Source organism: Triturus cristatus, chromosome 6, assembly GCF_964204655.1.
Source record: "Triturus cristatus chromosome 6, aTriCri1.1, whole genome shotgun sequence".
NCBI lineage: Eukaryota > Metazoa > Chordata > Amphibia > Caudata > Salamandridae > Triturus > Triturus cristatus.
The window spans coordinates 1326551105-1326623193 of record NC_140589.1 but is presented as its reverse complement, the minus strand read 5'-3'; positions in this window follow the sequence as shown (position 1 = coordinate 1326623193).

Genomic DNA, 72089 nt, shown 5'->3' with positions numbered 1-72089 from the left:
AGGTAAGGAGGGCTTCACTTAGATATCTCAGGTGGGATGGAAAACTCATGGGGGAGACTCCACTGTGGTGCAGCACCCAGTTGCCTCTTGTCACTACCCTTGAGGTGTTCGAAAGGTGGAATTAACTGGGTATCTTCTCTTTGAGGCACATCATTGGCACCTCTGGCCAGTGCTTAGTTTGTAAATAATAACTGCTGGCTCGCAAAGCTCTGCTCAGAAGCTGCGACCGGCGCTATTAAATGTAAGGGCACCAATTACCAAGGTAACACAGTCTTCAATCCATCTTGTGGTTCTCTAATTCATTTTCTGACACGCCCTGCCCCTTTATCTCATTCTTGCAGGTTCCTGCTTTCTCCTTTTGAACCATTGTTTCTGTGTTTTTCGCCCTCCATCTTTCCTCTTTGTGTGTTTTCCCTCTCTTGGTCTTTGAAATGTTGGATGAGGAAAAACAAGAGCCTGAGGCCATAAATGAGTGACGGTGGCCCCCACTGGCAACCACCGGCTCAAATTAAGCAGCTCAATTGACACAAAACTATATGAAGAACTGTAGAGTGATTTTGGCCTTGACGGGTGGCAGTTCTTTAGATATATGCAGCGCCGGCACACACTCAGACTGTATCTGCTGGTGTTAGCAGATCTTGCAGAATACAGTCCCCTAGAGACCAAGTGGACCATATCCCGTCTAGTTACTATATCCCAACAACCAAGCAACGATTATGCAAAATTAAGACCAAGGATACAAAAATGACTGGCAAATATAATTTGTGCATCGACACATCAGACATACATTAAATGTTTAACCAATAAATAATATTGCATCATGTGATCAGTGACAAGGTGAACACACATGCCTCTGGCGGGTAAAAGAACAGATAAAAGCATTATCAATATGGAAATATCGGCGACAGGCTATATACAAAGTAGCTGCAGAGGCAGCAGTGTGAATAAAGCCCACAGAAATCTATTCTTTGCTCTCTGACAAATAATTACACAAAAGGTTTTTGTGTCCATGTATGTCAATGGTGTTACAACCCTCATGTGACTACAGGGTCATCATCAGGACGTAGTGGATAACCTGAGGATAGACCGGAGCCTATATCACTACAAGTGTACAAGAAACAAAATTGAAAAGGGATTTGAAGCAGAGCAGGAGCATAGAGAACATGACACATGGTCCAAAAGGCAAACATACCTATGTCTTATGTATCAGTACGCAAATTCTTTTTGCAGTCAATTTTGTATGCACAGTCTTCATTTTGTTTCTCTAATCATTGATTGATTCCTGTCATATACTGATTAATACACTCAGTATTGTTTATTACTGTTCACAAACGATCCATTGATCGACAGAGTTGTTTTGGTAGATGGTGCGACTGGTTCGATGGTGCCGGCTGGTAAGGGAAGCCAGTGGAGTTCCATTAGGGTAATAGTGATGCGGTCATATTTCTTCAATCAATCAATCAGGGGTTTGTAAAGCATGGCTACTCACCGGCGAGGGTCTCAAGGCACTGGGGAATATGGGGGGCTGCTGATCCATCTGGGTGCGGAGGTTCAGTCGAAGAGCCAGGTCTTGAGGTCCTTCCTGAACTAGGTCAATGACGCCGATTGCCTGAGGCGGAGGGGCTGGGTGTTCAAGGTCTTGGTGGTGAGGTAGGCGAAGGATCTTCTTCCGGTTCTGGTCTTGTGGATCTGTGGGACGGAGAAGAGGGCAAGTTGGGTGGAGCGGAGTTGTCTGACGGGTGTTTGGAAAGCGAGGCGGTGGTTCATATATTCTGGTCCTGTGTCATGGAGGGCCTTGTACGCATGTGTGAGGAGCTTAAAGGTGATTCTTTTCTTGATAGGGAGCCACTGGAGTTATCGGGGGTGTTGTGTCATGTGGCTGCAGCAGGGGATTGCGTTAGGCCCTTGATGAGGCGTGCTGCCTCATGTAGGATTCCCCTAAGTGCAGGCCAGTGTGAAGACTGGAAGGCCCTGGAGCAGCGTATTGCCACCATCCAGATGTGAGACACTAAGGGCTTGAACAGCAGACCTGAAGTCCTCTGAGGAGATATTTTCCCTACCTGGGATCCCAATCAGTGTTTTTTGTGGATGTGTCACACTGCTTAATCGCATACTGTTGGTATTAAATAATAATTTATTCAATCATGTGTGTTAAGGCCCTGTATCATTTGGGTATTTTAATATGCAATGCTCAAGGGAGAGAACCTACATGTTAGATGTTAAAAACAGGAGGAATCCTAGTAAACTCTTTATTTGCCCATTGCCTGGCGCATGATAAAGGCCATAGCTCGCCACCACATGCTTTAAATCCTTATCTGCCAACTCCATCTGCAGCAGTTTTATTTGGAGAGACTGGGGAAGGCCACATAACCTCCTAAGCTTCCTAAGAATGGCATCCTGGGTTGTTCACAGTGGTTTAGTATTCAGGCGGTCCCCAAAGCTCAGCCCCGTAGTGCCCCCCATTTGCCTTGGCCCAAAACAACTCTAGGGGAGGTGATAACGGCCCTGAGCCTAATCTGAAGCTGGTTTCTGATAGGGACCTCTGTAACTCGGGGTGGCTACGCAATTTCCTGTACCTGCTGTTTGTTTAGTATATGTATCTCTCAATTCCCATTCTGCCACTTCATTTTACTGCTCTGAGCTTCACTCATTTCTAACTTTATTCAACCTAACTTTTTTCATATTTGTTTGCAGTTTTATTTTTAAATATCCATCTCTTCTGGAGCAGACTTTTTTTGAATTGGGTAACATTCTCCTTGCACTCACCAGCACAGTGCCTTACTAGCGAGAAGGTAAAGGCCAGTAATTAGCATTATGAGCTTGACAAGTCCAAAGATAGTTTAATATATCTTTTCAAATGGTGTCTTCAGTTGTTGGTGATGTCTAAAAGGTGTTGTAATTTCTTCCCACCAATTGGGCTTGAGGAAATGTGAGTTTCGTGGAATCACTCTTGCAATGGTATATAGTAACCCAGTTGTTGTTCTGGCGGAAGATACAATACTACAGTCATAGGTCACCTTAATGTTTTCAAACTTGCTTATTTATGTTTTATTATATTCGTGAGAACTGATGTTGTATGCTGCTCTAAGAATAGTGGGCTTCGAAGGCGATTTGTTATTCACAAGACTATGAGTTTAGGGGACATTCTTGGCTAATTGTGCCTGCGAGCTATTTAAAGGCTGCTCGGATGAGCAAAACAGAAATCTCTAATTCCAAAGATATCCACATTTAACCCATACTACCAGTCCTTACTCTAAAAACATAAGTGGATCGACCCTAGACCTTCCTTGTAAGCTTGCCGCTGGGGCCTCCCACTCTTGCCGCTACCCCTTGCAACCATCCGTACTAACCCTATTGTTCTGCCACATTTTTTTCACCAAGTACATTTAGTAGGTCTTCAATACAATCATTGACTTATTAATATGCAAGCAATAGTGCAAATGTTAAACCCAGTAGACAGTTCAGAGTGTTAATATAGTGAGTGCATTGTGGGTGCAAACATTTCTAACTGCTTCATTTGGAAAATAATAAATGCTGGGGCCCAAAGTTTTGCTCAGAAGCCCACTGCCGGCACTACAAATATTGGTGGTGTTGAATACCAAGGCAGCGTAGTCTTGATTCCATCTGATGCCTTTTCCATCTCCCACCAAATGCTCCCTGCCGCTTTATCTCACTCTTGCAGATTCTTTTTCATCCCTTCTTTCTCCTGTTAACACATTTTTTTAGCCTTTCTCTTCCCCTTTCTTTCCGCCATTTGTATTTTTCTCCTGCTTGCTCTGTATTGAAGTCTGATAAGTGCCGGTGCCCAAAAATGAGTGCCGTTGGACAACGCCTGCAACCACCAGCTCAAATGAAGCACTGCTAAAACCCTGCTCTCCCCCTCCCTTTCGTCATTATATGTCATGAGTAACCTATCATGAAGTGTGGCTAAGTCAATGTACACAGAAGGCTCTGGGTATGTAGAGTGGGTTACGTCTCTCTACCAGGAGTCATGTGCATTTGTGAAATCACAAGTAGGTGATGTGATTCAAGGCTGTAGTCTAGGCGGACAGGAAAGGGTCGGTAGACCCACCGTTAAGTAGGATAAGAGAGAGCACCATTGAAGTCTCCATACCAGTCCACCATTACATTCAACAGCCTCTCCATTGTCATGAAGGTCCATAGCCGCTGTTACCAATGTGAAATAGGCGGTGGATCTTTCTTCTCCAAATGTGCCACCAGTATGTCTTTCACAGCCTCATGAACTTACGGGCAGCCCTAACATCTTTCTAGGCTAGAGAAGCAGAGGCCAAGCACGACTAAATCAGCATTTGCGTTGTTTTCATAGCTGCCAGGATTTCTGTCCAATCTAATTGTTGGGAGAAGTCCCATCAGATGTGTTTGAAGCCCCCCAGAAAGCCATATCCCCTCCTACAGAGAGCGCTCGACGATGGGTACATTTTGTGCAACTTGGTTGGGCAAAGGTAACAGTCAAATACTAATATTTGCCTCTCTTCCAAAATAGAGCCAGAATTTTGTGTTAAATCTCGCCAACTATGCGACATTTGGCGTGTGCCATCGCCCATTTCTGCCTGTTAGGGTGGTGTAACGGAGGAACAATATCTAGTGTCATGTCTTTTGCTGAAATCACAACTCAGGACCCATTGGTCAATTACATGAATTTTTTAAAAATGGATAAATTCCTGATGAATGCCGCCTTAACAGCAGGATTCAAGACCCAAGACCACCACGGGGATTATGAAAGTACTCGGTCTCATTTGTCTTGAAGATACAATTGCAGGTGTCAAAGGAGAGGTTATCCCTACCTTGGAACATGTCAGATATCAAAAGACAATTTCCCTTCAGCCATTTATCAAAGGGACCTGGAGTTAACACATATGTTGAGATTGTAGGGGAGTTGGACTGTGAGGCAAGGGAAATTAAGTTAGACTAGGAAGTTTCATCAGTGAATCCCAGACAATCACAGTTTTGTTCTTGGGGCACTACGATAGATCAGGGGGGTCTATCATGCTTCAGTTCCCACACCAGATCCCAAATGGTTCTGCCTGCAACCAATGGTCCATGTAGGGCCGCAATTTATCAGTTGCTTCTGTGCAGTCGTAAATTAAGTGAAGTCTCACCCAGACCACCTTTCTGTGTAGGCTGGGAAAGAAGTTTGTAAGATAAGCAAGACCACATTTTTTGCTAACAGAATTTGCTCTTTAACCTCACAAAATAAGTTTTTGCAAGCCAGAAAAGGTAATACTTGAAACAAGTAGAGGACCCTGAGTAGTATGTTTATTGTAATGGCATGTATCCTTCCTAGACAGGAGAGAAAAAGGGACATCATTTCTATAAATCAGCTCGAAAAGCATGCTGGAGTGGTGGCTAGTTATATTTATAGCGGTATGTCAGAATCAGTGTGATATGGTATCGAGTGCAATAGGTTGCCCAATATGGGGAGAGGATGTAGCCTTAAGGCTAGAGCGGTCGACGTTGAAGCTGGGGAACCAGGTTCGAGCCTCGGCAACGATGCTCAACATCCGGTGATTCTGGGCAAATCACTTAATCTCCCTCTGCCTAACAAAAATGAATGTGTCCATCTGTAACGAGACTGGTGCTCATGTCAGGTGCTCTGATACCCAATGTCTCAGGTCTAGTTCGTACTATATAAAACTCTAAAAAATAAATAAATAAAGGTGTTTAGGGTTTCAAAGTTTCAATCACTCTGAGGGTCAGAGTTAAGTTTAGTATTTTGGACTTAGCAAGATTAACTTTGAAACTGGCACCCTTTTCAAAAGCTGTCCCAGGACACCAAAGTAAAGACTACATTGTCTGCAAATAATGATATTTTATGTGTGACTTCGGCAAATCAATTCTCCTCCACAGGTGTACCAGATGTGGTATTAGCAATGGAGGGTTCTATGCTGAGGTCAAAATGCAAAGGGGAGAGAGGGCATCCATGATGAGTACCCCGATCAAGAGGGAAGGGACATAACAGCCTGTAATTCAGGGCTATTCCAGAGGTGGGAGGGTGATACTGTGCTATGGCCATCAAGTAACACATAACTTAGAATATAGTTTAGTATCGACAATCATCAGTGGGATCAAGTGGGTCACCCTCCTTTCTGCTGGAAGAGCTCAGACAGGTGTGGAGCTAGAGAATTAGGGGAGGTCTTATAAAGTCTACTTTATGCCACTTTAGTTACTAATAACCGCCTGGAAATCTGAGGCTGAGTTGGGGGTTTAGAGTATCTCTTGATGGGCTGAGTTTAAGCCGGGAAGGAACGCCGATAAGAACGCTTCTAATTCCATTTCAGGTAAAGATTTAAAGAGAGGAACAGAAATCCACAGAAGCCACCAGTTTGTCTTCTGCTACATGAGTGTGTGCTGAGATGCTAAATGTATGTATCCAACATATCCACTCTCCAGCTTCTGTTTTAAAATTCCTGCAAGGTGGGATCTCCTGATTTTAGGACACTTTTTTGAGACGAAGTACCACATTCTCCGTATTTTTGGTTGTCACTGTGCTTAGCTTGAATCTTAGGACGGTGATGGTACAGAGGAGGCGGTGGCTAAATGTTGACTACGGTCCGATTCTGTCTGGATAAGCCCATTCCTGAGAAGGTCCTTTTACTTCCTTCTCGGGTTTTTACATTGGAAATAATCCCAATACAACTGCCATCCAGCACCGCTTTAAAGGTAAGCCACATGCACGCGTGGCTGACCTTTTTTGAGCAATTCAGTTGGAATTATTCCTCAATATGTGTTTGCAGTTCTTCTCTAAGACTGTGTTCCAGAAAAGGTAAAGGTACAGGGTCCATCTCCCAGGGGTTGGGTCTAAGAGATCAAATATAGCAGGAGAGCTGTTGTCTCTATGTCCGAGATATATATGGGGAGTAGTTTAGGCCCTAGGATCAGGAGTGTTAGAGCACGATTCACCAGAAGATGCTAAACATGGAAAAGAATGTTTAGGCACTCTATTGTAGGTAATGTTCATTCCAGGGTCAAGGAACACAAGATAGTCAGGAATGCGCATAAGAGCTTTAAAGAAAACCCCCAAGTCCGCCTCCAGTGGCCCTGATCAATCCTTGTCTTTTTGAGTGTCCTACACTAGAGTGAAATCCCCTATCATTACTATGTCACCCTGCACAAAGCCAGCTAGAATTTCAGGAAAAGATATCAGAGAGTTGTCTTGGACAGACATGGGAATGTACACTGTATCGAACATGCAACTGAAAGTAAAAGCCTTGGTTTGTGCTCGGAGCACGTGGATTCACATGGGATTCCAGGAGGCCCCTCCGTGGTTATCACGAATTCTAGTGTCAAGAGAACCAGGCGAAAAAGGACTCTCTCCAACTTGTTCTCAGAATCGTTGTTTCCAAGCAGTTAAGAGAAGAGTCCTACCATGAAGGATTCTATATTAGTGCCCTTTTCTCCATCTTCCAGACCTCTCATCTGAACATTGTGTCTCTGAGAGTGGTTCTCCCGGTCTTCACACTTCAGGGTGAGGGCCTCAGCTTTCACTTTCAGGATTGCTATCTTTGCTTCAAGAGTGGGCTCAGGGGACTTGATTTATTCCACATTCACCTCTCTGATCCAGATAGCCAAAATTGGAGCAGAGTATAGCAATACTAACAGATATGCATTCAGGGACCTTGGTTAGGTCTGACTTGATATTCTTTTCACTTCAGCTTTAAAGAGCTGCAGGCTGACCAGGAGGTCGGCCTTGGTGGGTGCCATAGTTTTGGGCACATCTGCCCATGAGGAAGTTAGGATGCCAGACACCTCAGTTGCTTTTTATGCAGAATGAGGGGATGCACCCATAAACAAGTTAGCAACTCTCTTCTGGGTCAGTTTCTTTGGAGATTTTAAAAGTTTAGACCCCTGGCTGCAGGTCCTAAGAAGCACTGGTCAGGAGTCCGAGACACCCCTTTACTGGTGGTGGATCAGGGAGGGTGTGGGGGAGGGCACTGCAGTAAAACCGATGCCCAAGGGTGTCATACTGATCCCACAGAAAGGAAGAGCCTCTCTTCCAGTCAAGCCAGTATTGGCCACTGTCTAGGTATTAAGAGGGCTGGACTTCGAAGGGCCTGTCCTTTCCTGATGGAGGGGGCTTGTGGTAGCTCTGGGAGGTCCTGGCAATGGAAGCAGAACTGATGTACCATCTGCAGATATAGCCATGGTCATCCTGAGTCCCAATCACGCCTCGCGAGCCACTGGGACATGGCCCCAAGAGTCAATCTCGGGGGAAGTGGGCAGGGTGATTCCTTCCCTCCCTATTAACACTCCCCCATCCTTGGGGTCTTGTGGCACTCCCACACTGCCAGGACTCAGCAGTGCCCATTCTCACTTCAAGCTTCTTCTCAGTCTCCAGTCTGCACAATAGCTTTTAGCAAATCCACTACTTCCACAGTGACATTCAAGGGTGCTGCGTCGCATGACTCAGCCCACATTGTCTAAAACACCCACAAACTGGATAAGCAAAGACACCTTCTTCGCGGGGAGCAGGATCGCAGCAGGAACAAGAACAGGGAGACTCTTACTTGTTTGACCTGACTTCATGGGTCACCTCTTCATCATCAGGAGTTTTTTTTTATTTTTTTTTTTTATAAAAACCTTTATTCGTGCATCTTAAAAGAACAAATACGGGCCTACAACCGTCAGGCCGGCCACGATACAGTGAAGCACTTATACCCACATTACAGCCCCCGTGCGTCAACGGTCAGGATTGACAACGAGTTGGGAGTCACATACTGGAAATATCTTTGACACCCGGGGAAGGAGAGGTGAAGGTTAATTTGCAGTTTTTTAGATAATTTTATCAAAGAAAAAAGTCAGTGAAGGATAAGAACAAAGGAGATTCGAGTCCGCAAAATAGCTTCACCACACGGGAGAGCAGCAACATCAGTAAAACATCAATGGAAGTAAAATCTCAAGCAGTGAGGCAGTGCAGAGATATAACAGAATAGTCCCATGAACAAGTACGCACCCCTCCAAGGCCGCCCCCACTCGATCCACCCCACACCCGGACCCCGAATCGAAGAAAGTAGAACGCAGAGACATAGAAGAAGAAAGGCCCATAGAACTAATTAAGAACAGAGAGTATTACCCCCCCCACCCTACACCAATGCGGAGGCTACGGCCTACCCCCCCCGGCATAGTGCCTGTCGCCCAATGAACCCGAAATATAGAGAAGAGAGAAAGTAGGAATAGAGTAAAGAAGTTAAGAAAACAGAAAAGAAGGCGGGGAGGAGCCCACGGGACACCAGAGCGCCCCAAACCATCAGCCAGTTATGGCCTCCACACACTGAGAGCCCACTACGCCAAAAAACGGCATGCGAAGATACCATGGCACCACTGTTTAAGCAAAGGGATACAAGTCGCGACGAGTGCGCACAAAACATACATACAGTTCCAGTCCCAGGCCAGCCCGTCCATGAACCATGGCGATGGAAGTCAGTCTAGCCCTGGCCCGATCGCGGGCTTGGGATTAAGCCAGCCCCTACATGAAGGCCCCGTGTCCCGAGCAGACAAAGACAAGATGGCCGCTTGTGAGAGGATGGTGAAGTAGGATCACGAAATGGCCGCCGACCGTCGAGTGAGGTCCCTCTTTGCACCACATAAAATCCAAACCTGGCAAGTAAAGTACAGGAGTTCCACAAAAAGGAGGCAGTAGGCCACCGCGGACGGTTCCTCGAAGCCGTTAGGTATCGCTCAGCAGGATATTCTTGCGGATGCGGTGAGGCAGGCAACAATGAAGCAGGCAGCCATGACCAGGGGAACAAAGTATCCGCAGTTGAGGTGGAGAGCGGTGGATCCTGGGCGCCGGGAACGCCAGATGAAGGCACCAGTGTAGCACAATCATACACCGCCGTTGCGTCCCCGCAAGAGGACAAAAGCACCGGGAGACCCACGCCCTGTGGATGACAAACAGAGCGCCCACGACCCGCAGCCGACAGTATGGGGTCAAACCGCTCACTCAGCGCCTGCAGGCCAGCGCACATCTGTAGTTGAAAGTCCCGCAGGACAGCCAGAACGGAGCCGCATGTCAGCGGAAGCTGGGCCCCCACATCGGCAGCGATCCGGGACGGCACTGCGGAGCTGGTGTCCGGAAGAGGGAGGGCGAAGTGGGCGGCGGGCGAGACCGGAGTATCACCCCCCAACCGCGAGCAGGCACTCAACGCCATGTTTCGCCGCTGTACGTTGCAATGGCCCGGGGGGGGGGGGGGGGGTCGTGGCAAGGAGTCAATTCCCCTCAGGTCTACGCCACAACAGGAATGGCCGACAGTCGCTTCTCTTCCCACAGGTTCCCTTCGCCGCCGGCTAGGCAATAGGTGAAGAGGGCAGCAGCCTCTCACGGCGCGGCCCTCAGAGCGGGGCAGGAGACCCGCCGCACCGGGGCCCACCCCACAGCTCCAGCCCGTCAGGCACAGGGCGCAGAAGGTGTCCAGCCGGCCCTCCCGGGCTCATCCGGCAACGATCTGTGGTGCGAGGTGAGATCGGGACCGCGGGGCCCCGGTTAGCGCTAGCTAGTCCGGTAACTGCGGAGCTTCCAGGGGGCCGGCAAAGGCCAGAATGGCGCAGGGTTTCAGTGCAGAGGACAAAAGCACCCAGAACTCGGGCATCCGGGCGGGCTGAGACTCCGGGAAAGCGGCAGCGCGGTCAGCGTGTCTTCGCACACGTCGCAACTCGAGAATCGGCAAGGATGGGCATCAGGATAGTAGTCCGAGGCCACGGGCCGACGGAGCCGGGCGCTCAAGCGTCTGCTCCGGTCGCCATCTTGGCTCCTCCATCATCAGGAGTTTTGACGAGGAAGGGCTGTCCGGTGTCAGTGGTTGATAAAGGTATGCCCCACCAGAGGCACGGCGCAGTGGATTTGCTCAGGCACCTGCCAAAGCTGCGCCCCTTCCACTTTCTTTGACATAGTTCTTATGTCAACCTTGTTTTTAGAACACAACACTATAGAAGTAGAAACACACAGATTGCATTTTTCCATTGTATAAAATCAGTTGTTCCAGGTATCTTGTGCGTATATGAAACTGGGAAACATTGGAATTGGACTGATTGAAGCAACCACTTAGAGTCAACAGGGAGTATCACAACCCACACAAAATGAACGTTATACAAATATAGTGAGGTGAGATGGGGTTCCTCGTTCGTTTGCCAGGAAAAAATACAAAAAAAAATTCAACAGGTGAAAGCCAACAATGCATCTATAGAATCAAAGCTCCCTGGACTTTATTTCATAAGAACGCAGAAAGAAATTGTGAAACTTTGTTGCCATGAACATCAATCTAATAAAGAGTAAAGTATCTCAAATTGCCTTTGTAAGACACTTTGTGGAATAATGACATCAAATTTTGCAAATTAAGTTGCAGGCATTAGAATGACTAGAGACCAATGTAAACGGAGGCAATATAATGGTGAATAATTCCTCACATTTCATCATATCTATGGTTTCAATTGCAGCCGCGTTGTTGATTACAGGGGTTATTGCAGAGTTTATTGCAAGTGTTCCACTTGCATTGTGCCTCGATTCTGTATACAATGAGGTTATGTATTGTATCCATGCTGATGAGGTAATATTACATAACCCATTTTACTAGCCTTTCTTCATTAGGTTCCAAGTATCAATATAATTTATAATTAAAGTTTTTCTTAGGTTTGAGACATGGTGAGCTAAATTTGAAGCCATTGCAAGTGTCCATTGATCTATCTTGCTTTTACTACTGGTTGTTTTTAAGAAAAAATAACTTTATTTATTGGTTTCAAGCAGGCAAACTGACATTTGAACAGACCCGTCACTGCCCATTCGTAGCCCAACAGACCCCATTACTTGTTTTGGGTGGCGTATCCCAAGCTTCCATAGCCGAAGCTGATGACTAATGTCCATGCAAAAAAGGGAGAATGTCCAACATGAGGTCCGAAACTTATCTACTGGTTGTTTTTAACGCACTTGCCAGCCAGACTAGTGTTGCTCTTAAGGGTGAATTTTCATCTGAATTGTGCAGTTACGTAGACTAGGTTTATCCACTGTCATCCTAATTTAATTTGGTAATGGTGATTTTTTTCTGGTAGTGTTCTTTTATAGTTAAATTCATTAGAGCCATATTCTATTTCAGTGCTTTCATTTGAAAGTAAAAGTAAAGGATGGTGATCCGTATGGGCTCAAGCAATTGATATCCCCCGATTTGCAAACCACTCTTTTTTTCTATTTATTATATTTGCATTTTCTTTTGTTACTAACACCAGTTTTATGCTTTCAAAGTTTTGATCTTCAGAAGAGGGAACTAAAGTGATGCTTAATAAAGATGCATTAATGAACAGAAATAGCTCACTCAGGGATAGCTTTAAATAGTTTGAAAATGTTATCTGTACTTAGGTCGGATTTCAAAATGCTCCTTCAACTGATATAATGGTTGTGAGGATTTGGGTGTATTATATGGTATGGCTGTGGGGCCTTACATTGGAATACACTTGCAAAAATGCAACAACTGTCCTGGGTCCAGTCAGGCTTCTTTGAGCAATCTTGGGTAGCTATGGCTTCGAGCAGCAACACTTGAACAAAGGGACTTAGTGTAAAGCATTTAAGAGTAAAAAACAATGAAACAAGAAAGCCACACAACAATAGATTATATTTTAATGGATTTTAGAGTGCTTGATGAGCAAAATCCACCGGAGGGTTTAGGAGATACAGATTTTTAAAGGTGTTATCACTTTTTCCTTCTACCACAAACAAGCATTGGTCAATCAAAAAAGTTTACAAACCTTTGAACAGTTTGTGAAAGTTAGTTTGGCTACTCCTACCCGGCTTGGGTGACCAAATCTGACAGGACAGTCTGAGGGACCACTGGAGGGGATTTGGACAGTTACCTGACCAATAGAGCGGTTTCCAGTCCAGTTCCAAACTTTATGGCATGACCTCCATAGACTTTAATGGAGTGGTGCTGGTGCTGAAGATACAAGATAAAAAGATGCTCAAGGATGCTCCGGTTACGGTATGGTTGACGGGCCTTTGTAGTGATTCCTTGGCACACAGGTAATGTGGGGTAACTTTGGCCACAGAAGTCAGGGTCGCTTCAAATCCTCCTTGAGACCCTGGAAGGCCAGCTGTGGCTGGGCTACTGGTCTCTGTATACTGCAATTCTGACTAAATCCTTTAGTGGGGGCTAGTATCTCTCTTGGGCGACCAAACTGGATTTTGACAGCAGTCCCAGGTCTAGTGTACTTAGGTGCAATTTTTGGCTGTCGAGGATCAGTCTCTTGAGGCGCCCAGCGGCAGTCAGCAGCAATTTCGGCTTCTTCAACTTTAATGTCCCTGGTGCTGTTTCAGGGGGCCAGCCAACTAATCCTTGGAGTCACTGCTTGGGTCTGTGGGGTGACTTTTCTCAGAGCCTGGAGCCACAGTCACAATCCTAACTTTGCTAGTCCAAACTTGCAGCAAGTGCAGTCCAGCAGATGATGCAGCCTCTCTTCCTGCATTCCAGGGGCAGAAGGCCAATACTTTGGTCCTTGTTCTTATGTGATCTGAGGTTTAGGTTGCCAGGGGTACCATAGTTAAACCAGGAAAGAGCCCAAGGGGACAGCACTGTCACTAGCCAATAAGCTACCAGGTCTCCTCCCTCTTGGTGAAGACTTTCCAGCAATGTGTGGCATCTGGCAATTCCAGAGTGTACTATTTAGGCCGCTCTCAAGGTGTCTGAACATTTCTTCAACTGTGAGGAGCTTGGTAGCCCACCCTAGAGGTATAGCAACCTGTGGGCTACATGCCAATGGGGAAACGGATTTAGGCTCTGGTCTTCCCTCTCTGGTCCTGTTTCTAGTCTATCTATCAAAACAAAGGGCAACCCCTCACCCTTTGCCCACAAAAGGCGGCTTCACCTTTGAAACTTGCCCTTTGAGCTAACACCTTGAGTGGCTTCCTGCAAGGGGGAGGTGACGCCACTCCCTGCAGCGGGCTGCTATTGTTGTCAAAGCCTGGGAGTCACTCACACGACTCTACAGGCCAGCAGAAAGCTGTCTGTGGGCCAGTGCACGTGTGAGGCTACTGGACCAGCTGAGCCACAGAGTGGCAACTTTCTTAAAGTTGCTTTACTTTGATAGTGTCATTAAATTTGACCTGGGCATCAGGTCCGGTTTAATGCCATGATTAGTTTGATACCGTACAACAGTGGTTCCCAATCTGTGCGCCGCGGCACCCTGGTGCGCCATCAAAACTAGCTAGGGGCGCCGCACACCAATCACATAGTTTGGGAACCTCTGCGGGGTGGAACACCATCCGTCACTACCTGCATCACTTTAGAACCGATTATCTAGTAGTAGTAGTAGTATATAATAAGAGACAGGCAGTGCTCCAACTTGTTTCGCCATTTCTTTAAAGAAGTTCTGAGACTCTTTAAATATTTTTGAAATCACATTAACTCTTCTGCGGAACGAACAGGCAAGGTTGCCTTGCAAAGCAAAGATCATATAAGCATCGACCGAGGGTGGGCGATAGGGCGAACACGATCCAGCCTGCAGTTGGGGGTCTGAAATACTATGGGGTGTTCCTCTCGGACGTGCCAGCCATCTCCTGGGAGCGGAACCTGGCCCCGGTATGGGAGCGAGTCCGTGCAGATCTTAAGTCCTGGGCGCGCATGCCTTTGACTCTGTACGGCAGATCAGCAATTTTCAAGATGATGGCGCTTCCTCGGCTGTTACCTGCTACAGAATCACCCGTACCCGATCCCGCCTAGATGGTTCCGGCTGGTGAATTCAGTGCTTGGGCAGTTTCTGTGGGAGGGGGTAATGTGCGTGTGGCTCTGCAAACATGCTTTCTATCCACTTATTGTGGAGGACTTGCGTCCTCAGACATCTTCTCGTATTACCAGGCCTCACACCTACTTGTCCTTAATGAATGGTGGTACGGCGACAGGAGAGACCCAGCATATGCCCTAGAACGACGATTTATGGGGCCCAATACACTACATACTATTTTGTATTCGGCGCCGCTGCGGAGTGGGATGCCATCGGCCATGCGGGTGGTATTCCTGGTATGGAGGCAGGTGCTGCACCGCATGGGTTGGTGGAATACTCTGACTAGGGAGACCCCCCCTTTGGAACAATGGGCGCCTACCAGAGCTGGCGGCCTTACAGGCCTTCCGGGGATGGGATGATATTAGTATTTCGACCATGGGAGATGTTATGAGGGGCACGACACTGAAGTCTTTCCGGGACCTGCAGAGAGAATTTCTACAGGTACCTCCAGTTTCGCCATGCTCTGTCCCCTAATCTGGAAGGTTTGGAATCTCTCCCTGAATCAGTCCACTGGAGGCCAGAGTCTTTATGGGGGATCTGGAGACCAAAAAGATTTCCCGGATCTATCAATCCCTAGTTACACATTGCTCCACCACACTTCAGAAGCTGCGAGGGGACTGGGAAAATGATGTGGGCACACTGGAGGAGGAGGACTGGAGGGAGGCCCTGGCGGCCCCACGGGGAGCAGCTATAGCGATGTGCCTTCGCCTCATCCAATTTAAATATTTGCACAGGGTCTATTTTACCCGGCCTCGACTGTACCGAGCGGGATTGGTTGTCTCCCCGGAGTGTCTTAGATGTGATCGGGAGGAGGGCACATTCATGCATACTATCTGGCAGTGCCTTTCCCTGGATCGCTTTTGGAGAGGGGTGTTCTCCTGCCTATCGGAGGTCCTGGGGTGGGAGCTCCCACGGACGCCACGGCTAGCTCTGCTCCGTGTTATGGAAGGAATAGGGGGTAACATCTACAAAAGACACCTCATGCAACTAGGCTTCACATGGGCAAAGCGAGATATTGCCAAGGCGTGTAAGGCGCCGCGGGCCCCATCGGTGGCCGCATGGAAGAACGGCTTAGACTTTTGCATGGGGCTGGAAAAACCTGTCTTTGTGGCCAGGGGATGTCCGCGTAAACATTATAAAATATGGAAAAGATGGGCGGATTACCAGGTTCTGTGGCTGGAGCCGCCAACTGCTGTAGAAGCTCATCAATTGGGATGATTTCTGATGTACACGGAGCTGTGGTGGTGCAGGACAGGGGGGAGATTCGGGGGGGCGGGTGTTATCGTGCTAAGACTCTGTTGTTTTATATAAAGGCTGTGGCCAGGACTATGCGGACTCGGTGCGACTTTACGGGAGAGGGAGGGGGGATTTGAGGGGGGGCTTGGTTGCATTACTTTGTTTATTTCCATTATCTATTTTGTTGTCACCCACAAAAGTCAGTTGTTTCTGCGACACTGTATGGTTTGATTCGGCAGATGTCTCTGGTGTGCAGAGCCCTGCGATGTGTATGCAATTGACAAATAAAAATATATTTAAAAAAAAAAAAATCATATAAGCAATTTGCGATTGGTATTTTTTTGAGGGGGCTTCAATCTGCAGAAAAAATATGATTTGTGGCTGTGTTTTTTTAAAGCATTTAATACAGTGATCTATCTTTGACATAAGATCAAAGCCGAGAGGGTGTACTCAGCCTTTCATCATCAAGATATAAGTATTGAGTAATGTCTAGGCAAAGACTGGAATGCTGGGGGCTGACACTGCTCCTACCACAAAATCAGATTACACGGAACAACCCTAGTGCTAGTAGGGTGTGCCACAGCAGAGATTTTTCCAATTACTGTTCAGTGCTCGTTTAGCTTTGTTTTGCGGACAGCTGATCAGACCCCGTGTAGCAAACTATCACTGCTGTTCAGTGTGGAAAAGGTCGCTGGAACCCTGCGGAGCAGCCCATACGGGGTACACATAAATTCATAATATATCTAATTCCCCCAAATCAAAAGAGCAACATAACATTGAGAAGCATGACTACAAACGTATTTATACATCATGTACACAACAATGTGATGCAGGAACCCACTGTACATGAAGCCAACAACATGCCACAGCAGACATGTTACAACCATTGAGATGATGCACATGCCACAACAATCATGGTACAAGCACTGAGAGATGCTACAGCAATCATGCAACAAAAATAGAAAGATGCCACAGCAGTCATATAACAAGCACAGAGATATGTAGAAAGTCATGTACCAATCCTAAAGTCCTCACACAAAAAGACAACGGGCCCGATTCACAGAACTAACTTAAGACAAAATCCTATATTTACTACCATTTACTCATTTTGGTATTCACAGAAGGTACTTACTCATTTTGGTATTCACAGAAGGCACTTACTTATTGATGAGTAAGTGCCTTCTGTGAATATCAAAATGAGTAAGTGCACTTACTCATTTTGGTATTCACAGAAGGCACTTACTCATCAATGAGTAAGTGCCTTCTGTGAATACCAAAATAAGTAAGTGCCTTCTGTGAATACCAAAATGGTAGTGAGTTTAGGATTTAGTCTTAAGTTAGTTCTGTGAATCGGCCCAAAGAAACTGGCAAGTCCCGCAGAGCAACTAAATACCTAGAGTGTATTAGACCCTGTAACTTGTTTACTTGAGATGCTTTTCTGCTTCTTCATTTGTTGGTTGGTGTAGGAAGGTGGATATCTGACTATGGTTACCCCCAAATTTTTGCCTAGTGTCTAGCTGGTTTTTCGACTTAGTTGGCCTGAGATCCTGCTATTCAGGATCTCAGCCTGGCTGTTCCCTCTTTAAAATGGACTCCATGTACCCTAGGCACATACCCAATTGGTTGGATCACCCTGTCAGCCCCTGTACCAGTGTACACTAGGTACCCAGGGCATTGGTGTACCCAAGGCCTGCCAGGGGCTGAAGCATGTATTATGCCACCCCAGGCTTGGCCTAACAATTTGACACAACTGGCTGATCACTCAGCTGGGGTAAGTTGGTGTAATCACCTCTTACTTAGGTGTAGTATACCTATACCTAACCTTAAATGGGACACCTGGTAACCTATAAGTCACTCCTATGGCAGGCCTTAACAATCCTGAAGGCAGAGTGCTTGGTTCCATGTGAGATGGTGCTCTGGCATGAGCTGAGCCTGTCTGCAGTGGTCGGAACAACTTCCTTCTACTGTTTCCAGATATCGTCATACCATATACTCTTATGAATTATGAACCTCGCGGTTAAATGCTAACTTTGGTTTGGCTTTATCAATACATGTCGAGTAAGGTGTCATACGAATTGGAATACTAACCCCTCGCCAATTCTGGCGACGGGGTTAGCATTCCACCCTTCTAGAGGGACACGACATGTACAGTACCTGAAACCCGGGTAAAATCAGACATAGCCTCAGCTCCACAAAATGGATGCTGCCACCACAGACACAAGTCTGCCCTCCTGCTGCTGGGAGTCCTTCCAGCTTGGGAGGTGTGGACAAAGGGTTTCCTGCCAGGGGAGGTGCATGCACCACCCCAGACAGGATTTTGTGTATTGGTCAGGTAGGGCTTGAAAGAAACCAGACATGCCTGTGGCTTACAAGGAGCCTCGGTGCATATGCCAGTTCAAACCGGTCCTGGGGCACACCAGTCCCGGGCCTGGGGCGAACTAGACAAAGGATTGGGGGTGTAACCACCCCCCTTCCTGGTCCCACCCATAGGGAAGGACCTAGCAGGTAGTCCGGCCCCTAGAATCCGCTTAAAGGTAGGAGCTGTGTCCTAAGACTTCAGACATCCTGGAATCAACTTGAAACTAAGAAGAAGACGGGAACTTCGACATTCTGCTGCACAGAAGACTGAAGGAAATCTCCCCTGTGGTCAGGGAGTGACCACCTTGCTAACGCAAGCACCATCCAGCGAATCAACGTCTGCTTTGCCGCCGCCTCCCGCCGGAGCCCGAGCCCAGAGACTGACAAGACCTGGACCTCCAGACCTCTCACCGCCCGATCCACAGTCCCTGAAAAGAGGAGACCCGTGGAGGCACCGAGACACGTGGAGCCAGCCATCTTGAAACGACCACGACGAGCTGACAAGTGCAACAACCGAGGCTCCCTCCAAGTTGTGCTTTGGGATCTGAGAAGCCCAACCCTCGAGCAGCATCTGCACCAAAGGTGAGCCCTCCAGCATCTCCACGATCTGCGTGGGGCCCTTCTGCATTTTGCCACTCGACGCGCCTAACCGGTTGCTGGCCCGCTGGCTAGTAGCCATCTTGGCGATGAACTTCACAAAATACACCGCTGGTCTGGTTGCTCCAGACTGGCCCTTGCTCCCCTCCAAAGGAGCAGTCCTTCTGACCTTGCTGGTCAGAACCATCAGCTTATTTCATCTCCTACAACAATTGCTTTTGCCAAGGCTTGTTTGCTTCGATCAAGTCGCCGACACCGCCGACAGCGAGAGCCTGCGTGGGACAGCTCGTGAACCGACTCCTGGACGTCGTCGATCTCCAGGGACCACATGGCTGCAGAGACAAGCTACACCTTTCTTCCTGTTTGCACCCGACATTGCCTGGTACCCACCTGGTGCCACGCTGGTCACTGGCTAGTGACTGTGAACACTGTCCCCTCTGCTTACAGGTCTTCAACATCTCCGATCCACTCTTGGATCCACCGCATCTCTCCCGGACCGACCGCCTGCAGCATCTTTGTCTTCAGGCTCCACGGAACAGATAGAAGAAACCCAACGCACTTCGAGGCCTATGCACCCGCTTCCTGTGGGTGAGGTAAAGCTGGCACTCCTGTGCCCAAGTGTAGTATTACATCTCTAGTGCCTGTGTTCCAAATCTTGAGTTCCTAGTCCATCCGGAAGATCCTCTTTGCAGTAACTTTGTACTTTTTACGCACCCATTGAAACCTATGGGAGCACGCGTGTGACTATTTGCTCTGCACACGCCACCCGTGGACCTCCTGGTCACTAACTGAAGTTAGCTCCTTGTAGGCCCAGCGATTCTAGAGGCCCTAGGCCTTTTCCCTTTTCTGTTCGTGGTACTTATACCACTATTTTAGTATATGGTTTGAGCGGCCACCAGGGCCTATCCATATAAAGTGCAACTTCTGTGTATTCTACTGTAATCTTGTTTGACGATTTGTGCTCCTGTGCTCATAAAGAGACTAGGGGTTACTTTGAGAAATAAATACATATATATTTTGAATATATATCTGTGTGGTGTCCTTTCATTGGTATAAAAGGGGGTTACATTTGGTAAAACAGCTGGCTTAACACGCTTCACGAGTTTAGCCTCAAAGACTGCTTAGCCTACGCTACCACTAGGGCAGCTAGTCCGAAAAGGTTGACTTACAACCACACCATAAGGGTTGCTTGGCATGGTACAAGGTGGTCACTTTAACTAGTGAGCATCATATACCAGGCCAACTTCTCACAGTTGGTTTTAGAGATCTGTATCAGCTGCTAATCTTTCTTTGAAAGATAAACTTAAGGCACACAGATTCATCATGTAGCAGGGTGAATTGGCATATGTATACATGTGATAATATACACAATTCTCATGGAAGGAGACATGGGCAAAAGCTACACAAAGCCAGAAGTATCACACAAGAGCTGGAAGCGAACACAGAGTGATATTCATTTGCACGCCAACAAAAATCAGGTGTGAGTAGGATTTATATTTCAGAGGATCCCTTTCAAAAATGTCTGTGGGACCCTGAACAACTACTTTCGGTCGGTTGTATATGCTTTGCCACTGATACTAGTAGTTGATAGTGTCATCATTGGGTCTTCCTTCATCTAAACAGGAGGTGATCTCTTATAATCGATGAGATTTTTCATATGGATCCGCAACAAACTAAGTGCTCTCAAATTACCTCTTGTCTATTGTTCAAAATTTAATAAAGGTTAGGCAAGAGTAAGGATAAAAGAAAGAGTGGATGCATGTGATGGATGTGTAATTTATCGATTGCATCCTGTAGTGAGGTCTAGGTCTACATGTTTCAACCTCTTTGCACCCATGGAAGGTCAGTGGCTTTCGTCAGGACCGTTCAAAAAATAATTTTCGGAGGATCATTAATGTCAATTAGGGCAGGTGGTACACTGCCTTCTGAGTAGTTGAGAATAGGTGGAATGCTGTCTCCTAGATTCTGTTGCAGTATAGTATAGCTATTTGCTTCTTGTATGGGGCAAAAAATGTTCCCATCTAAAATTAGAAGAGAAAGAAAGGAGGAAAAAGGGACAAAGGTCCTGTTAGAGAATGCAGATTCAATCGTACGTGTGCATGTTTAACTGTGCATTCATCTACTAGTTTCTATTATCCTCACTATTTGTTTTTTTGATTTCAAAAGAATTTTATTATTTTAAAAGCGCAAATATGAAACATAAGATACAAGCCAAAGTGATACAATTGATATCGGACAATAAGGTAATAGATACATTAATGTAGAATTAATTAATAGGAGAACAAATCATTGTCATTCATTAATCTGCAGACATCAGATAAATAAATTACTTAAGAAGGGAAGACCCAAAATGATATCTGGCAAAGATATATATCAAAAGTATCACCCACAGATGGCAAATTAGGGAGAAGAGGAAAGAGAAGAAAGGAAAAAAGAAAAGGCGGAAAAAGTAGGAAAGAGAGGAGGAAAGAAAAAGAGAGACAGAGAGAAGAAAAGGAAGAGGAGAGGATTTCCAGAGGAATCACCCAACACACAAGACAACACTAACCAGACAAATCAAAGGCATATTGCTCCACCAACCCTTCAGAGGCCAACTCCATGTACGAATCTAAGGCTTTCCAAACACCAGAGGAAATAGAAGGAGAAAGATGAGCATGGTCCACTGACGTATGAGCACTTCGTAGAAAGGAAACCCAAGCCCACCAAGTATGGTAAGAGACGGACGAAAAAGATTTCCACTCCATGAGAATTACTTTGACTGCAATAGTTAATAAGAGGTCCAACAACTGTAACTCCATGGGATCTAAGGGCAAAGGGACTGGGGCCGCCAACGGACCCAAAAGAATTAATGGAAAAGACAGATGGAATTTGATGTTAAAGATGAGCATGAGGTGTTTGTGAACTAAATCCCAGAAGGGTTGGAGAAGGGAACAATCAAGGAACATATGTTGAAAATCGCCTGGTAGAAGCCCACAACTCCAGCACAAATTGTCTTCTTTGAGATTAAGTGAATATAGACGAATGGGAGTCCAGTGAAGAAGATTAATAGAGAAAAATTTAGACTGTGTTAGAGAGGGGGCAATTTTGTTACGAAGAGAAAATTTACCAATATCTTGCCAGGTATCAGAAGAGATATGAGCAGTAACACTATGATCAAAATGATGTACCCATTTTTGCTGTGTGACAGTTTGGGAAGGGAGTGTAGAGGACGATAAAAATTTGTAAATCCGAGACGCAACATGACCAGTCCTGATCCAAAGCTGAAAAAGCGTAATCGTAGGGGAAGAAGGATGAAGGTGGACTTTAGCAAGTGCAACCTTAATCTTAAGAAAAGTATAAAAATCCAAATTAGATAGAGAGAATTGTTGAGCAAGGGATGAGAAAGGGGAAGGATCATTGTTGGAATCATAGAGATGTTTAACAAGTGAGACACCTTTCCCAGCCCAGTAAGACATCAACTCAGGGTCAATATTAATTTTGATTTTAGAATTGCGCCAAATAGACGACCATCTAGTTTTATGTAATGGAATTGCTACTCTCTTATCAACCTTACGAACCGCAGCAATAGTGTCTAAAATAATAGAGCGAGAGAATGGAATAGAAAGGGTGTTTGTGGTTAAAAAAGATGCAGTCGGCAGTGGGGAGGCCAATTCCTGTTCTATTGTCAACCATGCTGGAACATGAATAGATGGAGAAGAAAACCAAAGGGCACCCTGGGACGCCAGAAAAGCAGTTTGATACTTCCCCCAATCAGGAAAATTACAGCCTCCCATATCATAAGATTTCCGTAAAAATTTATAAGCAATCCTAGCCCTTCTATCATTCCATAAAAATTTAGAAGTAAGCAAATCAAGTTCATGAAAGAAGGAATCAGAAAGCCTTACTGGAAGCATAGAGGAAACAAAATTAATAATAGGAGTAATCATCATTTTAAGAGTCTGCATACGGCCCCACCAAGAAATATGCTTCGGAGACCAATTTTCTAAAAGACGTCTCACCTTAAGAATAGTTTGGGATTCATTATAAGTAGCCGTAGCATATAGGGTGGAACAAAAATAGATACCCAGATATTTTAGCTGTTTAGATTGCCATTTAAAGCCAGCCGAACCCATATGAGAGGAGAAGCAGTAAGCATTTAAAGGAAACATCTCTGTCTTATGTTTGTTCAGAGTGTAACCTGAAACTTTTGAAAAAAGAGCAATCGTATCCGAAATAGCAGGGATGGCCAGTTCAATATCATCAGAAAAAAAATGAGAACATCATCTGCATATGCAGCTGTTTTTATCTGGTGAGACCCAAAAGAGAACCCCTTAATATCTGGATGCGAGTCAATCATTCTGAGGAGAGGATCAATGGACAACAAAAATAAGAGAGGGGACAAAGGACACCCTTGTCTAGTGCCCTGACAAAGGTTAAAAAAGGAAGACGTAGCACCATTCACCCGTATATTAGCCCTAGGTCGGGAGTAAAGAGACATAACCATACGAATAAAGGAATCACCAAGATTATGTGCACATAGAACAGCTCTTAAAAAAGGCCAAGATACCTTATCAAAGGCCTTTTCAGCGTCAAGGGCCAAGGCTGCCGCCGGAAGATTAGATCGTTTAGCGGCACCAAGAATATGACAAAAAGTACGAATATTATCCCGTGCAAGACGCCCTTTTACGAAACCTGTTTGGGAGGGATGAACCAATTGAGGAATAAAGGACTCTAAGCGTTTAGCTAAAATTTTAGCAAAGATCTTGGCTTCCATGTTAAGAAGGGAAATGGGACGAAAATTTTTGGGATCTGCGTGATCCTTCCCTTCTTTGGGGATAACTACAATAGTAGCATCAGCCGCGGAACCAGACACAGAACCATCCTTAATAAAAGCATCAAAAACGGATTGGAGTTTCGGGACAAGCACGGGAATAAAGGTTTTATAAAACGCAATAGGATATCCATCAGGACCAGGAGCTTTACCAGACCGAGTAGCTTTAATCGCGGAAATGATTTCATCAGAAGTAATCGGGCAATTTAATGATTGATTATCTTCCTCCGAAACGACTTTCAAAGGAACCGACTTCAAGAACTCCTGACATTGTTCAAAAGAAGCTTGAGCCGACGGGGTATATAAATTATTATAAAAATCACGGAAAACCTCAAGGATTTCTGCAGTTTGAAATTTTTTCATACCAAACTGGTCAGTAATAGAAGGAATTTGGAAAGTCTTACAAGAAGATTCCTGGAACTTTAAAATGGCTGCAAGAATCTTGCCCGCACGATTTTTTAACAGCAGTCTCTTAGATTTCTGAGCCTGCAGGCCAATATGAGCTCTCTTAGTGACTATAGTATTGTATGAATACTTTAAGTTCTTAATAGACTGGAGGCAGGTCTTGTCCTGAGAATGTCGAAAAAGGGATTCCTGACGTTTGATCTCATCTTCTAAGTCCGTGAGTTCCTTTTTAATGGCTGCGTTTCTCCTTGACATACATTTAATGACCTGACCACGGAAAGTACATTTAAAAGAGTCCCAGAGAACAACAGGGGAACTGACTGACCCAACATTCTCAGTAAAAAAAGTCTCAATGTCATTGGAAAACTCTCGCACCAAGGACTCATCATGTAAAATTTCTGTGTTGAGTCTCCACGAACGAGCTCGTGCCCTAGGGACAAAGGACGTAAGAGTAAATGTCACTGCGGCGTGATCAGAAACTAAAATAGGGTGAATAAGCGGAGAGGAAGAAAATTGAACCAGAGAAGAGTGAACCAAAAGATAATCAATGCGTGAAAAGGAGGAATGAGGGGAAGAAAAAAAGGAGAAGTCACTACCAGTGGGATTATGAAGACGCCAAACATCCTGAAGATGGGTAAGAGAGCACATATTAGTCATTTGTTTGTGTGCTTTAGGGGGACGAAAGTTAAAGGCAGAATTCCTATCCAAGATAAGGTCCATTGGCAAGTTAAAATCACCACCTACAATAAGATTGCCAGAGTGAGGGGTATCCTCGAGCTTTTTGGTGATCGCATTCCAAAAGGACGGGTCATCCTTGTTGGGGGCATAAATATTCATGACAAATAAGTCAGCATTACCATTGGACACCTTAGATAGTAACCAACGACCCTATGCATCCTGTTCAGAGGAAACGATAGATAACCCAGAGTGTTTAGAAACTAAGGTAATTACCCCATTCCTTTTACCACAAGCATCTGAACAAGCGACATCAAAGACCCACTCTTTCTTCAGAAACAACGCCTCCTTGGCAGAGAGCTTTGTCTCCTGAAAAAGGACGAGATCCGAAGAAAGAGATTTACAGTAGTCCAAAATCTTTGACCTTTTGACTGGATGATTTAACCCTTTAACATTAAGGGAAAGTATATTTAGTCCAGACATAGAACCATTATCAGGAAAAAAAGATATTCCATATGTGACAAATGAAGCGCAACAACCAGGAGAGCTAACCAGCAGACATCAACAGCCAACACAAAACAGGGTGAGACCAAAGAGGAAATCCGAAGAGAAAAAAGGAAAGAAGAGGAAAAAGAAAGCAAGAGAATACAGAAAAAGAGAGAGAGAAGGGCCCATCCGGCAGGTCTGAAAAAGACCAAATTCATACAAGGGGGGACATGGGAAAAAGAGCGAGGGGCCAACAGGAGAAATAACAACAACAGCATAAAAAGCCCCAGAACAGTGCATAGCTGATTATACATTTTAAAAGAAAAACTATCTAAAAGCTAAGAACTGGAATTAATTATAACTTTTTAGAAAATAAAGCGAAATGAGAGACTATAAAGGCAACACGTTTGACCAAATTAATATATATATAACAATTAAAATGAATCATAGAGAACGGTAAGAGCAGGACAGAGAGAAAAAGAGAGCACGATCAGGCAATAAGAGCTGATGGAAAGTGAACTAAAAGATAACATTACTATTAGGTAGAACCAGACCAAAACGGACTCCATCAAGAGAAAAAGGACCATAATGAAGAGAAAAGAAGAAACACAATCTAAAGCATACTATATGATACAATATGGAACAATAAGTGAAACATAATAAAAAACGGTATATAGCATCCTATCAATATAACAGTCAGTGAATCCCTATGGCAGCTAAATAAGAGACCTAATACTACATATAAATATGTAAAATCTATATACAAACTTATAGATAACTGGCCATGAGTAAATAAAGCCATATACACCCAAACTGGCAGAATAAGTATACTTGCCTAAGTAAGTGGGCATGTAGGTAAGAGAGGCATAAATCTATCAAGTACAAAGCATCTATAAAAAACTAACCTACTCGAAAAAGACAATTAATAACACAATGTAATCAAATCACTCAATGAAAAAATCAATAAAGAAGGTATAACTAGCAACTATATGAATGACCCATATTGACTCTAAATATAGTCATAAATAAATACCTAGTAAACAGATATGATTAAAACACCTAGACAAACCATACAACAACACGTTGATAAAGCAAAGAAAAAGACAATGACCAACTCCATAAAATACGAAATAACAAAAAACAACCATGAAGCAAAAAGACCGACCACAAAAGGATAAGATAAACCAAGTTTCACCACAAAAGTCGACGCACATACCGAAGACAAACAACGGGAAAGGAAAAGGACCATGACCTAATACGTCGAGAGACAAACTGGGGAGGCAAGGAGTAACAGGACGACACGCGAACAGGAGTGAAGTCAAGCCAACATGAGATGCTACCACAAAAAATTAAAAGGTTTATACAATAAAACTAACAACACTAAAGACCAAAACACCATAACGATAATAGGGGAGCACCAAGAAACGACAGAAATACGTCAAAACCAATGGACAAAAAGACCACCGCGCAGATCTAAAAGCAGCTAGACTTAATAGATCTGACAAAGACAAAAAACAATGGATTATGTATAGCCGCATCAGGTGCCAGAAGAACCAGGAACATGTGAAGCCCCCGTTTGAAGATCCATCTGCAACTCCATTTGATTATCCAAAAACGAGGCCAAATCCGCAGGTTCGTCAAAAATTCTGACACGACCTTTGAAAGTAATGCGGAATTTTGAGGGACCAGCAAAGGAGAAGGGGATATTCATCTCAGACAAACGCTTCCGAAGATTAAGAAAGCCCTTCCTCCTTATCACCGTGTCCCTGGCAAAGTCCTGAGAAATTGAGATACGATGGCCATTCCAAGAGACAGCTCTAACCTTCCGCATATGAGCCAAGATCTGCTCTGTATGTTGATGACAAAGCGGTTTAAAAATTATCGCTCTTGGTTGCGTAGCAGACTTGGGGCGAAAGGAGGGGACACGGTGTGCCCGTTCCAGTTCAAAATCTTTATGGAAAGAAATTTGTAGTGTAGATGGAATCCATTGATAAAGAAACTCAATCATGGAAGATGCCTCTTTCTCAACATCCTCTGGAAGACCAAAAATTCGCAGATTGGATCTACGATTACGATCCTCTTGTTCAGTGAGGTCTTTCCTCAATGCTGCCATGGAACGCTCTATCTGCGTGAGAGATCTAGAGTGCTTTTGCATGGTATCCTCTGCGCCACTAATCCGTGCTTCTGTACCTGAAACACGAAGGGAAAGGGCCTTGAAATCATTCCTGATGGCTAACACCTCCACCTGCAGTAAATCTGTATTAGTCTTAGTAGACTGCGCAATTTCATAGACCTCATTAAGGCGCGTCAGGATGGACTCAAGAGTCGAATTAGTGTCTTTAGGAGCAGGCTCAGGTGTTGGGGAAACCTGTTTGGACCTCTTAAGAGATGCTTTAGAGTCCTTAACGTCTTTAGCATTCGGTGAAGGGGCCATATTCTCAGCCATAGGGCAAACCACCTCAATAGGAACAAAATACACCTCCTCAGATAGAGTGAGAGCAAGAAATGCCAGGGGCTGTAAAACACTCAATGTGCGAGATGAAAAATGGGCAGGAAGAAATAATGCACTTGCATCAAAAAACGCCGAACAGAGAATATGGCAGGCGATCCCAGTCAAAAAAAACCACCTCACAAAAAATATCATGTGCTGCAGGCGCAAGTAGGCACACACCGACTACGAAAATAACCAAAATCAAGCCCAGAGCAAAGAAGCCTCACATAAGGAAGTGGCAGTGCGTCTGACGAATAATATAGTAGCAGAAACCTCAAAAAGTTCACACAGGGGGCAGCACTGCAATAGGCGGCAGGAAAAAACAAAATAAACTCAAGAAAAGTGAAAAAAAACGTCACCAGCTCCTGTATGCCTCCATTCCTGACAGGATAATCCAGTAGCGTCGTCGTGTAGAAGCGAGAGTAAAACTCCCTCACAGAAGAAACAAAATGGCGGCCGCTCGTGAAAACATGAAGCGCCACCTTAAAATGCCGATAAATGGACTCTGGCCACTCTCCACCACCAGAAAACTCCCTCGTAGCATACACGGCAGTTTCCCAGGCAATATTTCAACTTCTGCGCTGAGCGGGGCATTCCTCAGCGTCAGCAATGTCTCCGTCGGCCCTCGCTCTTTACGGAGCTCAAGCGCGAACCGCCATCTCGCAGCGGCGCGCAAGCCACGCCCCCATTATCCTCACTATTTGTGACGGCCACATCTTATGTGGGATTGCGAGAAAGTTTCTTGTTTGCTTCCCAGCATTGTCATCCGCTTCTGTTAAAAGCTGTCTCTTAAATGCGTCTTGTGTACCTATCTATACTTGCTGATCTTGCCCGGTTAGTTATCTCTTTTCAATACCCCTTGAGAATGAATAGTGTGTGCATTCAAACATTCTTTCTCTGAACAGTTCTTCTAAAGAGAAGAGCTGTCTTCTATATCCTTTACATTGGTTTGATCAGAGTGATAAATCAATACTTTGTTGTGGTGTTTCGTATGCACACACCCATATGTTTACAGTTATCTATTCGGTGGTGTAGAATGTATGTCATTAACCAAATGTGAATATCACTAGGCAGGTGTGATTGGTCTATGAGTGTGGTGTTTCCCAGTTGAGGTATTTACCGGGTCGTGAATATTAGCCCAGCAGGTGACCGTTAGTGTGATCTTTTTCAGAGGTTGCTGTTTCTATCCTCAAGGGAAACTAATTTGGGAGGTGGTGCGGTGCAAAACTAACCATTTGTAGCATTGCCTTTCCCAATTACCTTTGTTATTTCCATTAGGGCCACATAGGAACAGGAGGAAGACGTGGCTTCCGCCCTCCTTGAAAGAGAAAAGGGTAAAATTATTAAGTGCCTCGTTGAGACGGTCACTGAACACCTGGCCGTCCCGACTGACCCAATACGCGCTAGCGGTGAGGGTACCCAGCATACTGTCTTCGTGTGGCCCTACTTACTTGTTGCGCAGCACCTCTGTTTCACAATTGTTCCTCCCGTCCTGGACATTACCTGGCCCAGCTGTCGGCATCTCCTCTTAACGGAAGTGTTGCAGCGGTTGGTCTCAAACGGCAGATTAGGGATAGAACGGGTACTCTCAAGGATAGATGCAAGTTTTCCTTCTAAGTCCAGGTAACCATCCGCAGTAATAAGGTACATTCTGTCCACAACTGCGATAGTTAGACAACTGGAGGGATATTTACATCAGTCTCATTAAGAAGTCAAATTGGGAAATTTACATTAAAGAGTTATTTATATATAAGCGTGCCTTTTTGGGACTAGGAGGTGAAAGGACGCTTCGTCTTAGTCGATGGGTTAATAAAGACGACCTTCAATTGTGTCATGTATTTTTTACTTATTCACAAAGTTGTTTTTTCTGCTGAAATTAATTTGAGTGGCTTCGGTGCATTATTTATATTTTCAGGAGGAGTTTCTTTGTCCGGATTACGATTATTGCATTCCTGAGGTGTTGATACATGACGTTGTCCGGTGAGCTATTTCCCATCATTGTGTTTATTTATCTGTAAAACGAGTTGGTGTTCTCAGAATTCGAGAGATCCTTACACTTTCAGCTTGTTTTTGTAAAAAGCTGATTTTTTTGTTTCATGTGGGTGTTTAGTTTTCTTCCAGCTGGTACTCCCAATTTCCCTTGAAGGTCTTCACATGTCTTTGTTCATCTAGATCCAAGGCAATCATAACAATTGGTGGCTCACGGGGCGTTTATAGGAACTGTCCATTGGTTTGTTTGCTACTAGTCACTGTCTTGTTTCTCTGATTATTGTCTCTGAGGTAAAACCACAGTCTGGGCTACAGATAGTATGTTCAATCAGTGTTGGAGGCTTGTGGCCCTTTTCTTAAAGCTATTCTCTATCTAGTTACTTAGTTCCAGGGGATCTGGTCGCTAAGCCCATTGTTGAATGTCCCCAGACGGTAAATCAATCTTTGTTCCTTTTGAAATAGATTCCGCTCTGCATTGGTTACCCGGCATAGTCTAAGCTCTCAAGAATGACCCACTCCATGCCATTTGCGTAATGGCCCATGGTGGAAAAATGGTTACTCATTTTGGTCGTCAGCTTCTTGCATCTGATGTTGCTTCTATGTTCACAGATGCGAGTTTATACCTTCATGCAGGTCATTCCGTCATAGCGTAGTTTACATTGGCATGCTATCATATATATAAAATGTGAGCTGTTGCAGTCGGTATGTTTCCTTAAGGTCAACTTGAAATATTTCTTAAGGTCCATTGTTTTTGTGGTCTTCATTTGATGGCATATAGAGAAGGTACCACATGGATGGTGGCCTACTAAAGCAGGAAGGCCCCATATTGAAGTTATAGTCTCTCTTGTCGTACCTCTCTTTTTAGGTCGAGGATGTACCAGTACGTCTTTCAGACTCTGCTCTCTCTAATAAGCAAAGCTTGGTTTCTGCCAGTTGAAGATGCCTGTGTTGAAAATGTTCCAATTCTTCTGGATTAATTTCCTCACTTGTTTGGATGCTGAACTGTATGTAGTTACACAGGTATATATTTCCTCCTTCTCTGTTATTGGATTTTCTTGGAGCAGTAAATCTCTACGTTGGTTTTTTGCTCATTTATAGCATTTGTTGACAATATGAGATGGGTAATTCCTGGATTCAAGTTTGTTGGTCAGTTCTTTAGCCTGTTCTTTGAAGTCACTTCTATAACTACAATTGTGTCTGAGGCATAAGTATTGGCCATAGGGTAGATTCTCTTTTAAGTTTAAGCGAGCCCATGAAAACTGTTGAAGAGTAGAAGGCTGTTCTTATCTGTTGGTTTATGATAAGTCTTTGTGCACAAATAGTCATTTTCTGTGTACGTGATAATATCAAAGAAAGCTAGACTTGTACTGCTTATTGTCCTGGTGAATCTTAGATATCTGTCTAGGGTGTTGATCTATAACAAGAATTGTTGGTCTTTGTCCTCTGTGCCATTCGAAATGATTAGGATGTCATCAATAAATCGCTTCCACAGTACCACGTTGTCCGAAAAAGTATTATCATTGATCAAGATGTATTTTCCTCGAAATCGCTAACATACAGAACAGCCAGTCTCAGGGCGAAAGTACTGCCCATAGATGTCCCATGGACTTGGAGATACACTGTATCGTTATATCTGAAATGGTTCTCTGTCAAAGCTAATCTGCAACATTCCCATACAAAATGTTGGGGTGTTTGGTATTTCCATTCTGTCCTAAAGAGTATCCTTTTGATGGTATCCAGGGTAGTATCCTAAGGTAGGCTCGTGTATAGGCTTTCGATATTTAGGTCTATGAGTAAGTTGTTCTTTAACCCCTTCGGTGCTCATGACGGAATGGTTCCGTCATGACCCACGGTTGAGCTGTGCTCATGACGGAACCATTCCGTCATGACCACACCCGCGCAAGATTCCGTCAGCACAGCGGCGGAATCTGCGCAGCATCGAAGGGGTTAAGTCAAATGTCAGATCCTCCAGTAGTCTCAAAACATAACGAGTGTCTTTTAGATAGGTAGGGGTTTTTTGTACCAGGGGTCCTAGAACGTAATCCGCTAATTGTGACAGAGGTACCAGTGCCGAAACAATCCCCGATACAATGGAGCACCTGGGTGGTGGTATTCTTCCCTTATGTATTTTGGGGAGGGAGATGAAGTATGGCATTACAGGCACCTCTGCACATAGAAAGTCTGCATCCTTCTTGAAAATCCAATTGAGTGTTTCAGATTCTTCCACAATGTTTTTTATCATTCCTTCCAAACTATTTGTGGGATCCTTGGTGATGATCTGATAATATCTGGTATCATCCAGTAGGTCCGCACATTGTTTTTCGTAGTAATTTTCGCTTAGTAGTATGATCCCTCCTCCTTTATCGACTGGTTTCACAATTAAGTCTGGGTTATCATACCTGCCTTACATACCCCGGGTACCATATACTAGGGACTTATAAGTAAGTCAGTACCTGCCAATTGGGGATAGCCAATTCAACATACATTTTGTAATGGGTAAGAACACTGGCACCGAGGTCTGGTTAGCTGGCCTCAGAGCACTCTCAGAGTTGAAAAGGACGGCAACTAGTGGTCCAAATGGGGGCACAAAGAAGGGGGGTAACCTCCAAAAAGCCTGTTTCTCAACAATGGTATAAGATATTTCGAGTGGTTGTGGGTTATGTATGTTTATCTTGCTTAAAGAAGTCTGACTTGCGGCGCTCTTGCTATGGTTGTGTTCTATGAAGAGTAACAGTCAATCATGCCTAAGGGCGGTTTTGTGGCTTCGATTGATTTAAAGTCATTTGCAGAGTTTTTAAGTTTCTTGGCTGAGGCCTGCGATCACCTGTTATCCTTTTCAACACAGGGAGATTGAAGCATCCTGGGGGCATATCAGCAACGAGGCGATATAAAATTATCGCCGCTTTTGCGTCCGTTTTCGGGCGAAAAGCGGTGATAATTTTATTGCCTTATTAGCAAGGTCACGCTATCGCGTGAAACCATGCATTAGCGCCCAGCTTGTTAACGCCCAGCTTTGCATCTCTAATGAGATGCAAAGTGGGCGTTCCTGACCTGACATGACTGGAGAAATCTCGCTAAGCGACATTTCTCCTATCATCAAGCCCCAAGCTATGAAGCACAGCAGCAAGAAAAGTAGCGATAACCCCTGTTATCACTACCCTCCTTACGCCTGCTTCAGGACTGACTTAGCCATGATATCCTATGGAGGGTGGATATCATGGCTAAGTATGTGAGGCCCTATCATCAAGCTGATGCCAAACTTTGTGAGATTTTCGCTGGGTTTCCAGCGATAATCTTACGTTTGGCAGTTAGCGCTAGGATTTTTATCGCTTTTGAGATAAGCGTTTTTAATAGCACGCTATCTCAGCGATAAAAATCCACGTTAGCCGGCGAAAATTATCCTAGCGCTAATTATCGCCGGTTGTTGCTGATATGCCCCCAGTGTGTTATAATCGGCTGCACTGTTATCACACTAGAGGTTGTTATACCAAAGTTAGCTGTGATGTCTGTGTATGCAGGGCCCCTTCCTTCCATTATTTATTTGGAAACTTGTCTCTCCAAGAGCATCGATTGCAAAAAGTCGAAGCTTACTCTAGAATGTGGCAGACAGACCGGAACTCAAGAACAGCATGACACTGCGATCACACACTCGAGCTACTCAACATCCGGTCAGAGACATGGGCCTGATTTAGAGGATGCCATTAACAAATGAAATGCTAAATATATGAGCTGTGACTGAGAGGTCACCTTCCCCAACAGATGATGTGTCTGCACACACAAAGCCTTTCTGTGCATGCAAAGCATCTCTGTGCGCACGAGATGGCCTGTCTGGTGATAATGAGTGACGTTGTGTGACTGCAGATTGCAAACCTCGGATGGGAACCTACCACCACATGGCACATGAGCTCCTGTGCAGGGATAGACTCAAACATGTGTTTTCTGCAGGCTGATTATGAGAAAGGCTTAGTAGGAATAATAAAGAGTTTAGGACATTTCTGTACAGAAATCTTTCATGTAGTTTAAACACATTTTGAAAAGCGTTATTGTTCGAGGGTTTATGCATTCTCTGGTAGATTACCACATTACATAAATCCCTGCCACAACCAGCTTTACAGCTTTGCGGTCAGCAGATCAGGTACGACTTGGTTGTACTTTCCTGTACTTAATGTTTCCCAAGGTATGTGGTTACATAAACAGAAAATTAGCTGTGTCTGGGAAGGGTGTTTGTTTATTTGCTCTGCCTACCTATACTATTACGGGAATTGTCAACAGCATTCAAATTGTGGTAACCTGAGAGAACTGAATTCCAACATTTGCGTTTGAAATATGAAAATCCGACAGAGAAGGTCCCGAGCTGTGCATAACATGGGGCAGATATGTTTTCGATAGCGCCCTCTCCTGACACTAAGAGGCATATGTATCAAGCCCTTTTCCCGTTCGCAAACGGGCCGATTCTCAGAATCAGCCCGTTTGCGAACGGGAAAAGGGCTTTTGGGATGTATCATCCCAAAAGGGCATCGCAAATTAGAGAATCGCAAAATTTTCGATTCTCTATTTTGCGAATGCATTAAAGGAATCTCAAATTGTGATTCTGTAAATGCAAAGTATGAAGCATAGAAAAAGTGCGAATTGGCCGTAAGGAATCGCAAATTACCACCAACTTCAAGTTGGTGGTAATTTATGATTTCTTTGAAAAATTCACTGTTTTGCATTTTTCAAAGTGTCATGTGACGCACACACATGCCCTTAGGGCATGTATGTGCGCCACATGTGCACACATACATATTTCAGGGGTGCAACAGGGTGTCCTTTTGACACCCTGGCACCCTTGAAATTGCATTCTCATTTTACGAGTCTCAAATTGCTAATCGCAAAATGAAAATGTCTTGCCATTCATTCCTATGGGCCTCCTAGCCCATAGGAATGAATGGGAAGGTATTCCTTAATTGCGATTAGCAATTTGCTAATCGCAATTAAGGAATGCCAAGGAATCGTAAAATATTTGCGAATTTTTTATTACATCCCGTTTTGCGATTCTCAAATAGCGATTCCCTAAAAATCGCTATTTAGAATCGCAATAACGGAATTTGATATATATGGCCCTAAGAGCTTTCTAATCAGCTGTCACTTGGTAACCACGGAAGAAGAAATAGGAGTCTATGATGCAGTGGCGTAGCAGGCATCCAATAACTTTAAGGAGATTAAGGACAATGTGCCCTGTACCAAATGACTGAGTAGTAAACATGCATAGGCAAAGCCAATGGGTCACGCCTATGCAAGAGCTATATGCTTTTATAAGGTTTTTAGGCATGTTGTACACAGCGTGGCTGCTGTTCAGCCTGGCGAAGTGCTTAATTTGAGCCACTGGTTTCCAGTGCTCGGCACCGGCACTTAATCATCAACACCAGTGCTTTTTGTGAGCACCAGTTAAGGACACATTCATTTATGGTATGCACAGGGAGATTGAGGGGTTTGCCCAAATTCACAGGATGTTGAGTTGACGCCGCAACTCGAACCTGGTTCCCAAGCTCTGAAGTCGGCAGCTCTGGCAATTACACCACACCCTCTCCCCACTTTTATGGTTAGTAGTTGGTTGTGTTTTAGCCGGCGCTAACAGGAGAAATGGGCCGGTGAAAGCTGCTTCCTGCCCCAGCACTTATTTTTTTTACAAATTAACCACTGGCCTGTCTAAACGTTTGTGGCACAGAGGAGATTGGCACAGTGTTATAGAGTAGAATGATGAAGAGTGGAGTAGAGTAGAGTGGCGTATGGTGGAGTGGCATAGAGTGTTGTGTATTGGATTAGAGTGGCATAGTATGGAGTTGTGTAGAGTGGCCTACAGTGGAGTGATATAGAGTGGACTGGTGTAGAGATCATTGGTGATGGGTGTTGCAGAGTATAGTGGCATAGAGTGCAGTGGTGTATAGTGTGGTGACATAGAATTCAGCAACGTACAATTCAGTATCGTAGAATGCAGTGGAATCTATTACAGTGTTCCATAGTAGTGTGCAGTGGCATAGAGTGCTGTGGTACAGATTACAGTACAGTGGCATAGAGTGCAGTGGTGTAGAGTGGGGTAAAGCGCATTGGTGTAGGGTGGTGTAGAGTACAGTGGCATAGGGTTCAGTGGCATTGAGAACAGTGATGTAGAGTAGAGTGCAGTGACGTAGAGTGCAGTGAGGTAGAGTAGAGTGGCCTAGAGTAGAGTGGCGTAGAGTAGTGAGGCGCAGAGTAGAGTGCAGTGGTGTAGAGTGCAGTGGTGTAGAGTGGATTGGATTGGCATTGGGTGCATTGGTGTAGAGTGTTACAGAGTATAGTGGCATAGAGTGCAGCAGCATAGAAGTTAGCTCTGTACAGTGCAGCATCATAGAATGCAGTGGCATAGATTGGAATGGTGCATAGTAGAGTGCAGTGGTGCAGAGTGGCGTTGTGCCAAGTGGAGTTACATAGAGTGCAGTGGTATAGAGTACAGTGGTGTAGAGTGCAGTGGTGCAGAGTGGAGTAGAGTGGAATAGAGTGCAGTGGCGTAGAGCGGCATAGAATGCTGTGGCATAGAATGGTGCAGAGAGAGTATAGTGTCATGGATTGGTGTAGAGTGCAGTGGCATAGAGTGGAGTACTGAAGAGTGCAGTGAGGTAGAGTGCAGTAGTGCAGAGTAGAGTGGCGTAGAGTTCAGTGGTGGAGAGTGCAGTGTTGCAGAGGAAAGCGTCGCAGAGTGCAGTGGTGTAGAGTGGCTTAGAGTGCAGTGGCATAGAGTAGAGTGATGTAGAAAGCAGTGGCATAGACTACAGTGGTGCAGAGTAGAGTGTAGTGGTGTATAGTGCAGTGATGTAGAGTGCATTGTCATGAAGTGCAGTGGCTTAGAGAAGATTGTTTCAGAGTAGAGTGAATTGGCATAGAGCGGAGTTGTGCAGGGTAGAGTGCGGTGGAGTAGAGGGAAGTGGTATAGAGTAATGATGTAAAGTGGTGTAGAGAGCAGTGGCCTAGAGTGCAGTGGTGCAGAGCATATTAGAGTGGTGTACAGTGAATTGGCATTGAGTGCAGGGCCGCAGGGTGGCATAGAGTGGAGTGGCTTAGAGTAGAGCTGTGCAGAGCAGAGTGGCCTAGACTGGAGTGGTGTAAAGTGCATTGGTGAAGAGTGCAGTGGTCTGCAGCAGAGTGGAGTAGAGTGCATTTGCATAGAGTAGAGTGCTGCAGAGTAGAGTAGAGAGGCGTAGAATGAAGTGGCATAGAGTGCAGTGGCGCAGAGTGCAGTGGTATGGTGTAAATTGGAGTAGTGCAGAATAGAGTGGAGTGGCATAGAGTGGGGTATGCATGAAGTGGTAGCACACTGCTATTACAGACAAAACATTTTTTATTGAAATAATAATTACATTTTCACATACATACAGTTTTACTAATACAACTTTATGGCTCACAAGTGATAATGTGTGTAAATAACATTACCTAGTGTATTGATTTGTTTTGATCATATTAAAGTATTTGTATTCAAATCACTTCGGAATTTAAAAACAAATGTGCTTCATTTGTGCTTTAAATTTTGTTGTGTGCTAGAAAAAAAACTTTCCTCTACCCCTAGTATACAGAAAGATTTTCACATAAATCCTCTTACTTTGAAGCCAGAGAAAAACAAGTAAACACCAAGCTCCCTTGGAAGACAGAGCCTGAAATGTGAATGCACAACAAATGTGACAAGATAAGAGCAATATTTAAAGGCCTGTTTACAGAAAGGAGCACTCATGGAAGAATACAAGGAGAGGCAGGGGGAATTACTTGATCCTTGGGAGGGATGAATTGTACCTGGACAGCCTAAAACAAATAAAGTTGGCAAATAGAAAGCCAGAACAAGTGAATTACAAATCACAAAGTCAATGGTAAGCAATGGGTGGAATGCATTCCCTGGATAGCTTTCCGAATGTCCCCAAGATGTCTTTAGCAAACTAGACAGCTGTGCTGTCTGGAAGGCTTCTACCTTAAAACAGCTATTATTGGAGTGCAATGGTCTTATTATATCTTTAGAGCCCCAGAATCACTGCCGCTGTTGTATGATTGATAGCTGTTGATAGAAGATAACTAGAAGGTGGGACAACTTTCGGCCGCCATCTTGCAAGGGTGATGGTCTAGCTTACTGCTATACCACTCTCAGCACTGTATAAAGTGAAAGAATGGCGCTGACGCGCATTTGATAATCTGCTCAGCTGTAAAGCGAAGGCTCTCTCCTTTGTTTTAACTTAATTTTAAATTGTTGAATCTACCTCTGCATTCGCCTCTGCTTTGCGCCGCTTGGTGTCATTTTAAATTAGCCCTGTAGTCGACAAAAGATAACTAGAAGAAAAAAAACAACTCTTACTGCATATTTTTTCTCTATGCCTCTGCTTCCTTGCGTCTACTCCCCGGTCCACCACAGCTTGTGCTGATTATGTGGAGGGAGTATCGACGCGATATTCTTGCCCCTACTTCCGGTGAGACAACTTTCGTCCGCCTTCTTGCAAGGGTGACGGTCTAGCTTACTGCTATACCACTCTCAGCACTGTATAAAGTGAAGGAATGGCGCTGACGCGCAGCAGACGCGCGCAGCGGGCGCGCCTAAGGCAAGCTCGTCTGTGCCCGTCCGCGCCCGGTGCTTGACCAGCGCCAGCCATGCTGCCTGTGACCCCACTAGACGAAATCTGACCACTTGTTACTTGGAGAAATTGAATACTAGCAAACAATGCGGTCACTTTGTAGATGTTAATAACATCAGAGGCCCGACAAGCTGCTGGAAATGCCAGACACAGATAATCTTTGTCGACCATTATATCACTAACGACTCAGAAAACGAAAGCAGTCATCTGGTTTCTATTCGAGGGGGTCTAATAAATGCACGGTCTTTAATTAAGCATGCTTTGGACATCAATGAATTAATTACTGACAATAAGCTAGACTTCTTATGTATCACTGAAACCTGGCTGAAGGAAGACTGTAATCCGGATATAGTGGTCGCCCTGCCGCCAAACTTTAATATGTGCAGGAAGGATAGAGAGGACGACAGGGGAAGGGGAGTAGCCATTATACATAGGGAGACCTTACAATGGAAGACCTTTACCCTGCAAGGACTAAAAGGAGCAGAAAATATGGGCTTCTGCTGCACCATAAATAACTCCTTCTCCTTTTCTGAGGTATTGCTATATCGCCCTCCAGGCAACTGCAATGCCTTCTAAGAATCTTTAGGAGATGCTCTTAGCAAGGCAGTGCTTAGATACTCAAATTTGTCATTGCTCTGGGATGTTAACCTACACTTGGAATGTGATAATAGCCCAGGAGTTTCATCTTTTTTAGAAACGATCACTATAACAAGTTGCTCAAGGACCAACACATTGTGCAGGGCACACGCTGGATACAGTTTGCACTAACCTTAAGTCATTCCAGATTGGTAATCCAATTCCACAGGTGTGGTCTGACCATAGCCTTATTCCTTTCGCCTTTTCAATTCCTCAAAAGGTCAGTGTAGGCATAAGTAACAGTAACATCACCAATGCACCCAGGCGGAAATGGCAGTCTTTAGTCTCTAACCCCCTCTTATTAGCTACAGCTCAAGATACGGTGTCTATACTCATCGTGGAACCGGGAGAGGGCTTGGCTAGAATGCACAATTGGCTAACATCTATAGGGAATAAATTAGATCCCCCCAAAGGAGGCACTCGAGCTTCTAAAAGGAAAAACCACAATGACCCCTGGTTCTCAAAAGATCTGGCAGATCTCCATCTGCACAGTAAACAGCTTGAACGCAAGTGGCGAAGGGGATATGAAGTAACTAATTTGCAAATCTTTAAAGCATTTAGAAAACAATATAATCTGGCTATTAAAGCTGCTAAAAAAGAATATTTTCACAATCGAATCATCATGGCAAAGCATAGTCAAAAAGAAATATTCAAAATTGTAAAATCCTTCACAGATCCTAAAGCTCTACATTCTGCGATCCCTCCGTCTTCTACACTTTGTAATGAAATTGCACTTTACTTTGAAAACAAGGTTAAGAACATTCAAAGGAATTTCGAGACTTATAGACCACAGGACCCAGCCGATGGAAAAATACCAGACCACGGAATGGACTCTCCCGTTCTTCAATCATTTCAAACTGCTACATTAGTCCAAACGAAAGAGGCTATATTAGCCTGTAAATCAGGTTCACCATTGGACGCATGTCCAAATCATATTATTGATGTTGTGAATCCGCTTATCAACAGTATAGTGAATTCCTCTCTAGCCTTGGTTACTGTACCCGAGGAATGGAAATTTGCTATTGTGAAACCCCTCAAGAAAAAACAGAACGTCGAATCATCTAATCTATCTAACTATAGGCCTTTATCCCTCTTACCAATCTTGGGTAAGCTCACGGAGAGAATAGTCTACAAACAACTCTCTAGCTTTGCTAAGTCTACATCTATTTTTCATCCCCGCCAGTCTGGATTTCGCCCAAAACATTCGACAGAGTCAGCTTTACTTGAGATATCAGATACCCTAAAATTCATAACGGATAGTGGCAGGAAGGCAGTCCTGATCCTTTTGGATCTGTCTGCCGCGTTTGACACCATCTCCCATGACATCCTGCTAGCCAGACTAAGATCATGTGGCATTACCAACTTGGCATTGTCATGGATCACATCCTTCCTGTCAAACAGAAAACAGGTTGTGTCTTTGGGTTCCTGTCTTTCATCTGAACATACTGTATCTACGGGTGTCCCACAGGGGGCTTCTCTTAGTCCCCTGCTGTTTAACATATACATGGCTCCACTCATCTCACTAATCTCGTCCTTTGGGATCGAAATCACATCTTATGCTGACGATACCCAACTCATTCTGTCATTAGAAGAGAGATTGACAAAAGCGGAAGAAAATTTCAAAGCTTGTCTTACAGCAGTCATTAAATGGATGAACAACAACCACCTCTGCTGTAACACCGACAACACAGAAATCCTTCCCATCGGTAAAAATAATCTGTTCCAACCCAAAGACTGGTGGCCAGATGATACTGTAGCCCCTCCTTCAACGGTTGAGGTTGCAAAAAATCTGGGAGCACTGTTCGACTCTTCCCTTTCCTTTAAACCCCATGTTTCAAAATTAACAGGGACCGGTTTCGGTCTTATTAAAACATTGAAAAAATTCTTCAATCTCATCCCGCTTGCAGCAAGGAAAACGGTAACAGCAGCTCTTATATTATCACGGCTAGACTACTGTAACAGCCTCCTTGCAGGGACGAATAAGGCCTCCCTGAGGAAACTCCAAGTAGTTCAGCATGCAGCGGCCAGACTGGTCTTAGGGCTTCCTCGTAGAGCGTCTGCCTCTGCTGCATTGAAGATTCTACACTGGCTCCCGATTCATAAAAGAATCCTGTTCAAATTGCTGTTGACAACTTTTAGAGCATCTCGTGGTTTAGGCCCTGCTTATCTCTCCACTAGATTCAAATCATATACCACAACAAGGACACTCAGATCTAGCTCTGCAAATTTACTTGCAATAGCTAGGTTTAAATTGTCAACTAAAGGAGGGAAATCAGCTACGGTCCTGGGCGCAAAAGCGTGGAATAGCTTGCCAAAGGAACTGAGAGCGATCCAACGGGAAGATCTGTTTAGAAGAGCCCTTAAGACTTGGATCTTTGGCCTAACAGATGTCTGCTCTCTGGCCATGATTTAGCCCATACAGTTACAGTCGGTTCCAGTTATCTGCAGCGCCAGGAGACTCCGTCAGGAGTGACAGTTGCGCTATATAAACCTCACTTTTCATTTCATTTCATTTCATTTCAGCTGTGACCCTAGTTTGATGCACTATCTTCATACTGCAGGAAACATTCAGAAACTGATGGACAGGCTTTGTGCAGAGACAGAATACCAGGGAACGACCCTGCGTCTCTCCTCACACTTATTTATTTAGCAGTTTTATACAGTATGCAACACACCTGAGGGAAGAGGTGGATGAGCAATTGAAGGCGTGAGCATGACTAAAGCCACATACCTAACTCTGACTTTTAATTTAAAGTCCTCTGGTAGACTTGAGCCAGCAAGCATTGGCAAAGCCAGAAGGTTTCACCTGAGAGAGCTATTGCCTTTGTCAATGTATGTTAGTCATGTTGTACAGCAGCACAACTGATGTGCAGCATAACTAAAAGTTTTTTTAAAAAGCGATATGATGCGGCTAGTGCTGGCCATGTCATGGCGATTTTTTTTATTGTTGGCAGGACGGGAGGCAACAAAGAAGAAGGGAGAATTTGTCTTGGGGCCAACATGGGCTTCGCCCACGTTATGATACTTTTTCTTTGTTTATTGCAAGGTGGCAGGCAATGTGGAGGGAGGGAAGCAGGAGGCACCATGGTGGGAAGGGTTGGGAGGCAACATGTACTGAGGAAAAGCGAGTTGAGGCAACATGAACACTGGAGTGGGAGGGAGGGGTTGGCGCAAGTACAAGGACAATAGAGGGTACGAGTGGGGCAAGCCCTGAGGCAATGGAGGGTGAGAAGATGGGGACAAGCAAAAGAGAAAGAGGGTGGGAGGGCTAGGGAAAGCAGAACAGAAGGAGGGTGGGAGTGCTAGGGAAAGCAAAACGGAAGGAGGGTGAGAGGACACAGTAGAAAGAAAAGGCTCGAGTTGAAGTAGTGGAATAAAGGATACAAAAGAGCAGAAAAATGGTCGGATAGAGACTACGTAGAAACTATCCAAACACTGATGAAGCAGGAGCGAGAACACTGTGACTGGAGTACTCGAAGTGTTGTGATGTAATGAGTGACCAGCGTTCTGCTCCTAAAATAGGGTAAAAACAGGAAGTGCTTAATACGCCATCCTAAATTGAACAGCTCCCTTCAAACCCTTATGGAAGGTGGCCATCTTGGATTGGGAAGTTTTAAATCTTCCCAGGGGCATGAGAGAAGCACCCTGGAAAAAGGAAACCCAGGAGGGAACTCTGTTTCCAGACATGGCCCTGGGAAAGAAATGCGGTATCGGATGGCAACACTGACGGGCCAGGCGCTGTGAGCTATGTGAAGGAAGGTGGCGGACGGCGGCATGCTCACTCTCTCTATTGCCCTCAGAACTCAGGGCAAGCCATGTACCCTGGTCACACTTGGCTTCTCCCACTGATAGTAACAGGTGGGCCACGATGCACTGTTGAGAGACAGCACACCCACGGATAGAATTTACTATTGAAGCCAGCGAGTGGGAGAGAAAGCGCCACAGCGGCACTAAAGGTGGACGGTCATCTGAGGCCTGGACTACTTTAAGATTGATAGACAGAGGTGAGATGTCATTGAGTGTAAAAACTTTCATGAAGATCTTCAAATCATTAATACAGCTTTCATATGAGATAGTGCATTGCATTAGAAAGGAGTCTAGAGATTCAATGTAAATTTTACAAAGGGTAAAGGATGGGTTACAACTCCGGGTACTGCCTTTCTCACATAGGAGGAACCAGATAGTGTGTGACATGTCTTTATTCACTGATGGCAACTATTCAAAACAGTTAAGTACAATTTGAGACTGTGCCATTTGGACTCCTATGACTTTCCACTATTTTGAAATTGATTGCATCAAATGCTGCTGAGAGGTGTAATGGAATGAGTAAGCAGGGGTCTCTGGTATGTAGGATGCGAAGAGTATCATCTCTTATTTGCAACATTGAGGTCTCAGTGCTACATCCTGCTCTAATGTCCAAATGTGTATCTTCAAAGGCGTTGTTAACTGTGTGAAATGTTTTAGCTGGGTTGCCACACAGCTTTCCAAGATTTTGGGTACAAAGCTTTCCAAGATTTTGGGTACAAAGCTTTCCAAGATTTTGGCATTAAAGTAAACCTAGATGCAGTTCAGGGCTCGTTCAAGTCTTTAGGGTTAGCTCCTGCTTTTTACAAGGGTGTTAACTTGTCCTGTCTTTAGACCATCAGAGAACTCACCCTGTCTCAATGAAGTACTCATAAGATTCATCACACAAAGGGACTGTGAAGGTCTAAGGTATTGGATTAGAACCAATGTCTTTGATTAGAATAGAAGGTATTGGGTCAAAGGAAAACGCAGAAGATTCGAGTGTGCTGTGCTCTTTTTGACTTAGTCTTGCATGGCCTCATTGAATGTTTCCATCATTTCTGCAGATGTTAGCATCAGCGCTTTGGAAATATTTTATTAGACATTATCGGGAGGGAAAGTTCTATCTCTTTAATTTCTGCAACATAATCTATATACAGGGATAGTCCATCCATATGAAAAATCTTTGCAGTCTCCCTGGGTATCAAACAAAATGGAGGTTCAAATCTGAAAATAAATTAAATTTAAAATTGAAACTAAAAACAAATCAGGAGTAGCAACTACACGATTCACATAGAGCACTCATTGCAGGCAAGTGGTCTAGAAAAATGCCCTCACAATAACTGGGCACCTGAAATTGTCAAGTTACACAGTTGTCATCTGTCTCCCTGTTGCCACAATGATGGCCACTTCAGTTAAAAACAGTGAGGATTGAGAGTTATAACGTTAAGGACCCCTGCATGTGACCTCTTGGACCCAAAATCAAACCACCTGAGAAACCAACAAAAAGGAAGAGATGCTGGTGGTTCCTGCGGTAGCTTTCTTGGCAGGTAAATGTATCATCTGAAACATTTATTCCTCCATTTCCCTATTTTCATTATTTCTTCAGTGGACGCATCTTCCACAGAGCCTTCAAAGCTGCCTCGATAGGATCTGACTAGGCGCCTCATTCAGAGTGTGGCATAGTGGCACCACTGCTGTGAATTGGCGGTGCTCCACCACCAAACTTGCAGTTCCTCTGCCTTATTTAAAGTTGATGATGGTGCCAGGTTTATTCCTGTGGAACATCTGCTGGCTCTGCTGGTGGAAACTTTTAACCTGCCTGGCTCCCCGTCTACAAAGGCACCCCAGGTGACAGTTGCAGTTGTGCCGCTATATTGCGGATAGTCCAACTATCACTTGCCTTCCCCACCTGTTTCTGCCATGCTAGGGAGAATGATTAATGGCCCCTACGAGTAGGTAGAAAACTGCCAGCATGTATGGGCAATGTATTATTTTTTCAGAGAAAGCTAAAGTCCATTTAAGTGCCCCCTTGCAAGCCTTTAACACTGGAAAGGGAACCCCCGTAGCGGCAGCTCTCTTTACAGCACCGGCATCCCTGGCAGGTGGACAGGGACCTCTAAATAGGACAGATTGTCGCAGCCAAGGTGGTGAAGATAATGGCCTACACCCATCCGGCAGACCATTGAACCGTCTACTAGGGTCTAAATGACCCTGTGAGGGAGTTATGGTCTGTACCCCAAACACACTTTCCCAGTGCAGCCACCAAAATGCTGCTGGAGTTGTACATTGTTAACAGGAAGGAATATTCATGCAAGAGCATCCCCTGGCCTAAGCTGCCAATCTGTCATGTTGCCTCTACTTGCAGGCCCCTAGTTTATCTTCCTGTGTCACTCAAGCATCACGACCTGCACTGCCTAATATATTTCACTGCATATTGACATCACAATCCATGCTGCTGAATGCTGATAAAATAGCAAAACCCGGGGGAGAAGGCGTCATATATGTGCAGTGAGAGAAAATAACAGTACACAAAGGCATGCTTAAGTAGGCCCAATCACCTGTCCTGTCTGTTTGGAAATATGTCTCTTCTAATCCCCCCATCTTCTATCCAGTAGCTCACCTTTTTTGTCGCTGTATCCACCTGCCTGTTTGTCTTTGCTAACTGCACACTCGTTCCCATTTCTCTAACTGCCCTAATGAAAGGCAAGATATATGCATATGCATTATGCTTCTGCACATAGGACTTTGTGCATAGTTGTGGGAAGGTGGCGAGGATGTGGCTCAACGGCTAGAGTGGCCGACCTAGAGGTTTGAATCTGGCAGGAGGTTCAAACCTCCTGTGATTCTGGGCAAATCACTTCATCTCCCTGTGCCTAGAAATGAATGTGTCCTTGTGTAACACAAGACTGGTTCTCATGTGAAGCGCTCTGATACCTTCGGGTCGAGTTCGTACTATTTAAGATTGGGGGGGGGGGAGAGGTGCCAACTAAACTGGCTAGTCTAACGGAGTCATATATCTTCCTTCATGGGGTTAATTATTGCAGTTTCAGCCCCAGATAATCATCACTGTTCTGGTCAGAATGCCCTTTGACATTTTGGTTCTTGCCCATGCCTTAGCTATGAATGTAAGGGCTGCCAGCCTGGCCACTGTGAAGGATTTCTTTTCCCCATGACTTAAAGCCCAGTGCAGGAATGCGCTGACATTCTTCTCACAATCAGCGATGAGTACCGCGGATTGCCTGGGCCTGCACCAATACCTGTACGCCTAAGTACTGACGTCATACCCTGCGAGTGAGTATATTGTCGGTGATTTTACATCCATGTATTTCAATCCGGGTGTCGAATATTCCAAAATTCTTGCTGAAACTGGAACACCTCCCATTCTGCGTCTAATGCCGGAGTCCTGAACGAACCCATAATAAAGTCGACAGATAATTTTTGCAATTTTGTCCAAATCGTGCTGAGAGTAAAAATCAGTGTCTGCCATTTCAAAGCCAGTACGCAGGGCCATTGGAAATCCTGTGACGTCAGCACCATGTTTCAGGCTGCGATAAACCCAAGAAGTTGCCTGGAAGAGGCAGATGTCTCCTTTGCACCATCACTGTGGCTGCAAAATGCAGCTGGCCTGTAATGGACAGAAGCTGCCACAGTGAGGCTTTTTGGTAGCCTATTTAGCACTTTACTTCAGCCCTGAACGTATTAACTCAATTGGCTCGTTGGATTCCTGTATAACAGCGCCTGGTTTCATTACTTTCAACAATGACGTAAGGTGCCTGAGCCTTCAATGGGGGAGAGACGGGCCATACCTCACTCACAGAGCCTAACCCCACCTATGGTTGCCTGCCCTATACTGTGATGGATAATATTATGTTATCCAGTGTTTTACAGCATGCCACCACTGTTGGTGAGGCAATGGGGTAGCTATACCTTCTGCTGCCCGTAGAGGTCCATGCGTATGCCGCCCAGCGACAGCTGCAGTTAAGAGTGTGTGTGTGTGAGGGGGAGGGTGCTGGCAATCCCTGCGTTTGCCCCCCCCCCGCAACGGCTACAGGTAAGAGGGGGCACCCTGACCCCAGAACTCATGCAAAACGCCCCCCCCTTCTTGCTACGCCACTGTGGAGGGGTATTGTAGCACTAGTATCTTTACTGGGAGTGAATGAATGGTGGGAGGTGGTTAGAGTTTTAAGGGTTAGGAGTCCTTAATAAAGGAGGCTATATTGGTGCCTAAGCCACGTCACAGTCAGTCTCTAGATGCAGCAATATGTACTGGTGTTGCTAGACATTCCAAATTTGAATGCAATTTACAAGAATAGACTCGTTGTTTTTTAGGTCTCGCCTAGGCAGCGCACATGCGTTGCCCTACGAGGGCCTTTAGCCATCGGTCTGCGCTTTTTCAAGCACACTCATGCTTGTGCTGGCATCCTCCTTGCGGGAGCAAGCAGCGGCGCGCGTTCTAATTGAAAACATATGGCTTTGGCGCCCGCTGCTCGCTCCCGCAAGGCGGAGACCAGCACGAGTGTGCTTTAAAACAGCTGCTGCTTGTTCTTCCTTACAGCACGCGCGCACCACTCGCGGGACGCTGGTCTTTATGTGAGGCGTGTTTCTGATTTTTTTTAGGCGTGCCCGCAGTGATTTTTGTCTCCACGGTGTCTTTGTTGGTTTAGCACCACCCTTCCCTTCTCATGCCGTGCAGTTCATTTGTATCTATTAAGGCGTCACAGCGATTTTGGGCTTGAGGGTGACTGTGTCCGTGTTGCTTTAGCCCCACCCTTCCCTTCTCTTGTCGTGCAGTTCATTTGCATTTACTAACCATGCGAATATTGATTTCTTCATTTTGAACAGCGCGCAGACTGCGCTTTTACTTTCCTAGAAGCTGCTACACCCACTACACCTTCCAGCGCTGCTGCTCCCCCAGACTCCTATGACACCCCCACTCTCTGCCCCCACTCCTGAGCAGCAGAAGCCAGGAGCAGCGGTGCCACCCGGTCTCAAATGCCATTCTGCAGGAAGAAAGCGGGCGGTAATGCAAGGTAACTGGCACGAGGTCAGCTTTTGTCAGTGTTCCCCCTTGAAGTGGATGTGTGGACATTACAGGCAGGAGTTACCCTCGGAAATATGAACATTTGCAGGTCATTCTGAACATAAACTTGCAAATATTCCCTTCCTTCGGGACCTTCAATTTCACGGCACTAACCGAGCGTGCCATCATTCCGTCATGTATACATGCCCCGACCAGTTAGGGACGCGAACTTCGGGTCTTTTTGTTGGTGAATAAAGTATAAACGGTATAACGCAGGTTTTGCAATATTCTGCGTGTACAACTTTGGATCAGAGTCACAATGTCTCATTTCTTGTGTTCGTGAAATCGTTTGGGAAACACGCTACTTGGGCGCCATGTGCTCATGCTGTCTAAGAGTGCTTGTTTCATGGGTCTTGTTACAACATCCTTGTTCCTCTTCATGGTCCCCAGTAAGTCAGATAAGCTTTATCCATCATGCCTCTCAGTATCGGTAGAACAAGTGAGAGGTGCAGTACAAACAAGCATGTGCAATGCAATGAAAGTTTGAGCTACTGGCATTGCATTATTATTTGCAATGCCAATAGTTCAGACTTTTAGTTTGCATTGCAAATGCTTGTTTTAGGAGTACTTAGTGGGATATAGTTTCTCTAAGGTGTTTGTTACGGGTTGGGAGTGAGTAGCTTGCATCACTCCCTTTAGGAGTTCTAATGGGAATTTTGAGTTGATTAGGACTTGTCATGGAAAAAGTTAGTGGAAGGAAGAAGGGGTATAATGGAAAGTACACTGTCTGCCGTAAAAACATTTGCTAAACAATTGGGTGACAGACCGCCCATACCAATAAAAAACATTTACCAGGCCAAAGTTAAGGCAGCATTAACGTACAGGGCTGGCGTGTGGGGCACTGTAGATACTGGTGCCCTTCAAATTATTGAAAACAAGTTTTTTAAATCCCTAGTTGGCCTCTCCGTTTCGGCCTCTACCTATATTTTACATTCAGAATTGGGACTTCCCTATATATCAGACACAATACAACTGGCCCCTATTCTTCTGTGGCACTCAATCTGGCGATGGGACACAATCCCACTGACGCAAACAATAATCAAGAACTGTTTGAAAATGGATAATTGTAGGAGGTCCAGATGGCTGGGCTATGTAGAAACACTCTTGAATAAAATTGGCCTATCTCAACAGTTTAAGGACCCATCTAAATGAAAAAAGGTCTCAAAGGAAAAGATTAAAAATATGTTTCTGAAGAGGGTGGAGTATGAGAGGAAGGAACACTATAGACAGAAGCACGCAGTTGCAACCTTTAGCTCAAACCCTCCAGTGACAGAGAGAGGATAATTGTTTTACTTGGCAGATGTCACAAACGCACAACACAGATTTATACTGATGAGGTTTCGTTTGAACATGATCCCACTCATGTTAGGTTACCCTGATAAAACATATAATCATGATGATCTAATTCTGTGCCCATGTGACAAACTGTCAAAACAAATTGATTTGCATTTAGTTTTATTTTGCAGGCTATATGAGAAGGAGAGGAATGACTACTCAAAACCTCTATTACAGAAAATGAATTTTAATCAATCTCGGGTGGCATTATATTTTTTAAAAAGTTTATCTGACCCCCTGACTTGTTTTTCGTTAGCTTCGTTCCTATTGGCCTGCATGAAAAAATGAAAAAAGAGGGGGAAAGCATTAGTCACCGGATTGAGCACTTAATAATCATTGTATACTATATGAGATCTGATAGGGTAATGGCTGGTTTTATATTTTGGAAAATTCTTGAGTGTTTTTTTAAATTTTAATTATGGATGAAATTAATTATTTTATTGCCTAAATTGAAAATGAATATTGAAAATAGGCTTTTTATCTTGTACTTTTATGATCATTTTGTATTTGATTGAATAAAGGATTTGACTATGACTATGACTATGAGTTGATTAGTTTGATCCTGAGTGATCTATTAAGTAACAAACAAGAATAACCTTTTTTTAAGGACTCTCTGTCGTAGCTGAGATGCTCACAATGCCGGTTCTGAACATCTCAGCTGCATTTCAAAACTTGCCTCTTGGGGCTCGTAGTCAAGGTTATTCTCTGTTAATATGACACCCCTGAAAGCACCCAACTTCAACAAGACACAGCCTTGCACATCACAGGTGGTTAAATGCGGTTGTATGTTGGAACAACGAATTGCTCAACAACGATTACCCTAGCAAAGAGGTTGCTACCACGACCTCGTCTAAACCACAATTTTTTTATCATACATTCCTTACCACGGTTTTTCATGGTAAAGGTAGGCATGCTTTAAAAAATGCATACCAACTACTACCCCAATACACCCCAACCCTCGCCCCCTAAAAACGAACCCCAAACCCCCACCCCTAAAAACACACGATCCCCCACACCCCCTAAAAACAAACACAACCCCCTGTAAACTAACCCAACCCCTCCCACCCCTGAAAACAAATCCCCACCCTTGAAAACTAACCCCTATCCCCCAGCCCCTAAAAACTAACCCCAAAACCTGCACCCCCTAAAAACTAACCCCAACCTTTCCACCCCCTGAAAACTTAACCCAGCTGCACCCACCCCCTGAAAACGAACCCCAAACCCCACACCCCCTAAAAACTAACCCCAACCCCCCCGCCCCCTGAAAACTAACCCCAAACCCCACATCCCATAAAAACTAACCACAAACCCCTCTTACCTGTTCCTGTGCGACGCTCCTCCGAACTCCGCCCTGCCCGAACACTAGACCGAAACAGCCTTAACCACACACATGCATGGTTAAGGCTGAATCATTTTTCGGGCAAGTTGTTGTTCGGTTTGCTTGACTCCAGAACTCGATGTTCTGGAGTCGTGGCAAAGGTTGTTTCCCGGTTAAATCCATCAGCATGGACTTATTGCAGAACACTGCACTAGATAGAGCATGGAGTGTAGCTTGGAGGCAATATTAATGGCCATTGAATCCCTCAGTGCTGACAGGATTCCCAGCCAAGATGACTCAACTGCTGAGTTCTACCCAATATAGACCGAGTCGCTGCCCCCTCAATGTCCCTACTCTCTATGAGGAGCTCAGAGCCTTGGTGCCTCTCCTCCCTCTCCCCAAGATGTTCCAGTATTTGCTTATTCAATTAATAAAACTGTATATCAATCCTGCACGCTGCGCCCTAATGCCTTCTTTCACCAAAAAACACAGGCATTCCGGTTTTGGCAAGTCTTTACCAGAAAGCTACACCAGACCATTGATGTCCAATGGCCAATCCCTTTTTGATCCAGTTTGTTCAACCTTAACCAGCGTAATCATCTCAAATGTCACGTAGTTGAGTGCGACTTTAGGAATAAATGCCTCTAGCACAGCCATGCTGCATCACACGGTCTAGTGAAAGTAGGTGTACCAGGTCACACCACTATGGGGCCAAAGCCTGCCCAGCGTACGAATACACAAGTGGCCCATTCTTCCTTGCCCATTGCATAACAGTATCCCACCCCATCATTCCCACTCCCTTTCCCCAAACTATGACCATAAACAAATGCTATGAGTTAAATTCCTCATGTGCTCCCCTTTCCTTCCACTGCAATTTCCTCGATTGTCTAGCCTGCCCACCCCTAGACCAGAGTCTCTACTGATTCTCTCTCTGTCTACCCCTCTTTCCTCTGCCCAGCCTTCTTTTGTTTATCCCTTTCTCCATTCGCTGATCCCTTGGCACTGCTCACTCCCAAGGGACAAACTACCAACCCTATCCCCACCAAAAAAGGACAACATCCTCAAGCATGCTCTCAGTAAAAAGCCCTCTATGTGCCAGGGTGGGCAGTGGGCCCCACCGTGTAGGCATTGCGAGAAAGAGTGTTCTTACGTTCCCCAGTAACACAGTGATGTAATACGGTTGTCATTAAGGGCAGCCTCAGCCCCTCCAAATTCAGATTCAGGACCAGAGGCTTAAACTTATGCTTTCCCTTTTTTGCTTTATTTTAAACAGTAGTCATGTAACAATCATAGAAAAAACAGGGATATAAAGAGTCAGTGACTACAATAACCAAGATGGACCATGAAAAAACTACAAGTCCCATAGTCATAGTAGTAGTCCACCAATCACAACAAAAATTGTATCCTTATAAACAGATGCAACATCACATGTACTGCCTCTTCTTTGCTGCTTTGTGGCCATGGTAAGTATCTTTCACTTCACTCTCTAATATTCAATGCTTATTGTTATTCTCATAGTACTTTAATTGTACCTTAATTTACATTGTTGTTTGTTCTTCTCACCGCACGTATCTGCAATTGTATGACTTAATTTGCCTTTGATTGTTTCCAACTGGTGCAGATTCCTCTGAAGTAGTGTTTCTCCCTCATATACTGTACACGCCTCACCATTTTGTTAAGCAGTTAGATTCCAGTGGCGGTCACAGTTTTTTTTCCCCACGTGCCTGCTTCCTGCCATTCTCTAACACTCAGCAGGATCTTGAGCCCTCTATCTCAGGCTCTTCGAACTCCCTCTTCCGACCGCTCCTCCTGCTTATTGGAAACTTGGGTAGGTCCGCCCTCGGTCTGCCTGTCGCCTGGTTCCCAGCTCAGGTACGCACTCAGGCAGCTCCTCCTCCCTTCCTGCATTGATGCCCAATCAGAGCTTTAATAATTACTGATTCCTGATGCCCTTCTAATTAACTCTGGGCTGCAAAAACAATTGAAGTCAGAGACATTCTCTATTGGGGTCATTTGTGACATTTGGCCCCAGGAGGGTGCTCCCTCTGGGTCCCCCCATGGAGTCTAGTGGTGACAGGGTACCCCTACCCTGCCCCTATATATATATATATATTCACTGAAAAAACCATAGGTTTCAGGCACGTTATAGTTAGGAATTAGCATTTAAAAAACCTTAGAAATTCACTGAAAAAACCATAGGTTTCAGGGGCGTTATAGTAAGCTGAACTTTTCACTCGTACAAAATCATTGAAATTCCCCCGTTATAGTTAGTTCAGCTAACTATCACTCGCGCGCCCGCAATGCACTGCTGATGACGTCACATATTACATCACTCCTCCCCTGCCCCCTTGCCCCCAGCCCTCTGTTTCCATGTGCAGACCCCTATTCCCTCCCTCCTGGCTTGTCTGTTCCATTGTAATGCCCCTGATCCATCCCTCCTGCCCTTTATGGTCTGTTATGCTGCAGCTTTCTCTCCTGTCTGTCCATTATGGTCAGTTAGCTACCATTGCCTCTTTACCCTCTGTTCTCTGTTGTCCATGTGCATGGTCCTGTCCCCTCCCTATTGCTTTCTATGGATTGTTGTGCTGCACTCCCGTCCCGCATGCCCTGTGTGGTGTATAGTGCTGCTGCAAACCCTGATGCCTGCCCAGTAGGGTCAGTTTGGTCCCTACCCCAATTCCTCCTGCCTACCATGATCCAATGTACCATACTTGCGAACGTTTTGAACTTGGTAAGAGGGAGATTATGAAAAAAAACTGGGGTATTGATTTTCCCCTTTGAGTTACATTGAAAAAGAGGAGATTTTAGACAGGAGACAGATCAAATAAAGCCCATTTGAGCTTAAAAACATTGGACGTTTCCTGGCTGAAACGGGTCTGTTGGCATGTATGGTTGTACTACCACTGCCTCTTCCTTCTGCCCACAATGGCCTATTATATTGCCACAGCCTCTCTTGCCAGTCCTGTATTGTTGGTTTGTTGCCCATGCCCCCCTTTCCACTGCCCTCCATAGTCTGTTGTGCTGCCACTGCCCTTCCTGCCTTCCCAGTGTGGTCAAATTGTTGCCTCTGCACTCTCCTACCTGCCTTCAATTTTCAGAGTCCGTGCCCCTGGCCTCTGCCACTCAACAGTATCCCAATAAACAACTAGATTGCTAACATTCTATATTTATTACAAAAGTGTGGAACGCCTGACGTCATCTTGATGTAATCAAAACTGTAATACCTAGAGCATTTCCTTTAGAAATTACATATATGAGAGGGTATTATTGCATCAAAATTATGGTTAGTGCTCTAAAAAACTAAAATGAGGACATATTTTCCATGTTTCCAAATAGCGACAAAGAACTTTTAAATTACTTGTAATCTTTATGTTTTTTTATCCAGTTGACCACTTGATTAAATGTTGCACCTAGGGGAGAGGATGTGGTGTTACTTCCAGAGCTGCAGACTTTGCAACTGGGGAACCAGGTTGGAGGTTCTGCTTCAGCTCAACATTCTGTGATTCTGGTCAAATCACTTGATCTCCCCATGTCTACAACCAAAATGAATTTGATCTGTGTGATGTAACCAATGCTCATGTAAAGCACTCCAATACCTGACAAGTCTGCACTATATAAAACTGCAAATACACAAAAAAGAAGTGTTTTGCACACTTCTGTCATTGGGCTACATGTGGGCTACATCTGGGTGATATTTGTGCTGCATTTGGGCACTTTTGTCTCTGGTGGCCATCTTGGGAGATTTATTTGTTATGAAGTTTCCTAATTTCCTCATTGCTCACCACGGAAGTCTGCTGCTGGTATTAAAAGTGCATGTTTCAGTCTGCTTATCAGAATTTTTTAATGAAATAGAAGAGGATTTGAGAAGTCACTCAAAATGTGCCCTAATTTTTCTTTCTTCAGCACTAACCATAATCTCTATGGCAAAGTGAACCCCCTCATTGTGTTCCTTTTTAAATTAAATGTTTTAAGTGTTACCAGTTTATTATATCAAGATGGCTTCAGGTGTGCCATACTTTTGTCATAAGTAAGACAGTAAACGCTCTAGTTGTTCTTAAGAACACTCTGGGACATTCTGTCATTGGGCTATACTTGAGGTACATATGGGTGATATTTGGGCTACATTTGGGCTCTTTTGTCTCTGGTGGCCATTTTGGGAGACTTATTTGTTATGAAGTTTCCTAATTTCCTCATTTACTACAGTCTCCTCAGTAGGAAATACTTTCAGTTTTTTACTTTGATTCCATCAAGGAGGCATTCAGATGTGTCACACATTTGCCATAAATTCAGAATGTTAGCACTCTAGTTGCTTATTAAATCACTGTAGTAAAGCTACTGCTCACCAGGGAAGTCTACTGCTGGTATTGAAAGTGCATGTTTCAGTCTGCATGTCAGAATTTTTTAATGAAATAGAAGAGGATTTGAGAAGTCACTCAAAATGTGCCCTAATTTTTCTTTCTGCAGCACTAATCATACTTTCTATGGCAAAATGAACCCCCTCATTTTGTTCCTTTTTAAATTAAATGTTTTAAAAGTTACCACTTTATTCCAATCAAGATGGCTTCAGGTGTGCAATACGTTTGTCATAAGTAGAACTGTTAGCGCTCTAGTTGTTCTTTAGAACACTCTGGGAAGCTGCAGTAGAACACAAAGGAATCAACTGACAGTCTCTGCCCTTGTTGGATGTACATGTTTTACTGAGAATGTCAGACTTCATTTTCACATGACTGAGAAAGATAATGTGAATTTACAGAAAATAAGCTCTCAGTTTAGCTTATAGATCACCTTACAAACCTCTGTGGAAAAAGCATGAGAAAATATTTTTCTCTCAATCATGATATCCCAGCAGAAGGCTTTTTCACATGGTGAAATCACCTTAGAACATACCACAATTCTTAAAATGAGTATGGTACCATCAACAAATGATTTATAATGTAACTAAAGTCTTAAAACCTTCTATTAACTGCAATGCTTTTTAATGAGGTGCTATCATGTATATTGGTCCCAAGATGGCTGCCAACACTTCTTGGATGAAGTACTGACAGCCAATCAGATCTCACGATGAGGTGTGGTTAGGCTCCGCCCAGATATATCTATCTTTTTAACTCTAATTTTCTCAGGAACTACTGAACGGATTTACACCATTTAAGCAAAAGGCACGAGTCTGAACTGAGGACTACCTCTTTGCCAAATTTGGTGTAATTCCGTTCAGCAGTTCGGGCTGTAGCTGCGTCAACAGGTCCTATGGGAAAATGCATGGGGAAAACGCGTTTTGGGACCCCCCTTTTTTCTCGGCCCCCGCTTGATGAATCACCGTGAAATTTTCAGGATAGGAGCGGACCGGAGCTGGCCAAAAGTTTAGAAAATTTCGCGAAGATTCGTCAATCGGCGCCAACGTTATTCCAAATAGAATGTTGCGGATTTCCTATGGAAAATAGGTCCTAACTATAACTACCTACTGGCGACTGCCAGTAGGTAATATATATATCTATATTTTTATATATATATATATATATATATATGGACTAGGCACGAAATTCAAATCTAAATAAATACCTTTTTCCAGCATTGGCGACTGAAGTTGTCCGTTCCTGTTGTTGTGCGTGACGGCATAATCTGGGAAGTTTCGTTGATATATATATATATATATATATATATATACACACACACACATAACCTACTGGCGGCCGCCAGTAGGTACTTATAGTTAGGACCTATTATCCATAGGAAATCCGCAACATTCTATTTGGAATAACATTGGCGCCGGTTGACGAATCTTTGCGAAATTTTCAAAACTGGTGGGGTGCTCCGGTCCACTCCTATCCCGAAAGTCTCGAGGTGATTCGTCAAGCGGGTGCCGAGAAAAAAAGGGGGTCCCAAAACATGTTTTCCCCATGCAATTTTCCATAGGAACCGTTAATCGCAGCTACAGCCCGAACTGCTGAACGTAATTACACCAAATTTGGCAAAAAGGTAGCCCTTGGTTCAGAGTCGTGCCTTTTGGTTAAATGGTGTAAATCTGTTCCGTAGTTCCTGAGAAAATCAAAAGTAAAATCATAGATATATCTATGGGCACGGTGGAGGATCCGCGCACCCTGCCGAGCACGAGCTGTACGCTAATTGGCTGTCAACACTCCAAACCAGGAAGTGTTGGCAGCTATCTTGTGCCTCGGTAGAACCGATGCACAAGAAAACAGAAGAGAAAACACGCAAAACGCAAGAAGGGGGCAGGGTAGAAACACCCCGACACCCTAGGCCTGCTCAGGGGGTCCCACAAGGACCCCCAAGCCCCCCCCCCCCAAATTTATTTATTTTTAAATCGGCCAAATCCGTGCTGGGTGCGCGGATCCTTGCGATGGAAAAAAAAAACGAAGCTCGGTCTCCTGAGCTTCTTTGTTAATTAGCCCCCGGGGGGGCCAAGTCCCGGGGGCATGATCAAAAAAAAGTGTGGGGGGCCCAATCCCCCCCACACTGCCCCAGGGACTGCCACCCCCGGGGCTTTACCATAATATAGGCAGGGGGCTCATGGCCCCCCACAGCCCCGGGGACCGCCACCCCCAGGGCTTCTTAAAATTCAGTGTGGGGGGGCTCTCAGGCCCCCCCAGCCCCAGGGACCACCACCCCCCGGGGCTTTAAAACATGAATGCGGGGGTTTCACGGCCCCCCGCAGCCTCGGGGACCGCCACCCCCCAGGGCTTTATTTTTTAAAAAAATACACTGTGTGGGGGGGCTCAAGCCCCCCACTTGCCCCAGGGACCGCCACCTCCTCGGGGCACTAAAGATTCTCCTGGAGCCTTGTCGAGGCCCTGGGGACCGCCACCCCCCGGGGCCGGCTCCTGCAGTGTCTCAGCAGGGTGCCCACCCCCGGGGCACTGTAGTTTGCTATGGCAGGGCGGGAGCCTCGTGGCTCCGACCCTGTCATTGCAAACTGCTTTGCTATTTGGAAGAGAGAGCAGGAAACCTGCTCTCTCTTCCAAATAGCAAAGCAGATTGCTTTTCCACAGGGGGAGCAGCATGTTAGCTGCTTCCTATGTGGAAAAGCAATGCCGGCTCCCGCAGGACGCGGGGAGCCGGCTGTACCATGGGGGGATTGGGGACCCCGATGGCCCCCAACGGAGAGGGGGATTGGGTCCCTGGGGCTATTAGTGGCCCAGGAGGGGGGCCACGCGGCCCCCCTCCTCAAATTGAAAAATATATATATATATTTTAACAAAACAAAGGCCGTCCCCGGGGGATGGGGTCCCCGGGGCCATAAGTGGCCACAGGAGGGGGCAAGGCAGCCCCCGTCAAAAGTAATAATAATTTTTTTAAAAGGGCATGCCCTGGGGGATGGGGTCCCCGGGGCAAATTATGGCCTCGGGAGGGAGGCCACGTGGCCCCCTTCCCGATTTCTACTTAAACAAAAAAAAATTGGGGGCAGGCCCTGGGGGTTGGGGTCCCCAGGTGCCAATAAATTAGAAAAAGAAGGGCTACACAGCCCCCCTTCTTAATAAAAAAAAAAAAAATTAAACGGGATCGCGCCAGAGGCCACGCCCCCTCCTTGCACCACTCTGCAAACGCGTCCCCTGGCGCGTTTGCAGATGGGGAATGAATTCCCCTTGAATACTGGGGTCCCTGGGGGGCAACTAGCCCACCAGGAACCAACAGTATGCGCCAGGGGGTTGCGTTGCAGAGAGGTGTTCTGAGGCCACGCCCCCTTTTACACCTCTCTGCAACGCAGCTCTGTGGCGCTCACTGGAGGTACCTGGTGGGCTAGTTGGCCCCCAGGGGACCTCAGGATTCAAGGGGACTTAATCCCCCAACTTAAAACACGCCACGGGGCGTGTTTGCACAGTGGTGAAGGTAGGAGGCGGGGCCTGAGGTGATATGTGTGCAAACACGCCCTGTGGCGCGTTTTAAGTCGGGGAATTAATCCCTCTTCAATCCTGAGGTCTCCTGGGGGCCAACTAGCCCACCAGTTACCTCCAGTAAGCGCCACGGAGCTGCGTTGCAGAGTGTTGTAAAAAAAGGTGTGGCCTGTGAACACCTCTCTGCAACGCAGCTCCCTGGCACATACTGGAGGTACCTGGTGGGCTAGTTGGCCCCCAGGGGACCTCAGGATTGAAGAGGAATGAATTCCCCAACTTAAAACGCGCCACAGGGTGAGTTTGCAGACATGTCACCTCAGGCGCTGCCCCCTTCCTCCACTATTGTGCAAATGCGCCCTGTGGTGCGTTTTAAGTTGAGGAATTAATTCCTCTTCAATCTTGAGGGTCCCTGGGGGGCAACTAGCCCACCAGACACCTCCAGTATGAGCCAGGGAGCTGCGTTGCAGAGAGGTGTTCAGAGGCCACGCCCCTTTTTACACCTCTCTGCAATGCAGCTCTGTGGCACTTACTGGAGGTACCTAGTGGGCTAGTTGGACCCTAGGGACCCTCAGGATTCAAGGGGACCTAATCTCCCAACTTAAAACGGACACAGGGCGCATTTACACAGGGGCGAAGGGAGGGGACGGGGCCTGAGTTGACGTGTGCAAACACGCCCTGTGGCGTGTTTTTTTTAAACATATTTTATTTATCAAGAACATGTATCATGCAGGTCTCTGTAACCCAGAGAGTATACTGCCAAATCATTGTCACATTGCATCATCTTGACATTTTTCCTTTTATACTAAAATAATGCAGGGCATTTCAAACCAAATAGAGCCCTACTAACTCTGAAATTCCCTCCAAACCCCCGGGTCCCACTCCCCGACCGCTAACCTGCCCATGGCTGCCAATGATATATATTGTTCTCCCTACATTCGCCCAGCTGACCCACCGTCGTCGTTGCTTCGGTCGGGGGGGCCTTCCACCACGAACCACTCACACCCGCTGTTCGTCCCGCCCAACCGCCGATGGTTCCAGAAATATCCCTCGGTAGTCAGCCCATCGCTTCGTGGCGTGTTTTAAGTTGGGGAAATAATTCCCCTTCAATCCCGAGGGCCCCTGGGGGCTAACTAGCCCACCAGGTGCTTCCAGTAAGCGCCACTGCGCTGCTTTGCAGAGAGGTGGCCCAGGCCGTGCCCCTTTTTACACCTCTCTGCAACGCAGCTCTGTGGTGCTTACTGGAGGTACCTAGTGGGCTACTTGGACACCAGGTTCCCTCAGGATTCAAGGGGACTTAATCTCCCAAATTAAAACGGACACAGGGTGCGTTTACACAGTGGTGAGGGGAGGGGATGGGGTAGGAAAGTGGCTCTATGTATAGTGGACCAAAGTAAAATCAGCCGAACTACGAATTCCGATTTACTCACCTGTTATCAGGAGAGACCTCAGTGCTGCATCTTTGAGCCCAGTACTGATCCTGAAAAGTAATTCTAACCGTACTTAACAGTAACTTGAATTTCCTTCCATAGGCTAACATTGACTAGTTTCACTTGGAAATTCTTCTAAGTGTGGCGTTTTGGAACTTACAAATATTCCTCTAAAATGTATTTCCTTCCATAGGAATCCATTGTCTGGTTTTCACCAGAAAAGTTTCTAAGTGTCGATTTTCACAAACTACAAATATTCCTTAAAAATCGCCTGTATGACTTAAACGCATTCTTTCAACTGTTTACAGGAGATGCACCAGTGCTGGATCCAGGATCCTCCACTGAGTAAGAAAAAGTCATGATAACACTACTTACCTGCTAAATGAATTTCCTCCCATAGGATAACATTGGTGATTCTATGTGAAAAAGTTTCTGTGTCAACTTTTAAAATACAATAATTTACCTTAAAAATCACTAGTGTAACCAAAACGCTTTTACTCAACTGTTTACAGGAGATGTCCCAGGACTGAATCTAGGATCCAGTCCTGTGGTTAGAAAAGTAATCCATAAAGTAACTAATTGCATTTAACTAGAAATTCCCATTGAGCTCAATGTTGCATTGTGTTTGAAATTGTGTTGCCCATTGCAACAACTGTAACTACTGTACTTAAAAGTCTATTGCCTATTTGCAAAGTATTTAAACTAAAGTAATTCATTCTGAGAAAGTATATTTTGTAATGTAATGTATAATGTAATTATAAAGTAATTTAAAAAATAAAATATCTAAAAATAAATAGTTTAAAAAAATGTAGTAAATCAGTATCAAAAAAATAAATATAACAATTAATACATTTAAAAATTGTCATTTACAAAACCTTTGAAATTCACTGAAAAAACCATAGGTTTCAGACATGTTATAGTTAGTAATTAGCTTTTAAAAAACCTTCGAAATTCACTGAAAAAACCATAGGTTTCAGACATGTTATAGTTAGGAATTCGCATTTAAAAAACCTTAGAAATTCACTGAAAAAAACATAGGTTTCAGGGCTGTTATAGTGAGCTGGACATTTCACTCGTACAAAACCATTGAAATTCCTCCGTTATATTTAGTTCTGCTAACAATAACTTGCGCGCCCGCAATCCACTGCTGATGATGTCACATATTACATCATTCGTGACATGGTCAGTGACATCACTGATGACATCTCAAATGACATCACTGATGACATCACTGATGACATCATCCAGTGAATGTGGTTTGGTTTGATATTTAAATATGTATTATATATATAGCAATCTGCATTGAAGAATGAGTGGATATATAAATATAAATATCTGGATGGAGGATTTAGTATCAGTGTGATTGACTGTTTACCTGACTAATTTATAGTGGCACACTAAATAGGATAGTGACTAAACTGTGTGAAAATCTGCATCACTTTGTCAGTTGTTGTGTAAACTGCTGCACCAGTTGGTTACTAGCTATGTGAAAGTCTATATTAGTTATTGATCAGTTAACTGAGTATTTGTATGGGAGAATGAATGTGTGTGTGGTTCGGTGGGGGGTGTGTGACTGCCCAAAGGTGTGTGAATAGTTGATTCAGTAGGTATATGAGGTTAAGACTACATGTTATAACAGTTGTTTGGGTGAATATCTTTATGGGTGTGGTGATGAGCAAATATATCTCTCAATGGTACATGTCCAACAAACTAGAAAAATAAAAGGCAGTGTATGTGACAGTTGTATATAAATAAGTATACATAAGACTCAGTGATTGTATGAGTGACTGTATGGATAACTGTATACTTGTAATAGTGATTTTATAACACACTAAGTATGAGTTACTATCTTTTCTGTTTTCGGGATGATACAACCTGCAATGTTTTCAACTCTTCAATTACAATGTCATTAAAGGTGTCGATAGCATCTTTTGGCATAAGAGGTATGAACGTTGAAGGTGGTCTAAAATAACTGTTGCATGGAAGATTGCTCATTATGCCCATAGATGCCAGATCATCCTGTGTTGAACCAGTAATACTTTTTCCATTCGTTGATAAGGCATGTATGGTTTCTAGAATGCTGGTGTCTGCAACTTGAAATTTACTGGTGGGGCGTTCTAAAGTGGATATAGTTGTTGCCTGATCTTGTGCTTTATTCAGTTTGAAATGTTTTTTCAGTTTGAGCTTTCGTATAAATTTGAAGACATCTATTCGAGTCTGTACATAATTGAAACTATTACGTGGGCAAAAAGACAAACTCAGTGATAAAAGTTGAGATTCTGCTTTGGTGAGCACTGTATCTGATAGATTAACCGCAGTATTATCAGGAATTGTGGTTGTTGGAATCTTATTCACCATTTCTTTCCCCTGTCTCTCTTGGTGAAGAACTAACTATAACGGAGGAATTTCAATGGTTTTGTACGAGTGAAATGTCCAGCTAACTATAACAGCCCTGAAACCTATGGTTTTTTCAGTGAATATATTTATATATATACATATACATATATGAAAGAAAAGGTTGCCCCTAGGTGGGACGCACTCACAGAGGCTCCGTGGAGGTCAGGGAAGGTCCGGTGTTGAGCCCCACCCCAGCACTCCTGACGCGTTTCGGGCCAACGCCCTTTATCAAATTGTGGCCGCAATTATTGGAGGACACATTTTTCTGTTTGTTGGAGTTTATGCAATGTTCTGAAACTCCTGCTTTTATGTAATTTTCTCCTTGTTTGCCACTTGTCTGGTTATGTATGTTTTTTATATGTTATATGTACCAGCTTATAATACTGAGCCTATTTGATATGTTTCATTGAATACATTTTGTATGTTTTTTCTATTAGGGCCCTTTTCTTCTTGTATTTCAATGTGTGCATTGTTATACATATAATCTATGTCCTATTAATTGTTTTTATATTTACTGTGATAACTTGAACACTCTGAACCCTTGTTTGGAATAAGTACTGAATGCCCCTGGTTCAGGTGGTTTGGGCTGCCCTTGTGGTTGTTAATGATCAGGACTGACTTAGCCATGATATCCTATGGAAGGTGGATATCATGGCTAAGTTTGTGAGTCCCTATCAACAAGCTAACTCCACATTTTGTGAGATTATCGTTGGGTTTCCAGCGATGATCTTGCGTTAGGCAGTTAGCGCTAGGATTTTTATCACTTTTGAGATAAGCGTTGCTAATAGCACGCTATCTCAGCGATAAAAATCCACGCTAGCCGGCGATAATTATCCTCACGCTAAGAGCGCTGAGCGATAATTATCGCCGGCCCTTGCTGATATGCCCCTATATTGTTTTCTTTTGGGGAATTACTCACTTTCTTTTTTCTTTTTGCTTCTACTAATCACATCCTACCCCTGTTAGGGAGAAAAGGTTCAGAGAACTTACATCACCAAAAAGAGATGACCAAACCAAGTAAACCATAACAGTGACTTACCTGAATTCTTCTTTCTGTCCAGGGAGCCGGCGTACGCGAGCTTCAAGGGACTTAGAGAAAAGGAGAAGAATATGGACTTCCAATAGAGATATCAAATCACAGGCAAATTATATTACATAAATAAACCATATATTTCTATTTGAGAAACTGACTCAGGTCTTATATTCCCATGCTAAGTGACGCATGGTGGAGAATGGGGGCAGTTATCCTCCATTAATGCAAAATGAAAGCATCAATTCAACACTTGGTACAAGGACACGTAAGGTAGAATGGGCCATGGAATGTCAAATGTCATCAGCCAAGGCTGATACAGAAATACTTAAAGATGCCCTGAAGACAAACAGAACATCTCAATAAAATTGCTCAGGAGCAGTTACAAATAACGACGGGCCTTGCTAACAACATTGGACTTGTAGCCGCTGGTCCTATGATAACTCTACAGAAGTTATTACCTGCAGAAGACCTTGATTCCTTTTTGTTAAATTTCGAATGAACCGCCAGAGCTAGTTCTTGGACCTTAGATTGGTGGCCTTTTGATTTAGCCCCATTGCTTACAGGAGAGGCACAAGCAGCCTACCAAATGGCCAATCTCTGAGGGGAATCCATTTATGAGGAAGTCAAGAAAATAATCTTGGATAGAGCCGGACTTGATGAAGAGGCCTATCATATACGGTTTCAACAAGAGAGGGGAAGGCCTGGATATACATCAAAAAACATATATTTTAAACTGAACGTAGCTGCTGAAAAATGGTTGAGACCACAGGAACATAGTAAAGAGGAGATTATGGACAAAATGCTTTTAGAGCAATTCCTAGAAGCTTTACTCAGTCATACGCAGAAGTGGGGCTTACAATCAATTAAGCAGTGGAGATGGCTACCATTTACTCCTGGGCTCAACCAACTTTCACTCAGCAAAAGCCAAAAGAAGTGCAAAAGGTTGGGCCAAACAAGGAATTTACCATACGTAACAAAAAACTCTTCTATCTCATGTGGTTTGAGTTGCACTCCATTATCCATCACCATCACATCTGGAAAGCCTTCTCATCAAAGACTTCTCTGAAAAATTGAATCACAATCCCAGAGTTTGCCTTTTGAATGATAATCAATCATTACCAGGGCAAAACTTACTTCCTGGGGTAAACGGGCCAAATATGTCAAAAGCCACCTCCATCCCTCCTCCTCATCCTTCATCCTTACTTCTCATTCATCTTCCACCATCCCTACTCCTCATACATTATCCATCATCCCTATTCCTCATCCATAATACCTACTTATCATCCATCATCCCTACTCCTCATCTATAATCCCTATACCTTATCCGTAATCCATCATCCACCATTCCTACTCCTCATACATCTTTGCTACTCCTCATCCATCACTCCTACTCCTCATCCCTACTCCTCATTCCTCATCCAGCACACCTACTCCTCATTCCACATACATCGTCCCTTCTCTTCATCCTTTATCCTTACTCATCATCCATCACCTGTACTCCATCATCCATCATCCCTACTCATCAGCCATCATCTCTACTCCTCATTTATCATCCCTACACCTCATCCACCATCCATCATCCCTACTCCTCACCCATCATCCCTACTCCTCATTCACATCCCCATTCCTCATTCCTCATCCATCATCCCTACTACTTACCGATCATCCATTGTCCCTACACCTCATTCCTCATCAATCATCCATCTTCCCTACTCTTCATCCATTATCCCTACTCATCATCCATCATCTCTACTCCTCATCCATCATCTCTACTCCTCATCCATCATCCCTTCTCCTCATCTATCATCTCTACTCCTCATCCATCATCCCTACTCCTCACCCAATATCCATAATCCCTACGCCTTCTTCCTCATCCCTCAGTCATACCAGCACATTTCATGTTCAGTATTTTGAAACACAACTTCACATTGATTGGTTGGCAACAACCAATCAGAGTTAAGAGAGGGGACTGCATTATATTGGTCTAGTCACTGCAAAACATCCTTCTCATTGCATGTGCTGGATGAAGATGGAGGAGGAGAGGAAATACAGCTGCACGTTTGTTTCCAATGAATTCAAGGCTGTATAGCATTTAATTTTATTTCAGTAAGTGCGTTTCCGTTTACACAGGCTTTTGAAGAAAGCTCCAGTGGTTTGGGGAAGACAAGGGACCCTCCGCTTGGGCCATAAATTAGCAGTTGGAGAAAGCGTTATTCAGTTCATTCGAAATGTCATATTTAGGAAAGAAAATACTTAAAATGAACACTGGTGATAGTGCATTCCAACTAATCAGAAACTTTTTCTGGTTTCCTTTTTGTTTGTGACAAATAAAATGTTTTCATCTGAGGCTGCCTTTAGCACTGGGAGCTGTTTTATTCTCTTACACTTTGCAGATTTCATGCCTGGCTGAGCTTCACTGTGTGGGAAACCAGCAAGAGCAAGGCCTGAACCGAAGGAAAGTTCAAGGTAAATGCAGATTCAATAAAAAAAAAGCTAGCTTGCCTTTTAAAATGTTTAATTTGCAAACCCTTAATAGCAGCAGCATGCACTGTGGGTGTAACATCTATGATTTGCTCATAAATACACATGTATGTTTTTTCTTAATGTATTAAAGTAAATGTCGGGTTCAGAGAGAATGTTAGCCAATTAAAGAAAGTCTCACCTTCATGTTTTTCTTTATCATGTTAACACACTGCATCTGAATGGTGCTGTGATCTCTTCTCCCCAAATTGCCACATGTTGGTTTGCTTTTTTATGTAGAACCTGTTGAGAGACTATTTGTAGTTATTAGCAGGCATCACATTTGCAAAGTATAGCCGTTTTATTACACCTTGTATATCCAGATTGGGATATTTTCCCAGCAGATTTAATCTTTTTGCAGCAGCCAGTTGTATGGATATTTTTAGTTGAATGTCTATGGTTTTGTTGAAATCTGAGTTTCACATAACAGATAGATTTGGTTGACTGTTTTTTACATTTTCAGTTATTTTGCTTTATTGCAACAATAGCTTTGAGCCAGCAATATTTAAATTTGTTGGTGTTAAATGGTGTCTGCTATATATTATATATGTTTTGTATTGAAAAAGTACTGGCAGCACTTAACAATTGGCAGGCAGCATGTATGAATACTGTCATTAAAATGCTTCCAACCCACATCTGTTTACATTATCCTGACAATACTACTAACAAAATCAAATACTTCTCACTCAAAGGTTGTCTACATGATTACCCAGTGCTTACTGTCACTCAGTGAAGCATGGTCAAGGCACCCCAGTGATGTACTGAAGACTTTAGTACTGTAAACCTACTCCTCATCAGTGAACCCCAATACTGCAGTGCACCAATCCTATTATTTCTATACTGTGACGCACACACTGCCTTGCCAATTCAACTTGCTCATGTTGTATATTATCGGTCACTATTTTAGTACTGAGTCCAAGGACTGAAATTGTGCTCCTTTTTTAAAAAACAATAGAGCTCCTAGAAAGATGCATAATGCTCTTAACAAACACTATCTAGTTTTTGCCTATAGGATTAACAACCATAATTCAAGAGACAGTGCTTACTTATAGACAGGAATGTACAAGAGCTCTGTCTGACACTCTAAATAATCTCAGGCGCATACCACCCAGACTGAAAACACACTACACTTCCACTCACTCAGCTCTGTTTATATAGTCTTTACAGCAATCAATCAATCATTCATTTGTAGAGCGCACTACTCACCCGTGAGGGTCTCAAGGCACTGAGGGGGGGGGGGTGGGGGTGCTGCTACTGTTCGAACGACCAAATCTTGAGAAGTCTCCTGAAGGTCAGCAGGACGTGGGTCTGTCGCAGGTGGATGGAGAGGGTGTTCTATGTCTTGGCGGCGAGGTGGGAGAATGATCTGCCTCCGGTGGTCGTTCGGTGGATGCGTGGGACGATGGCGAGGTCAGCGGAGTGAAGCTGGCGGTTCGGAGTGTAGAATGTGAGTCGTTTGTTGAGGTACGTCGGTCCGGTGTTGTAGAGTGCTTTGTGAGCATGGGTGAGGAGCTTGAAGGTGATCCTCTTGTTGACGGGGAGCCAGTGCAGGTCTCTCAGGTGGGCAGTGATCTGGCTGTGGCGGGGGATGTCGAGGATAAGGCATGCGGAGGTGTTCTGTATGAGTTGGAGTCTTCTCTGGAGTTTGGCTGTGGTTCCCGCATCGATGGCGTTGCCGTAGTCCAGCCTGCTGCTGACCAGGGCATGGGTTACCGTCCTTCTGGTTCCGGTGGGGATCCGTCTATAGATCTTGCGAAGCATGCGGAGGGTGTTGAAGCAGGAGGAGGAGACGGCATTGACTTGCTGGGTCATTGATAGTGTTGAGTCCAGGATGAACCCCAAGTTGCGCACGTGGCTGGTGTGTGTCAGTGCAGCTCCCAGCGTAGCCGGCCACCAGGAGTCGTCCCAGGCAGAGGGGGTGGAGCCGAGGATGAGGACCTCCGTCTTGTCAGCGTTCAGTTTTAGGCAACTGTTCTTCATCCATTCAGCGACGGCCTTCTTTCCTTCGTGGAGGTTGGTTTTGGTGGTGGTGGGGTCCTTGGTGAGGGAAAGTATCAGATGGGTGTTGTCAGCGTATGAGATGATGTTGAGGTCGTGCAATCGAACGATGTTGGCAAGCTGAGGGATGATCCTTGAGGTACGCCGCAGGTGATCTTGGTGGCTTCCGATCAGAATGGGGGGAGGCGGACTCTCTGGGTTCTGCTGGTGAGGAAGGAGGTGGTCCAGTCCAGGGCTTTGTCGCAGATCCCTGCGTCATGGAGGCGTGTGCATAGGGTGTGGCGGCCGAGAGGTCCAGGAGAATGAGGGCCGCGGTTTCGCCGTTGTCCAGCAGGGTCCCGATGTCGTTGCTGGCGGCGATAAGGGCGGTTTCGGTGCTGTGGTTCCTGTGGAATCCGGATTGGGACGCGTCCAGGATGTTGTTCTCCTCGAGGAAGTGGGTCAGTTGCATGTTGACCATCTTCATGATGACTTTCGCCGGGAACGGGAGCAGGGAGATGGGCCGTAAGTTCTTGAGGTCCTTTGGGTCCGCCTTGAGTTTCTTGAGTAGGGCATTGATCTCGGCGTGTTTCCAACTCTCCGGGAAGGTGGCGGTCTCGAAGGAGCTGTTGATGATCTTCCGGAGTTGGGATGCGATTATGGAACTTGCTTTGTTGAAGATGTGGTGAGGGCAGGGGACTGATGGTGAGCCGGAGTGGCTGGTGTTCATGATTTTGATTGTGTCATCGTCGTCGATGTGGTTCCAGGTGAGCAGGAAGCCGGTGTGGTTGGGGGGTGGAGGGTCTGACGTGTCGGCGGCTGTCTGGGGGGTCTGGGTGTTGAAGCTGTTGTGAATGTCTGCGATCTTGTGAAGGAAGAAGGTGGCTAGGGAGTCGCAGAGGTCTTGCGACGTTGGGATGCCGTTAGAGCTGGAGCTGGGGTTGGCGAGTTCTTTCACGATGTTGAAGAGCTCTTTGCTGTTGTGCCCGTTTTTGTTGATGCGTTCCTTGAAGGAGGTCCTTTTGGCTGTTCGAATGAGTTGGTGGTGTTTGCGGCTGGCATTCTTGAGGGCAGCGTGGTTGTCCGGTGTCTGTTTGTGGCGCTACTTCTTCTTGATTCTTCAGCAAGTCTGCTTGGATGCTTGGAGGTCAGTGGTGAACCAGATGGCCCTTCTGTCGGTGCGTCTGTTTGAGGGTTTCTTGATCGGGGCAAGAGTGTTAGCGCAGTCGTTGATCCTTTGCCTGAAGTTGCGGGTGGCTGTGTCGGTGTCAGTGGGGTCGGTTGGTGGGTCTCGGGCGAGGGTGGTGATTAGCTGGTCTTCGGTGACCTTGTTCCAGCTGCAGTAGGGGATTCGTTGCGGGTGGTTGTGCGTGGTGTGTTTCTCGAAAGAGAAGTGGACGCAGCGGTGGTCGGTCCAGTGGAGTTCGGTGGTGTGGCTGAAGGGGACATGGTTGTTGGCAGAGAAGATGGGGTCGAGCGTGTGTCCGGCGGAGTGGGTGGGTGTAGTGAGGAGCTGTTTGAGGTTAGCGAGGTTGTCGAGCAGGGTGGTGGAGTTGCTGTCGTTGGAGTTCTCGAGGTGGAATTTCAGGTCTCCGAGGAGGATGTAGTCTGTGGATGCAAGGGCGTGCGTACTGACGATGTCGGTGATGGAGTCACTGAACTGTGGTCGGGATCCGGGGGGTCTGTAGACGAGGGTTCCTCTGAGGGTGGTGTTGGGATCGGTGTGCATCTGGAAGTGCAGGTGTTTGGCGGTGCTGAGGGGGGCTTCGGTGCTGGTCGAAATACTGAGGGTATTCCTGTGGACGATGGTGATTCCTCCTCCTGGTTTGTTAGTGTGGTCCCTGCGAGTGATCTTGTAGCCATCCGGGATGGCTATGGCAATGTCGGCCGCTGAGGAGGGGTTCATCCAGGTCTCCGTCAGGAAGGCGACGTCCGGGGAGGATAAGTCGAGTAGGTCCCAGTGTTCGACGGCGTGCCTGTGGACGGAGCGGGTGTTGAGTAGTATGCATCTGAGGTGGTTGTGACCTGCCCTAGTGGGAGGGGTGGGTGTGCCGGTGTTTGGTGGCTGGTGAAGCTGCAGCTACGCAAGGAGAAGGGTCCGTGGATGAGCTTCGGGGTGGCCTGGAAGCAGGTGGATGATTGGCCGGTGTTGAGTTCATGGAGGATGTTGGCGTCGTATCGGCATCGGGCGTCGCGGTGTTTGCGGGGGCCAGGGGGTCTGGCCCTGGCCGCCGTCCAGGAGCTGATGGGCGCAGATGGGCTTGCCTTAGAAGCGCCTTTGGCGCGCCAGCGGCCGCCATTAAGAAGGAGAGGTGGGAGAGAGGAGCAGCTGGGAGGCAGATGGGAGGACGAATGGGCGAGTGAGGGGGCGGGGCCACAGGGGACGCAGCGGCGGGAAGGGGAAGAGGCAAAATGCCAAAAAAAGCAACCAGAGGGCTACAGGGAAGAAAGGAGGGCAGAAAAAGGCATACAGACTAGAAAATAGTAGCAGACAAGAAGAACGGGCAATTTAGGGAAAAACAAGAGAGCAGACACAGGAGGCACGAACTTGCGGCAGCAGCGGGAGCGGGACACGGGCACAGTCAGGAGGAGCTGTGCGGCATGGTGAGCGACTTGCCTGAAGACAGGGTCAAGGGTCGCTCTCTTCACCGCGCAGCGGCTGCCATTAGGAAGGGGAGGTGGGAGGGAGGACGAATGGGTGAGTGAGGGGGCGGGGCCGCAAGGGACGCAGCTGCGGGAAGGGGATGAGGCAAAGTGGCAAAAAAAGCAACCAGAGAGCTACAGGGAAGAAAGGAGGGCAAAAAAAGGCACAGTGAAAATTAATTTCCTAGGCAACAATTATAGAACATTTCTTGTTTCGTGTCTAGTTAAAGAAACTAAAAGTGACAACAAAGAATTTTAAAAAGTGCAAAAGTTTATTCTTTACATATCAATGTTCAATGTTGATTAACACAATATAAAAAACCACCATATTACATTTAAACATACAATGTCTTTGTTATTTGTACAAGGTTCCTATTAAAAAACAATTGTTAAAAGAAGATAGTTTTGTGGCAAAAATACTTAATCTGCGACGCGCGTTTCGGCGTAAAGTACGCCTTCGTCAGGAAAAGCCACAAATCCTGAAATTAATAAAAAGACACATACTAAACTGCCAGTTACATTGACATTACCTAATGTATTCATATGAACTGTATTGAGTTATCTAAAGTCATCAAATTCGTCACAACAGTTAACTGACACACATTAAGCATCAATATGGCTATGCCTTCATGTCATTTTCTTTTCAAAAGGTTCAAAGCTGGAACTCAATAATATATAAAAGAAAGAAACAGAGGAATATTTATAAGATGTAAAAAGAACAGCGTAGATAGTGAAAGAATAGTGAAAGCCAAATGACCCAATCTATTTTAAATGACCTCCAGTGTGATCAGTGATTCTATCTGGAATGCTTACTTTATATTCTATGGCCCAGGTATTGATGTACCAAGGAGCAGTATATTCTTTTTAGTGGTCATGTATAGTTTAGAACCTGTATAGAAAAGTTCATTATTGGAGTTATTATCTTGTATCTATAAGGTAATAATTTTCAATAAGGAAAGTTTTAAGTTAGATAGAGGGACATGATATTGATACCTTTTCTATTAAAAGTGCAGGCACGATGTAGCGAAGCTAGGTGTTTCTGGAGATCTGATTATACTTTCTTAGATATATTGGGCAACACTCTGTAACATGGTAAAAATCTGCAGAGTTAAGGTCTAAAGTTATTTCACAGCATCTATTTCATTGGGATCATTTATTTGCCTATTTATCTAAAATCGACAGATATTACCTGTGTTCCTAATTGAGAGGTCACAAAGGTTGAGGTCACAGTTAGCAAACCGCACGGATGGCGGATATCTGATAAAACAGATTGTTTTTCCTGTTAAAGGAAGAATAATAATCATAAAAAGGTTTTCCTGTCGCATTTATTTTTAAAGAATTTTTTAAAAAAAAGGAGTTTACTTGATTAGGGTCTCCATTTAAGATGATTTAGTATGTACTGCCTGCGATATTTCATATATATCAAAAGGTTTTCTGGTGATCTTTCTCTAATTGTTAGGCAGGCTATAGAGCGCAGACTAGTTTATCTACTATGCTGGAGGTTCTAGCAAAGTCCTTCGTATTACGCTTACCTTTGTGTCTATGTTCCAGAATATAGAAGCATCAATCTACCGTGCGACAGGGGTGTAGGATGGCTGCCGGAAAATGATAAATTTCTATAGCGTGCCGTGACGGTATATA